At 34.2% G+C, this 72,089-nt stretch overlaps 2 protein-coding genes and 1 long non-coding RNA gene across 3 annotated transcripts; all 3 read left to right on the top strand.

Annotated features, from left to right (window-relative positions):
• Positions 1 to 17,541: 17,541 nt before the first annotated feature.
• LOC127863822 (uncharacterized) lies at positions 17,542 to 18,943 on the top strand. The gene is made up of 4 exons (XR_008041201.1): positions 17,542 to 17,656; positions 17,876 to 17,965; positions 18,221 to 18,655; positions 18,873 to 18,943. It is a non-coding gene; the product is annotated as an uncharacterized LOC127863822 (long non-coding RNA).
• Positions 18,944 to 19,812: 869 nt separating this feature from the next.
• Positions 19,813 to 26,642, top strand: LOC127863824 (uncharacterized). Its single transcript, XM_052403479.1, has 10 exons — positions 19,813 to 19,973; positions 20,247 to 20,467; positions 20,657 to 21,019; positions 21,769 to 21,892; positions 23,085 to 23,183; positions 23,348 to 23,480; positions 25,028 to 25,162; positions 25,478 to 25,597; positions 26,083 to 26,214; positions 26,476 to 26,642. The coding sequence occupies exons 1-10, from the start codon at positions 19,905 to 19,907 to the stop codon at positions 26,640 to 26,642; spliced, it is 1,563 nt and encodes a 520-aa protein (XP_052259439.1). The 5' UTR covers positions 19,813 to 19,904.
• Positions 26,643 to 27,934: 1,292 nt separating this feature from the next.
• LOC127863827 (uncharacterized) lies at positions 27,935 to 59,580 on the top strand. The gene is made up of 44 exons (XM_052403484.1): positions 27,935 to 28,043; positions 29,647 to 29,736; positions 30,420 to 30,539; positions 31,462 to 31,587; positions 31,863 to 31,985; positions 32,410 to 32,583; positions 32,954 to 33,160; positions 33,726 to 33,920; positions 34,571 to 34,681; positions 35,215 to 35,343; positions 36,217 to 36,339; positions 36,626 to 36,826; positions 37,084 to 37,248; positions 37,593 to 37,794; positions 38,179 to 38,299; positions 39,358 to 39,447; positions 39,811 to 40,239; positions 40,586 to 40,683; positions 40,935 to 41,004; positions 41,823 to 41,999; positions 42,385 to 42,581; positions 42,913 to 43,278; positions 43,813 to 43,948; positions 44,247 to 44,330; positions 45,184 to 45,348; positions 45,567 to 45,773; positions 46,115 to 46,200; positions 48,338 to 48,401; positions 48,753 to 48,935; positions 49,183 to 49,439; positions 49,687 to 49,841; positions 49,997 to 50,142; positions 50,433 to 50,594; positions 50,842 to 50,934; positions 51,414 to 51,492; positions 51,997 to 52,187; positions 53,439 to 53,585; positions 54,393 to 54,500; positions 54,942 to 55,046; positions 55,469 to 55,579; positions 56,312 to 56,425; positions 56,679 to 56,802; positions 57,164 to 57,314; positions 57,853 to 59,580. Exons 4-44 carry the CDS (start codon positions 31,524 to 31,526, stop codon positions 58,016 to 58,018), a joined length of 6,276 nt encoding a protein of 2,091 aa, XP_052259444.1. The 5' UTR covers positions 27,935 to 28,043; positions 29,647 to 29,736; positions 30,420 to 30,539; positions 31,462 to 31,523; the 3' UTR covers positions 58,019 to 59,580.
• Positions 59,581 to 72,089: the final 12,509 nt, after the last annotated feature.

Here is a 72,089-nt window from a genome sequence, read left to right as displayed (position 1 = left end):
TTTCGTAAGATAATCGTCTCATTAATAACAGAACGAAAACTGGTATCTCCATTAATAACGTTGTTTCAAAGCCACACCATAGGTCTATGGCGATCGGGTCAAAAGTAAAAAAGAACAATGCCTTCTCGTGAAAAGAAACGTCAATAAATATGATTACTAAAACGCCGTTTTAGTTTATCAAAAGTGCAGTGTTTTCTAAGATATCCATGCAAAAACGAATGCTTATTTTTTTTTATATAAATCATTTATATAGTGGTGCTTGTACGTAGGTTGAAATGGTTTACTACCGTGTACTACCGTATTGTTTATACGCCAAACTGTTGAAGTACACATGTATTCCTGATACATTTGCAAAGATTAAGACCGTTTTAACATATCCACTGCGTTCACTTGTAATTGTCATTGAACATGTACTTTCAATTGAACAACAGCACAAATACACCTGCATAATAAATATAAAAAAGAAACTAACAATGTTGTAGTGAGTTCTTAAATGCGAATAAAGAAAACAACACTTATGATCTACGCGCAATAAAATGAATAAGCATTTAATCACAAAAAGGTGGTCAATTATGTGTATATATGCACTTCCGACTTATATCTTACCCATGTAAACTGCCAGACTGTTTGCCGAAAACTATGAACTCAATGTCACATCAGGTCAAAAAATGACGTAGTACTCGCTCCTTCATAAAATATTAAGTTCTTCAAGGTCTCCAGAAGACTACGGTGCTGTGCTCAATTGCCTGGAAGGAAGGAGTTTACAACCAATGCTACTTCTCAATTAAACATACAGTATGCGGTCAAGATATGTTTCAAGCATTACCCATGCTTGCATGTCATTCTGTGGCCACCCTCTCATGCTTCTTTCCTGCCTCCAGTTGTGTGCTGCTGTCTGTGGCTGTCTCATTACCAGGTCGCAGGATCAACGGGGTTAACACATAGGCTGGACAGAATGAAAACGCACCGCTTAGAACTTATTTCTTTTTGCAAACATATCAAGTTATTGAAATATATTTGCAAAATTCTTAATCTTTCAAAGACAGTTTTTCTTGCAGTTTGTGTCGAAATCTTAAGATTTAGAAATTTATTATTGAATGCGTCTGAAATTGGTGTCCAAATTTCGCATTGCTTGTAGCATAACCGTGTATTTGAATGCCTGTAAACATCAATTGTTTTACCGAGAACACTGGCTTATTAAATAATGTAATTCTGATGTCTTTAACATTGACAGAATCCCCTTAAAACATGTATGCACGAGTTGAAATTCTTAAGAAAATTTGGTTTAAACAAGTGATTTGAAACAAAAGCTCCTCTTACCGGTGTATGTACACCAATTAACATCCATTTGTTAACCACATATAGTCACGTGATACTGCACCCTGATTACTTGTTTTGTGGTCTGTTGACAACTGCTCTGTTTCGTTTGAAAGTTCTGGGTCCAGACGTAGATCAATCAGCACAGAGTCATCACCTTAGCTTTCGAGCGCATCGTCATCAGTGTCTTCTACTTTAATCCTATTTCATTCTCACAGAGTTTTCAACAGTGCCCTTTCTTAATATGTGTCTGATGTCACCGCATTCAGTGTCCTTTGTACTATATCTGTCAATATCATATGCTTAGTCATGTTGAGAACCGTTCATATGGTATTGTGTATGATATACAAATAAAATCATAAAATCTATAAAAAAATCTCGGCCCTATTTTGTAGTATACCAGGATGTGCTATATTCTTCTTACACATGTATAAACCATGTAATTTCACTATGCAATATATGTTATTATTTTGAATGGGCTGACTCGCCTATTTCTAATTTAAACCCTGTTCTGTTTCAATAAGTCTAGAAACTTGTAATGGCCATATAAGATGGGGAAAAAATACATTTATATGGAAATACTGTATGACATGTATGTTATTCTTTATTCTGATGATCTTTTAAAGGCGTCGAATATTACACTTTAATAAAACTATAAAATACACAAAACTCTCGAATAAATACGTTCGATTATTTGCGCAATTTTTGTCACTGTTTAAGAGTTCTCTATAGTAACAAAGACATGAAACATAATAACAAACAGGACCGAAATAATTGTAAAAATAATACAAATAATACAAGTTCATTAAACCACTCGTGACAGCTGTAGCTCCGACGGCTCCGGCGGCAGATCGGGATACTTTTTACTCCGCCCAGTTTCGTTTGCTTAATCTGATGTACAAACAACTACTGCTGAATTTATGCAAACACATTAACGTACTTATGTGCGACGTGTGCGTGAATACTTTTATAAGGCGTTGAAATATCTTAATTAAAAAAGGGAATATGTACTGAAGTTTCATAAATTTCCAATAACTTGAATTCACATGCGCAAATTAAACCGTTTGCGCTTAATAGATGTTTTGAAGCTTTTCAATCCCATTAATGAATTAATGTGATGCTTATTTGCTTTATATCAATAGTGGTATACAGTTTAATCATCATAAAATCGCTTTATTGGAATGATCTGTTTGCAAAAGAAATTTATTAGCAAGCGTCGCACAGACTGTTTTAAAGCTTTCAATCTTTTCAATTATGTGACAGCATCGGTAGAAATATAAAAAAAACATTAAGTTCAATGTTCCTTTTAAGAAATACCCATCTGGTTTATTACATGAAAAACAGCTTGTAACTTAACCATGGATTTATGTCAACGTGACATTTAAGTTTGACAAAGGCAATGCTAAAATAACCTAAGGCCACAGCGACTTGATCAGGTGTTTGTCGGATTGAAATGCTTGAACGGCAATCACAACATTTCAGGATATAAATAAAAAATAATTTTTACATCATACCAACAAATAACATAGTATTATTGGATCACATAATTTTTACTCTTTGTTTTGTGTTAATTGGCTTTACATAATGGAGAGATATCTTTACAAGAACAACCAGCCTTGAATTGACTGAATATACGGATGTTATTTTTGTCATAAATATACAACTACTTGGAAAAGATGATCGTTTTCGCATCCTCTAGAATCCCCGATTATTGCTAAATGGCTGTTGACGATAATGCTTAAATAAACGATTGTTTGGACTACATAACTCATTATTATTATTTATCACATGCAATACCCTGTTTCTCATGTAATAAAACCATTACGAATATTTTTATCTTACACATGTGTAATATACTTTTTAAGCGTTTTCATTGGCTTAGTTTTAGTTCGATTGACCAATCGCATTTTGTTATTTTGCTGAAATGACGTTGCAACGACAAATGACGTCACGAAATGTAAACAACGTTCGAGATTTATCATTATGTTTGCGTAAATATTTATTTAAATTCGCTCATTTAAAGCATGTGATAAAAAAGATCTGACACTCGTTGTCATTTCATACCATATTTTATTAAACTCGCTTAGGAAATTCGTAAGAAAACTCGCCAAAGGCTCGCTTACTAACACAATTCCTGAACTTGTGTCATAAAATATGGTACGATATGAGAACTCGTGCCAGATCCTATATATATGCTCCGTGAATATGACGCCAAGAAGCAATTCATATGGGTTTTTGCTCATGTTTATGAAGATACATTTATCTAAATACATATTGGATTTACTAAGGCATATTTAACAAATTTTACAAAAAGCTTACGATATAGACTGATGTAGTTATGTTGTCCAATATCAAACAATAAGTTTATCCGTTGCTCCTACTTTCTTATGTGTCCTCCTCCAATTAATCTAATAGCAAAACGTACATGTTCTTCACCTGCTCGCCAATAACACTAATAACTCTGTGATTAAATTTAGCATTTTTAATTTAGTTTATGCTGATTTAATTTAATAGCAATTGATTGCTTTTGAATACATGCAATGGACTAGATTTCAAAGCAAGATCATTTGTACAAAAGCAAAATGTTTGGGTCAGAAGTTTACAATATTAGCAACTAGCAAACGACTACGCATGACCTCATTCACAGTTCCATTTGAATGTTTCATTTACTTATTTTACACTTCTTGCGGTACTATGAAGCGTTAAAAGAAACAATTAGTACCGGTTTGTTTAACTGAAATTACATCTGTTACGTGGATGCATAGATTTGCAATTTCGTTTGTATCAGAATATGTATAATTATGGTTATGCATGAATTTTTAAGATACAGGCAAAAGTCTAGTAGGCAAATACATTTGCAAAACTTACCATTTTTTATTTTCGAACGCGCACAACGTTAGAATTAACACGCAAGGATGGTATTTCAGAACTGATATTAACAACAGCAGGGCCGAACATTATTTAATACCTTAAATGTTGTGAGTGCAAACACTTAAACTTCATAAATCACTTCACAACAAAAAAAAGCATTTACCTGGTTTTAAACAGTGCAACCGCCTTGGAACAGCAACTGCAACGGATTATGGGTTGAAAATGATTTTGCATGGCCGCGCTTCACACTAGGGTTAATGAAATTAAATAAAAAAATATGAATGTGCTTTAAATTATTTAATTATGGGCCAATATTTCCTAATGCAAAACGCGTTATTGATTAATGATAAAAAATACATAGGTACGGGTATTCAACTCTAGTTGCATGCTGAGAAAATTTAATTAAAATATCGTAATATCTATTTCGGAGTTTGTGTTCTGCTTGAACTAGGAAGTTTTAGTCCAACGACTGTATGGCCATGTCGTACCATAGTTCGGGTTAACCCATTAAGTGTGCGCGCGCATAACTCAGGGTACATAGTTGGGATTTGTATACACAGCGGATGTTTGAACAAATCTACGTATTAAATGATAGCGCATGGAATTGATAACAAGCTTTTCAATTCCGTCACGTAAATACATGATTTTGTGCATAAATCAAAATCTTTAATATAGTGTACAACTGCTTGCATATACATATTGTATTGTAATTTAAAGTAGGTAATAAAAGTGTTTTCACCAGAATGGTGAAGGCGGACATTATGAATTGCCTTGTTTCAACTGCCGTGCTTATAGTTTGTTTAACCGCTTCTGCACGTAAGTTTTATTTCTTATGATTTATCTAACATGGAGTATTTGCATAATGGCATTTATGTTGTGTTATTATTTTTATTTGCTTTAAATATGGCAAACTCTACATACAAAGTTGGTCCGTTATAACTTATATGGCTTACAGCATCGAAAAGAAATTCGAAAATAACAGAAAGCATTATTGTTTATAATCACATATGTTTTATATTGTAAAATTCTTCGCGATCATTTTCAAGACAGTGCAGCGTAAAAACAAGCAAAAGAAAACAGGATACTTTAAGAAAATAATATTCAGTAAAAATTTGCAGTTATCATAAAAAGCTAAGTAATCTCAAACCCCCGCACAAGCTAAGGCGACATCTGTTTAACGAATCACGAGATTCTTTCTTTTGGACAAAATGATCGAAAATGTCCAGATTGCGTCACAACATTGTCATAGTCGCGACGGTCGGAAGCAACAATTGAATGTGCGGGGCCGATCGAGGTATACATAACACCTTCCAATTGTTTTTCATTTGTTTATTACTGTCTGTCGTGATCAACGAATTTAGATACAAAGTAAACACAAACATACAAATTCAAATTGTTAAACCGTTTACAGTTCAAAGCGATTGACTTAAACACATAATTTAGCCATTTATATTCAATTGTCATTTGAATTTATTACTGTTTGACTTAAAAATGGAAAATATTCGATTCGTCATTATTTGAACAGGTATCATTAATTTCAATGATTAAATTTCTTAACATTCAATTGCGATATTTCGCTTTCATATTTGTTGTGCTGAAAGTGGTATTTTTGCAAGACTAGGGTGTTTGCCCCACAGTGTTGTGTTACGAGTGATAGCGGAGTGGGAACCTCGGTATATCTTTATTGCATTGGACATATGACATTAACCATACTTTGATATGTTGATAATAAAACATGTTTCACATACCATTATGTGGTGTGTGAGCAGTCAGTCGAATTTTGCTTATGACGTTTCGGAAAAAACAAAATGTGGTGACAAGTATATTCAAAACATGTTTTTGGGGCTTTATACTATTAGTTTTATTGTTTAAACATGATGTAATTAAATGGTTTAATATAGATAGTTTCACCTTCATATAGAAAACCGCCCGAAGCATAAGAACACAATAAGACTCTGATAATGAAATGATTAATTTATCTCTTTCTGTTTAATTGCGTGAATATTATAAATCTGATCAATTAATTCTGTAAACAGAGAATAGGAAACACACACAATTATTTGAGTATGGAGATTAGTTTTCATTACATTTTTTTAGCTCACCTAAGCACAACGTGCTCATGGTGAGCTTTTGGGATCGCCCTTTGTCCGTCGTCCGTCGTGCGTCGTCCGTCGTCAACATTTTGCCTTGTGAACACTCTAGAGGCCACATTTATTGCCTGGTCTTCTACAACTTTGGTCAGAACATTTGTCCCATTGATACCTCGACTGAGTTCGAAACTGGGTCATGCTGGGTAAAAAACTAGGTCACTTAAAGAAGAAAAACATTGTGAACACTGTAGAAGTCACATTTGATGCCCAATCTTCATGTAACTTTGTCAAAATGTTTGTCTGAATGATATGTTGGTTGAGTTCAAAAATGGTTCCGGTCTGTTGAAAAACATGGCCGCTATGTATAATAATAATAATGGGTTGTGTATTCCTTATATGGCTATAGTGAAACCTTGTGAACACTCTAGAAGTCACAATTTTTGCCAAATCATCATGAAACTTGGTCAAAACATTGGTGTCATTGATATCTCGGACGTGGTTCAGATCGGTGTAAAAACATGGCCGCCAGGGGGCGTGGCAGTTTTCCTTAAATGGCTATAGTAAAACCTTGTTAACACTCTAGAGGCCACATTTATTGTCTAATCTTCATGAAATTTGGTCAGATGATTGGTCTGTATGATATCTTCGATGAGTTTGAACATGGTTACGTTTGCTTGAAAAAAATGGCTGTCAAGGGGCGGGGAATTTTTCCTTATATGGCTATAGTAAAATCTTGTTAACACTCTAGAGGCCACAATTAGTTCCGATCTTCATGAAACTTGGTCAGAAGATTCATCCCAATAATATCTTGTACGAGTTAAAAAATGATGTCGGTTGGTTGAAAAACATGGCCACCAGGGGGCGGGGCATTTTTCCTTATATGGCTATAGTAAAGCCCTGTTAACACTCTAGAGGCCACATATATTTTCCGATGAAACTTGGTCAGAAGATTTGTCCTAATGATATCTTGGATAACTTCGAAAATGGTTACGTTTGCTTAAAAAATATGGCCACCAGGGGACGGGGCATTTTTCCTTATATGGCTATAGTGAAACCTTATTGACACTTTAGAAGCCATATGATATTTATTTTACGATCATCATGAAACTTTGTCAGAAGATTTGTCCCAATGATATTTTGGACAAGTTCGAAAATGGTTCCAGTTGCTTGAAAAACATGGCCACCAGTGGGCGGGGCATTTTTCCTTATATAGACTCATGAATCTTCATGAAACTTTGTCAGTAATTTGTTTAAATGATACCTTGGATGTGTATGAAAATAGTTCTGGTCTGTTGAAAAACGTGGCTGCCGGGGTGTTCACTAGTCATGAAAGTTGGTAAGAACATTTTGTTCTAATGACATCTTTGGCTGCACAGAACAGGTCAGTTCCTTTGAATCTCAGGTGAGCGACTTTGGGCCTTTCAGGCCCTCTTGTTATTAAGTTAAAGTCAATGTTATACGATTAAAGTTAAATCACATGCTATTATGACAAACATGTATTTCGATAATACATGAATGTTGTCGTTTGTTAACCTTCACATTGTTTGATTGTAAATAAGCGTCGTATTACCGTCATTGTTAAGCTTCGAAACTACCTGTAATATAAGTTGAAAACGTATCGCGTTATGCAGTGAATCTCAAACAGTTTATAATATATTACTTGGGCAGGTTTCGGTTCGACACCACCGTATCACACCTGTATATTGTTAACACATCTGAATGTGTTTTTAGTGATAATGAAAACGCTGCAAGTACTTCAAATTTATGCAAACAGAGTGCACGTTAGTGCCGCACTTTTAAATTTACCCTACTTCGGTCTTTAAAGTGCATTCACTTTTCGGTCAACACCACATTGCTTTAGTTTAAAGTAATGTTAAATTACATAGTGAACAGTGGTTGAGTCATATACATTCTCATTCCTCATTCTCATCATCATCATCATCATCATCATCATCATCATCATCATCATCATCATCATCATCATCATCATCATCATCATCATCATCATCATCATTATCATCATCATCATCATCATCATCGCCGTCTTCGTCGTTGTCGTCGTCGTCGTTGTCGTCGTCATCATCATTATCAGCAGCAGCAGCAACAGCATCAGCATCATCACCGTCACTAACATCGCCATAATCAGCAACATTTTTCAAATCACCAGATAATCAATATTGCAATCATCGGCCAATAACGATTGATGGAAATATCAGGAATACTCATGTCTGCTTACTTTATGATTGCTTTGAAACGGTTGATTAATACTCTTATAATTATGTTAATATCACGTTTCTGATGATGTTGATAAGATGATAAAAATATGATCATAAAGATAAAATGTGACAATGAGGATAAAATTTTGATGACGAAAACGATGTTTTGAGGTTTTTCATGATAATAATGAGCAAGATGGTGGGTGTGTAGTTTTAGTTGTTGTTGTTGATGATGATTATCATGATGTGTTGCGGATTTTGATGGGCAAATAGACAGATTTGTTAATAGATTAATGCTGCACAAAAACAGTTCACAAACAGTTCCAATGTCGAAATACTCACAAATTCCATTAAAAGTCCTCCGCCTACATGGCCAGTGGGCGTATTTTTGCGCCCTTTAATTACTAAAAACATCTTTACGCAATCTTGCAAGAATCCGCTTTTCTGATTATACAATATATTACACAAATGTTCCTTTCAGATGATTCTCCAAAATAACTACGATTTGTTAAAAGGTATTGCCGCATGTGGACACTGCCCGTCTTCTGCTTTAACTTTGGAAAATCTTATTTAAGGTTTTTTTAATCAAATACTAGATTCTTAAACTATTTCGCGCAAATAAAACTTGGCTTGATACTTGTAGCAAAGAAACTACACATATTCGAAAGATTATATACCGTTGACAATAAACGCCAGTTCAGGATTTAAACAACCTGTTCACTCTTTTGACTTTTCCAGACTTTCTCCATCAGTACATTATGATGTCAGCATTGATATAAATCACTTCAAGCATGTGTTAAATACCTAAAACATTCTCTTATTGTGCATTTAACGTTGATAAGCGACCATAGATAATTGCGGCCCTCTTGTTATTTTGTATAAACAAATACGATCTTTTCATGGTGAGCATTCAATAATTCACTGTGCTATTCTGAGTTAAACAGTTTTCCATAAATAAAAAAATAAAAAAATCATAACAAGTATTTTTTTGGTCTACATGTATCTTAGTTCATCTTGCTATAAGTAATGTTTTTATGAATTAAGGTGAAATGTAGACGTGCAATTTCAATGCCTGACCCATTTTAACATCTCTTCATTTTAGGGGCATAGTTCAAGCGACTTGGATTGCACCATTTGGAGCCCATTCTGCGATTTGCACAATCGCTATTGCACTAGTGGTAAATATTTCAAAAACACATTTCGGACCCGGAAGTAACAGCTTGATAATTATGGAGATGGTGAGATGATGGTGATGATGATGATGATGATGGTGATGATGATGATCAGGAGGAGGAGAAAGAAGAGGATGATGATGATGATGATGATAATGATGATGATGATGATGATGATGATGATGATTGATGATGATGATGATGATGATGATGATGATGATGATGATGATGATGATGATGATGATGATGATGATGATGATGATGATGATGATGATGATGATGATGATGATCATGATCATCATCATCATTATGATAATAAAATGCTGAATATATAACAAATGTTCGTACCAATCATATGCTGCTGATGTTTACACTACAATAATGTCTTTCACGTTTATCAGCTCGCTGCACATCAGATGACGACTGCGATAGCATCCACTATTGCTACCGTTACAACTACGATGTCTATGGCAACGCCACCGACGGCAGGTGTGATATCAGTAAGTAATACATCATTAAATTTTGCGCATGGTTGCCGTTTAGAATAAGATTTGATAAGCAATGAAATAGTTTTTTAAATGCTATCGCGAAACATAAAATCTATTGGGTTCCTTTTATAGTGAAATATGACTATTACGCGAATTGGTTTGTATTGTTCTTTTTTCTCCAAATCCATTATCTGATCGTTTAAACTAAGTCTCACTATATTCCAGTTCGTTGCCATGGAAATAACACGATGTGTCCAAACGTGGAGCATGTGCACTGCAATGGGGATTATTGTGATTGCGACGACGGTTATCGTTGGATCCAGGGGCGATGCGACTCAGGCAAATAAATAAAAGCACGCGTTCATGTGTTTTTTTTGGCATTTTAAATAATATATTTCATGTGTTATATGAATCCTGCATGCATGAACACTGTATGAAACATTTACATAATAGTTTGATGGAATATAGACCAATAAAGCTGTAAATGTATGTAATTGATATTGCTGAACGCTGTCCCGAACTTCAACCGATGTTATTTAATGCATGTTTTAGTAATCGGTACGTCTTGCAGTACGGATTGGACATGTGGTTCTAAAGGTATCTATGTCTACAACAAGTATGAGAACTCCGGCCATATGTACTACTACTCATGTGAAGATGACAAATGCCAATGTAATGCAAACATATGGAGGCAAGAGAACGGTACATGTGTGTCAGGTGAGTTTTAAATCGCCATTTATCTTATCACATGGTCATGAAATATCATGTACTTCTGATTAAAAGCAATAGCTTCGTGAATGAGCAAAGACGCTTTCTTTGAATGTAATACAGATTTAATGTTCAATACTTGTGCGTTGTTATGAGAATACAACTTCATATATACAAATTCGTCATACAGAACATTTCCCTTTGATTTATTTAATAATATCAATAACCATTACGTATAGAGATATATGTCATTAATTCAATTAATAAAAAATAAAGGACTGCCCTATCGTCCGCCTTTCTGTACTAAGCGCTTTTAAAGAATCTGATCAAATGAAAAACTTAAAAAAGTAAAAAAAATCCTTTGTACATTAAGTCAAATAATAAAAATATTTGCATTGGCAATGATCGGTTTTCTAAAGTGAAGGATCTTTTGATGTCGCTTCGAATGCTATTTGAAAGAATATAATGATAAACATATATGCGAGATATTCACTATTTCATATATCATACAGAGTGTAGTTTGCATTGTGTAAGTCAGATCACATAACTCACATGTGGTTTTCAAAATAATATCTGTAGAGCTTTATGTACAGTCGGTAAAGTAATTCTTTTAAAGAAAACATTAAATGCCGTCCGTACAGAAAACAAAGTTTTGTTTAGACCTGTCCGTATGCAAGTGCAAGGGTAGAATGGTTAGATAAATACATCACTCGGTTTATCACTGACCCCGTAGAATGGATAGATTGCAGCGATTTTTTAAATTTCGTTCGCCAATTATTATTACAAAACCCATAACGCACAGCGATTAAGAAGTAAACTTTGGTGTTTCAGCAAAAGGCAAAATGTGTGCTAGTGAATCAAACTGCGGTATTGCGTCCAACACTACATGTGTCAGTGGAATATGTGCTTGCAAACCAGGGTTTTTGGAGCGGAACGGCGCATGCGTGTTCGGTAAGACTTGCAGAAAAAAAACGCTATGACTTATGAACATTAGTCAGTAACCATTAACCATTTTACAGGTTTAAGTTTTATAAAGAAAACGATTTGAATTTAACATCTGACCGTTAATAAACTGGGAAGTAATTTCGCATATATAAAACAAATATTGTATAAATAAGTGCGTAAATAAGTATTAGTGACCATCAGTTAGGAGTTTAATAAACTGCTAATTAAAAATATAACCTGAAAGAAAATAAATAATTTTTGTGTTTTTAGGCGACAGTACAACACAAGATATTTACATTCGATTTTTCTAGTACATAACCGATAATAACAAAACTTGTATCTTAAGTATGGCATGACTCTGGTCACATTTGTCTACATAAACTGTGTTACAAACTGTTGTGTTTTATTTTACGAACAGAATAAGAAACATATGGGTCGATGGCGAAATATATATATCAAAACTGGACATTTTGATTTGTTGGGCTTAAAGAGGGCTGGGGACATTGGGAGATTGACTTGTTCACATAATTGTAAATTGTGAATTTACAAACGTTTGTAACAAATAAAAACAACTCAGTGCACGGTACAGAGATAATTTAAACAACTGACATATGCTATGACGAAATTTCGTCTTAATATTTGAGATATATTCGTTTGAAATCCTCATTTGTGAACAATACTTCTAAATTTGTTAACATACAGTTTTGGATGCTGAATGTTTTTCTGATAACGATTGTGGAACTTCATTCGTATGTAACGAAAGCTGATGTCGTTGTCCGGAAGGATTCGGGATCAAATCAATGGATAACGTCACCTGTGTTCAAGGTAAGTACATATTAAATCATGATTGTTAAATGACATGTTTGAATCTATATAAATATATATAACATGTTATTTATAGATTTTAATATACACCAATTGTTTACATTGTGAGAAAGCCAGAGGACAATCTAGCACGCTCACTTGGAGATGCTGATATAAATATTTAGGTGACAACCAGTTAATTGACACTGGTGCGGCGTCCCATCAGTGTCTGCGCTGTTTGCTTAATGAATTTTTGTAAGAAATATTCTAAATATAGAAATAAATATACTAGACATCCCTAATTTTGGAAAGAAATTGATCCAATTAAGAAGGATGGGAGAAGCCAATATACATAAATGGGTTAATGCATCATGAGTTCACAAGTGTCAGGTAAATGATGTCAACCTTTGTAGTTAATCTTACAAACCTTTTTATCTCAAGTACTGGATACGCCTTGCAACGAGCTAGCTGTTTGCGATGATCCTTCCTCCAATGGTTACATGGATAAGGTCCGTCGACCATATAGGAATTTCGGTTCTTCGGCCAACATGCCATATTACTGCAACGTCGAGAACATATGCGCATGTGCACCAGGATACAAACGGTCTTCAAACGGACTGGCTTGTCAGCTAAGTATGTTTTAAGAATATATTGATTGAATTAAAGAGAAGTATTTATAAAAGTAAAACAAACTAGCTATACGCTCTTCAAAATGTTAATTGCAATCCATGCATAAACATGCTTATTAAATTTACAATATAAATAAGACAACTAATATGAATTAACAAAAAGAAACAAAGATTTTGAAATGAACTGTTTGAAGCAATATGTATACGTTCTTTTAAACTTGACAAATCATATCGTGTAGATAGCATACGCTAACATCTATTTATTTTCTGGGCGTGCGGTCTACACGGTTTACATAAAAGCAATTTACTGGCGGCTTATCTGTTCGCTGAGTTCATTATTATATCTGTTTGCATCCGTGTGCTTTCTATACATATGAAGCTGTAATTCGTAACATCTGTATACGACGGATGCTTCTCAATGATAGTGATTTAATAGTAATAAATTGTATTGATATTCTAACTTTAACATCCACACATATACTCCTGTTAAAAGTTATCGACTTATATAATAATAGTCTAGATGTAATTCTCTGTATGTATTTATCTGGAAATGTTTTAGATGTTTGATAATTCCAATTCTTTTTTACTTCATGGCAGTACACGCTAATTTTCGGCACATCAAGGCACATCTGAAACAATATATTCCGTTGATTTCAGTTTACGGCGCTAATTGTACGTCTGTAGAAGACTGCAAAGGAGACTCAACCATCTATTCGCAGGCTTACACGTGTTCGAATGACAGCTCAGCGTGTGATTGTCATGCCAACTATTTTGTCGACTACCGTTGGGTGTATATAAACAACATCTACATGAAGCTATCAATGTGTCTGCCTAGTGAGTGTTTGTCTGTTATGTATTGCTTTGGTACTACCTTTTGACCGCTTATCGAGAAAACGACACAGGAAGAATGTCAATAACGATGCTAATTATGACTTTTCTCTTGCCTAGTGCACGTGTTTCCGGTCTTATGCCAGCTTAACCAGCGAGTATCAGATTCGATATAAAAATGCTGAATAATACAACACTTATGTTGCAAACCATGTCGTCAATAACATAATTATGATGTGATATAAATGTGGGAACTTTTTTCCTTTAAGAAATTGGCAATGGCTGCAACCACGGCGACGTTGAAGGAGCCTATTGTGTCAATGTCGACTACCCAGCATACGGTTCAAATTCTTATTACAACATTATGAAATGCAAATCTGGAGTAGAGGAGCATGGACAGTGCAGGCAAAGTAGGCGTCAAGTGTCGTCTTGGTGTTTAAGTTATCTAATGATTAACCGAGCGTAAAGAGTTAAATTCAAGATATAGTGATAATTCTCTGCATGCATTAAAAGGCTAGTTACATATATTTCCTGGAATTACAAATATAATTTCAAATATACCTTAGGCTGGTATTTGTAATGCAATTTTACATGTGCTGCCTATTTATTTGGTTTATATAAGTTTGATGTTTACCATGTATAGTCATTTATTCTGTGTATATAAGTAAGCAGATAAAATAAAAAACCGTGTTGCTTAATTAAAATGCAAATTATAAAAAAAACATTTTCAGTTATTGGGAGTGATTGTACTGAATATGGAGATACATGCGCGCTGGCTAACGCAACGTGCGACTCAACAAACATCTGTACATGCGAACCTGGTTATATACAGAAACGGGACATATGCGTAAAAGGTGGCCTTTGGCTTTATATTTACACTCAGCTTTTTTCATATACACTCCACGGAAAAGCAAAAATAAAGTCAATTTTGTAAATATTTAACAGAACTAGAAACCAACTAAATATGCATTTACAAATTATAATTTTATGTTTACTGCAGCCCTCTACAACATGAACTGCACATCTTCGGCTGACTGTTCAAACATCTCACACGCACAATGTGATTTCAATATGACGTACACTTGTGTCTGTGAAGCAGGTTATGTTGAAAAGAATGGAATCTGCGTTGTGTCTGGTAATATCCTATAAGACGATATAACAGTGTAACTAATGGATGTTTGAATACAAAATTCCACAAATCAGTGTTATAAAAAACACTACTATACAAATTTAAGTTTTAAACAAAAACACAATGAACTTTTTAGTGAAAACCAATCTATGCTATTTATTTTTGTTTGATTTGGTGTGCGTGTATGTGTGCGTGTGTGTTATACACACAACTAAAACTATGCAAACAACGTTGGTATGCAAACAACTACAATGCACTTGATAGTTACAAAACACAACTACATTACACTTTTAATTGTTATAAATAAAAACACAATACATCATTCAGTGTTCAACACAACACATCAATACACATTGAAGTGCTCCACACAAACGTATTAGACACTTTTCAGTGTTATACACAAAAATTAACTTGTCAGTGATAAACATAAAACTGAAATGCACATTTCAGCGTTATATTCACAATAACAATACACTTTTCCTTAAACCACAGCATACTATACTGAGAATGTTTGTATACAATAATACATTTTTTTTAAATCGAATCTAATAATGAACGACGAAAACAACAATTGATTACTTACTTTCTAAAGGTACCGTTGAAGACGGACATTGTAACGGTATTACGCCCGAATTACCCGACCTCTACCGACGATCTCCAACCTATATACTGGCCAGGGGCGAGGTTCCAATCAGAGACGATCTTCTTCTGGAAGGCTGGTACAACATCGGTAGTGCGAGCACTCCTGCTACTGGTACTCAGTTGAAGTCCGCAGTGTGTGGAACCAAATATCCAATCGTCTTGGAAGGTGAATCGAAAAGACATGTATATAAGTCAACACAGCTTACTTGTATGCCTAGTGTATTAAGATAAAGTGGCTTTATAAGCTGATATACTATGAGCTTTTTATCAAATAACTGATGTCATAACAAGCATAAAGATTAGAATAATATAATTGTCCATGGTAATTCTCTCCCCATATCATCATCGATCGTAGATGTTATATACAAGACTATTTTGCAAACAAATTGGCAGTAGAAACATAAGGTAAACATGTATAACAAACGCAAATCCTTATTGATACACTTGTGACTTTTCACATTTGAATGCAGCTGCTGCCATTAAGAAATAAGTGAGTTAACAGCGTCAATTAGTTTGCTTACTGCTGATTATTTTGCAGATGATATTACTCCTGCAGAACAAACCAATCTTGCAGCTGGCATTGATGTAACAAAAACAATGCGTGTCAAAGGACTTGATGCTTTTGATCTCACCGAAGAAATAGATGTGATAATCAGGATATGTGGAAATAGGACACACGTGTATTTAAAACCAGCCCCAGTTGCTTTTTCAGCCTACTGTATCGGTATATTTTAATAGATTGTCGAAAACTTAAAATTAAATAATTGCAAGCTGTCAAAATCAAATGATACATATTGTAAATTGTATGATATTTATATCAAATAGTTTGGCATCATTCGCTAAAAAAATTTGCTTCGAATACAGTTGACGATTTCGCATCATGCGCTTTAAATACGTATGTAATTCATAGAAATTTATCAACAAATATTGTTCGAAAAATAAGAAACTCACATATATTCCCAAAATGTATTGTTCGAACATTTAGGGACACATTTACAAAATGAGTTTGATATTCCTATATTCATCTGCATAAGTATGAGTCTGTTTCGTCTAATAACTCTAACGTCTAAACAACGTTTAACTGGAATATTTTTAAAGGACACCAAACGCACTTCACATTTATCTGGTGTGTAAACGACCTGAATGTATTATTTGAGAAGGCCATCATTTTTGGTATTGTTCATGGAGTGAATTGAACAATCAGTGTATTGTTGGTACCTATAACCTATATATAGAACACCTTTAATTGGTGTCATTTTCCAATCAGTAGTCAGTACGTTAATTATAATTTACTTTATCTGTAGACACCTTACGACCTTCGCACGCAAGTGGTAACTCTTCCAACAGATGGACCGATCTAAAACAAGAAATGCACTTCCGAGAAGAATATGATCCGGACAATGGAACTTTTGTTAACGTTCCTTATCTCATTTTCAAATGTTTGCCATTGGATGAGATACATTACTCATATTCCATTTGCTACGGTTGTAATAACTTTGTTTATACAGACGATGGCGTTTTCTATACAATAAACTGGTAAGTATTCGTGGAAAGAGACACATATCACACATGCCGTGTTATAAGTGTTTGCGCTGTACTAAATGCATGTGCGCCTTATAATTATTCATATTTCTTGCAATGCATGGTATTTACAACTTGTATTAATAAAATTCAAAGGTATGCTCGTTTTCTACAGGTACGTGTCGGGCCGACACTGTAAGCGATCAGGACCCTACCAAAGATCAGATCTACACAAAACCGATTTAACAGAAAATCAGATCGTAAAAGACTGCGGACAACCGACGGTCGGATTTGATGTAAATATTATAAACTAGAGCTAGAAATCATCTTTATGTTTTTACTGTCGTGTTGCATACACGTATATAATGAAAATACTTATTGGTGCTAAATGTATAATTTTCTGTTGTAATGGATTTGGTCTACACAAATAATACATCATATTTGAATATGCACAACACATATTGACTAAAAACGCTTATGCCTTATATAAACATATGTACCTACTTCGTCTTCAGCTCCAATGTTCCTTTGAATGGTCCGAGTCACTGTTTGGTGTAAGGGGAACTCCAGTCTTCAGTGAACCTATATATGTCGGTCTAAAGTCCGTACGTATATTGAAATATAATAAATACATTATTCAATTAGAATCGCAATGCAAATACATTTGTAATTTTGCATTAGGTTTTGGAACGGTAAATTCATTTGTTGAAATTATACTTTATATTTAAAACTTGAAAAGGCTCTGTCAAAATTGTAAACGCATAAAACAGTTTTGGTTGAATTCCCGGTATTGATGTTTGAGTAACTTATATGCTTGTATAACTATAATCGTGTCAACGTAAACAATTTTCGTTTTATAGTTTGTGACGACAATATCCCCAAATAAAGGTGGATTTCTCATACCCTGGCTGACCGAAACGCCAATTGGATGCAAGACAGAAACGAACACCACTGATAGGTCTTGTTCCATTGAGTTGGACCTTGATACAGAAGGAGTTTGTCCTACACTTAAATATTCAACAGATCACGCTCTGTGTGGCTCAATCGGTAACGGAACAACAAAAGCCGGTTTAGACTATTATGGTCGATTGCCGCTGCCATATGACATATATTTAAGCAGTTCTGTAGGACGTGACGAAAATGGAAACTATCAATCCAATTAAACATACTACGGGCTTAAAATTGTTGTTTCTGACGATGAGGCCCATGTATTTGGTAGTACGTTTAAGGCTTCATTTGGCGCTGTTAGAACAGGTCATGACATCTGGAACGGCTACAAAGTGCCCGACATTAAGGTAAGCAATTTATGTATGCAAACATAAATCATAAATCAAATACTAAATATATATGATAAATGATCATTTACATTTGCGGGTGAACAAAAATCAAGTACAACATGCCCAGTAAAATAATGGTAAACGCGTGTTATAATAAATAACCACACATAATGTTCCAAGACTTAATTCATATACAACGTTATACAAGTATGAACTATTTGTATCGGTTTTTCAGTTTTATTTCTACGACGAAAGTTTTGGATACACAAATTATTTAGTTGTTTTAAAATGGAACGGCGGACCCATACTAGAGAAGACAAAGGGAATGTAAGTTGTCATATCTTACCACCAAATTAACAGGTATAGCTTTAGTTTTAGTTTTATGCTTACAGAAATAACACTTTTATTATGAAGAGAGAGATAGAGAGAGAGAGGGAGAGAAAGAGGGAGGGAGGGGGGAGGAAGGGAGGAAGAGAAAGAAGAAAGTGAGAGTGCTCTCTGTCAAGAAAATAACAATAATATTTACGTATGTTCTAGGAATGAATCTATATCCTTATCAATTGGTGAAGAAGGGGAGTTCTTGGTTTATCAAGGCAGGGATTACATCGTCGAGGTAATAATATAATTATATGCATAAACATAAAACATACATACTGAAGTGAGTACATCTTAAATCACATTACTCATATGACCTTCACAAATCTATTTTGAGCGGAATATGTTACTGAATATATCCGTTATGCATTTACTTGGTTGTATTGATTTTTGTTCATTGTGGAAGACCGTTTTCAATATAAACCATTTCTTCCAAATGAATATAATACAAGTTTACAAATATGTTTTATACAATTTAATGTATCAGCGGTTTCTTCAATCGAATCGTTTATGAATTATATTGACGCAATTTTACTGTGTACGTTACTCATGAGATAATAGAGGAATAGGACGTGAACTTTTGTTTCGGCAATAGTAGCAGGTAGTGGGTGTATAAAAAGTTATATGTTATAATCTAGAGTGCAAGGTCTGTTGAATTTCATGTAATGTCCGTAAATTAAGAAAACTAATTTGCTTGTAATTTCAAAACTATGTATGAGCATATATTGAATACAAGTCAATACAAAACACAATGACACTGTTAACACTTGCGTTTCAGATTCAAATAAAAACTCAGGCGTGTGACCAGATCCGCATCAAAGTTTGCGTTTGCGCAATAACCTTTAGAAATGGGAACGAAATATATACTGTTTACACCTGTGACTCTCTTCACATGAAAGGTTTCTTGTTTGTCGGCAAAGAAGAAGACGGTCTTCTCGATAGCCTTTACACTATTGGCTCCGTAAGTGCAAACACGTTATATGTGTTATAATAGTTGTCTGTCTCTTGATGCTATTCTTTATATGACCTTAGAATTCACTAAATGATAAGTTACTTTGATATTAACTAAAATACCTCTTTTGCTTTCGACTTTATTTATGGTCAACAAAAACTTACTAGTTTCTACAAAGATAAATAATCACTCAGGTCCTTTAATAATAAGAAATGACAATTGTGTAACTTTAATCCACAAATCCCAAAATACCACTGTATTCTTTCAAATCTATATTTGTAGATTTACGATAGCGCAGAAAACTACATTGTTTTAAGTAACGGACTACTGTTAAAAATAAACAAAAACAGTGACACTAAGTCATTGGAAATGACTTTGGCATATTTTGGACACTCGGAAACGTTCGATAAGCAACCTGGCCTATCTTCATTTACGTTCAAGCAATATCGCCTCAGCGATGGTTTATTCAAGACGGACAGTAGCGGTTTTCTGAATAGTTGGAGGTTTCTTACATTTTGCACAATATTTATTGTTAACAAATACTGTAGTATAATTGAGCCAAGTAGTTACCTTATATTATAACAAAACTATATTTGTAAAACATAATTTAAGTTAATAATACAAAACAATAAAGGATATATTTGTGTTGATACACAACTATGCTTCAAAAAAAACCTTTTCTACTCTTATAGAGTGACAAGTATCAAAAGCCTTTTGAATCCAGCCAACCACAAAAGTTTCACATTGAACGAGACTTACTTCAAATGTGATTGTCCTACGCATAATGAGGTACTACTAAATCACGAAACCGAAATCACCAATTCGTACATGTACGGCAACACTACATTTTATTCTAACAATATTTATCACTTCACCGGCACGCTTAAATGCTCACGCAAGGAGGAATGTACTGTCACCCATTCTGGAACATTAACCTGGACGCCTTTGGTACTTCCAAACTACATTCAAGTAGAAAACGTTACAGTAATGATCGAAGGAAATAAAGTTGCATGCTACTTTGAGCCCTACATCGGCAAGCTGCATAAAGTAGAATGGTGAGTAAACATATACGTTAGTTTGCAGCACGTGTTGTACGACATTTTCAAGTCCTACTAATTAACAGTCATTCACAAATTTACAATGTGATCTGATTGGTATGGCTTCGATGTTTATTCAAATGTTATAACTCACTTAGAACGTGAGTAAATTAATTATCCCCTTAACTGAAACTTACAATAGTTTTTTACATTTATTTAGTTAAGTATATCAATTGCAAATACACGCATTAGAAGCAGTTGATGTTGTAAATGCAGCGCAATATCTAATGGTATTGTCTTTCAGCTCATTCTTGTAACAATATGTATAATATTGCCTGCAATATCCGACTAACAGAAAACTTTGAACCTGGCAGTATTAGATATAAGGCTTGCTTCTAAGAAGAGACCTCTTACAATTCTTTGCGCCTCAACAAAGATTTTCGACACCGATTGCTTTGGGTAGTATGAGTTGGTTTATTATTAATATAATAAACACAACACATCCATTGAAGAAAACCAATCGTAACATAAGGTTATTAGTTATGATAAAAACACGAAGAACGGATGAAATGAAAAACCCTTAACAATTTGAAAACAATCAACATCAACAGCCAAACCGGTGTTCCTGATACGCGAAAAATTACATAAACAGTCAATCATATATTTAATTTCAATGTACGAATAGTCAAATCATGAGGTTTCTTATTAATTTTTCATCGATCCATTTTTTTTAATGATTCTTAATTCATAGACGTGTTTGTTTTAAGGGTTGCTGGTGAGGGCGCAGAAGTCTCGCTGCATGTCCACGATATGTTGTTTACAGGGCCAGCCACATACGATATCCTCTCAAATGTGTTCGATTCATCTGGTGATGCGTGCAGCTTAGAAAAGGTTTGTGTTAATATTTTAACAATTGTTAAGACAATATTCCACATTCCCAGTTTTGAATTTGTTACAGTGGGTGTTAATTTTAGATCACACTTGGCCCTTCCCTGGTATCATACCAAGTTGTTAAGTAAGCCGGCGGTCACTGCTTCAACACTTATGAAACTTGCTTCATACAAATTGGTTACTAGTTAAGCAATATTTGAGTAAATAATGCAGTTCTGTTTTGTTTTCAAACAAAAGTTGACATTACATTTAAATTTCGAAAATTTAAGACATCATGCACAAAATTTCGGCCGTTAAAATTGCGTGACATTATTTTGCCCTCAGAATTCCTATGGCCAAAACTTAGATGACCCTTGGGTTCCGAATTTTTCTTCTAATAGCTTATCATTAATAAAATATGAAAATACTTTGAATTAAGATAAAATACGTTGACAATAATACAACTAGTATATAAAATGATTTTGTTGAAATTAACGTAACAATTATTTATATCGGAGTTGCGTTTGTAAATTATCACTACAATGTGTATTATTAACAAAGGGTTGGAAACATATAAATATCTTAAAAATAAGTTACTTCAAGGGAAGAACGTGTAACGTCGTATTAAAACTTTTTTTTGCATATGCTCGGCCTCATTCTTGATTTTTTATATAGTCTTTTTTACAGAAGACGATATCGGGAATTTTAATAGGGTTTATTGGTCATATTATGTAAATAAAATCATAAAAACTGTCGCTCATGATAATCCCTCTAGAGTTTCAATACTTCTCGTATATTGTGTATGGAATTATGCCTCTCATCATATCTTCATAAGGCACGACAAACATAGTCAATATAAATAATGGATGAACAAAAGACCGCTTATTTCTCCTTTTTGTATCCACGAACAACGTTGATTTTGAGCTGTAAGTTTGGGTGGTTTAATATATCGATTTTCATCAGAGCACCAATATCAAATGTGTACGAACGTATCGATGCATCCTGCGAAGAAACACCCTGCACATTAATCAATTAATTGGAAACTGAGTATTTTATCACGAAAACGACAAAAGCACGATTTAATATGGATCTTCCATTTGCATATGTCTATATTCATTAAGAAAAAGTGACGGATTCTTACTTTTGGCAAATAAAGAAACGCTATATATATATATATATATATATATATATACAATGTATAAACGTCTTCAAGGTACGGTGCGTTGTAACAGTGTATGAAAACGATGGTTTTACTGCATCTGGCCCTTCGTTATACAGTGCAACATTGGATCTGAAAGAAAATCTCGGCTCGGTAAGACGAACGGGAATGTTTTTTACTTGAGCATTCATTGAATATAATATGTATAAATAAAAGAGGTTTTATTGGTAACTTTTTAATATTTTGAATAACAAGTAATGAACTACGAACTCAAGTTCATTTATGTAATAAATAGCGATGTTTTTATCTTTACGCAGGCAAACATATCGTTCTGCGTTATTGACGGTCACTGCTACTTTGAAAATGATCCTGATCCTGCAAATACTGATAACCGGTGTTATCCATTAATTAATCCGTATCGTTGGATACGAGATCTCGCCCTGGATAGAGGTAAGTGTTTTTTTTTATACATTTACGAACCCAGTTTGAAAATAGCTTGAAAACAATTAGCTGCCAATCTTTATTTGTAAACATGCCTGCTTTATAATTGTATTAATATATGTTATATGTTTGTGACGTAGTATTTTAACCTGCAAGTTTCATTTGTTTTGATTTCAGAGTACTTTATTTAATATTGCACTCTATATGTCCTTTTTAACTTCACACCGGTGATGGCACATTACTTAAAGAGTAACAATTACGGAAATAAAATACTCAATTTCTTAATTGTAAAGTTGGAATGTTTGAAGCGAATTCTCCACGTGAAAAACTACTTTCGTATATACAACCATATATAGTTATATAGAAACCTTAAAAATAGCATTTACAAACAATTATGTGCATTTGTAATACGTGTCTGATTGAGCACCGTGAAGGCCCATAGGCAGTTTTACTTTTGGGGCCCGCGCGCCATGCCCCTTGTCGGCCTAGAGCTTACCAGAACTCCAGTTCCCAGCAAAACAATACGGTTTCGCAAATACTAAAAGCTAGTCACTTGGTAAGACAATGTCACGCTTTTATTTGGAACTTTGATATAAAATAATCGGCTATGTCTAGTCATTATGGTAGGCTACATAAGCAAGTAACAAATCTTTCGTAACAGTCTCATTTTTTCCCTAAAAGCCGCTGGGCCGATAGGCAGTTGAATACTCTGCATTATGAATTATCCGAGACAAGTTGTAATATAACAACCTATACATGTAATATTAGCCTTAGAAATAACACAACGGGTTTTTTAGCGCCTAAATATTGTTGTTTTGATATTGAGAAATAGGCCAAACGATGTGAGGCTAGCTACCTATATGACAATGAAGGCAAATACAGGGGAAGTTTGTTTTATAATGGCCTACTTTTGTCGAACCGACTAGCATAGTTGGTCAAGCGCTAAATTGCAAATCCGATGATCGAGGATTTGGTTCCCGGCCCTGTCACAAAACTTGTGTTGGTATAGGTTATGAATTTCATCTACACCAATGCTCCTCATACCTCTGATTCTAGTAGGTCAAATATCAGTTCCTGGCATCAGTATGTTCACTTAATACTGGTTTACCAACTGACCCTGGAAAAGTGTGAGTTGGTAACTTAACCGCCATAATTCGACTGTAACACTGCTGAAACAACAACAACAGCAAAACAACAGCACCCCCATAAAAAACATTATTTTCAAAAACATGCCATCGAATAAATAGCAAACACTTATATTTTAGTTTTAAAATATATGCATCCTGATCTTAACCTGGGGTGATTGACAGCAGATTTTCCTTCTGTGAGAACTTCCAATTGTGATATGTAAAACCTTTAACCTTTAACATTAAACTAATGTTCATCTCAATTTATCGATTCTGTAATAATTCTGTGATGCAAACATCAGGAGTATTTCAATAACTATATCCAAAACTGCACCGATATTTACTTTAATACATGTACATTGGTTTAAAACGCTCCTTAAGATTAGTGTTTAGGGCATGCAATAATGCTAAATTCTCATCGATGCACAGTACCTGGTGATATATGCAACCACGAGCTTTCTATCTGTGAGAACGTGCCAGGAAGGGCCTACTGCAGCAACGTTACATACACGTGCCAATGCTACCCCACCTTCCTTTCCTCGCCGACTTCATGCGATCTGATTCGTACGTTATGTATATGCTAAAGAAGTGTACACCTAATTTAAATATTAATTGAATTTTGTTTTAATTATTTTAAATTGTCTTCAATGAATCCCTATCTAATTTGCTATTTGCAAATACTGTTTTCCATCTGAGAATGGGTTGTTTTAAAAGGTAATTCACGCGAAAATCATGACACCAAAAAACGAATGCGAAAAGCAAATAGCAGCAGATACCTTTGCTTTGATGATATACTGAAATTAAATGTTTGCTCGTCATGTTTTTGTGTACTGTCAAATCTGATAATGATGTTTACTTAAACAAATCATATTCATACAGCATGCAACACTGTTTCGGACTGCTCGCAATACACTTATTCATCGCACCTCGTGTGCAACAATTCAATTTGCGCCTGCAACATTACGACGGCACTGACGCACGCCGGATGCATACCGAAAGGTAAAACCCTTAATTTTTCATTGTGTTATATAGAATATAGTTCTTACAGAATGTTTGAATCATGAAACAAACACTGTAGTTTTAACAAAAGACTTGGGACAGGCCCACACAAATTATATTTTATGTAATGGATTTACATCAATAAAAAATAAATTAAAACATCCACAAACTATTAAAAGCAATTGTAGTAGAACACATATTGCAATGCACAGAGTATAATATCCTACCAAACGTTTTATGTTTTTGAACAATTAAGGCAATTTAAAGCAATTTTATATACAAAAACGTTCACGTCCATCGGATATTATAATTGTGTATGTACTAGTATGTTCTTCCGGTATACTTTATATCAATTTCTCGTCTGACAACATAACCTCTTTGTGATTTAAGTGTTTTAAAATGGTGTTATTTCGTTTCTGTTTTACCATATACATTTGCATACTTCCACAAATATTAAAAAACACATATCTGTGTTGGATATTTAGACATCGGGAGCCCTTGCGAAGAAGATATTGAGTGCTCCCTCAAGCCACATGCTGTCTGTGGGCCCACCGAACCTAAAACATGTGTTTGCGGAGAACATTACAACCTTTTAAAAGGGAACTGCTATCCCAAAGGTACGTTTCATAATATACAATATGAGTGTCGCTGTGTTGCAAGAATCCACACACACACATATATATATATATATATCGTTTTTATAAGAAACACCACATAGCAAACAGCCTTAAGCTTTAGATCCATTTAAAACAACCGTTAATGGCTATGTTTTATTTACGAATACGTATCACTTTTAGCCGGAACTTTTATCATGTATATATTTGGACGAGTTTGTAATATTTCCTCGAACAGTTGATTATAATTCTTTTGCTTTTTAGGCCTCGGTGATACCTGTGATGACGACGAAGTATGCCAACGCATCGATCACTCGGCTTGCTATGACTTGCACGGCACGGGGTTCACGTGCGAATGTGACTTTGGCTATTCGGGAAATGAGTTTGGACTGTGCAAAGCCAATGGGGGTAACGCTTTACTAAGTTGTTGATCTGCATCAAGTTATTCGCAGAAGTGGTAGAGTGGTTAGCTTTGGGCCTGTCTGTCATTCTGTCGATGACTTGGAAGGTTTATTCGTAAACCATGTCGTTTTTGCAAACTATTTTGAAAACGTTTAGACTTGCGATCATTGCAATTGGTATGCCATTGACTTGCGACGAAATAAAGACGCATATTTTCAAGGAAATGGGTCAATGATTTTGTAGAAAAAAAGCCTTGGTAAACTGCGTGGACCCAAATGAGACGCCGCATAATGCGGCGTCTCACCGGGGTCTGCGCTGTTTGCTTAAATGAATTTCTGTAAGAAATTGTCTAAATATAGAAATACATATACTAGACATCACTCATTTTGGAAATAAATTGATCCAATGTAGAAGGATGGGAGAGTCCACTAGGCATAAATGGGTTAAACGAGTTATATGCTGGTTAATATGGACGATGCTGGTTAATTTGGAAGAAAGGAAGACACCTATAAACTGAGAGTTGTACTAAAAGGGAGGTTGACAGGTTAAAACGAAAAGAAAAAAGGTGTCCCATGTGCTGTTGTTGCCACTAATCGCTTCGCTTTCACTTTATATCTTGAGAACGTTTAAAAACTATCCTGATCCTTGGTAGCATGCTTGGTAATGGAAATAAAAGCCTCTTGATTTTGAGGTAAATTAACCAGCGTTAAATGTCTCCCGGGATTTCAACATAAAATCCGTTTACACGTTATATAAAAAGATACATTTAACGATAATATCAATGTGTCTAATGATTTATCTTGTGCAAAGAGAGTCTCCTATCGATTATGAAATATATCTATTCAAAGTCAATGCCACAGGGGCATGAACTGTTAACAAAAAAGTATGCACATAATGTTGAGTTTTCTGCAATTCGGAAATGGTGATACACAAGATATCATTTGTAAAATCATATGATATTACTGGCAAATGTCCACAATTAAAAAATAAAATTACACCACAGCAAGGGTGTTTATATAGTGTGTACTATTAACTTTAATCAAATCAATGAAAGCAACACATAAGCATGTTTTCTTGAGAACTTTCATAACAGATATGAAAAAGCAAATAGCAGCAACTGAACTTAAACTATTTTATTTCACTCTAACTTCACCAATATATAACAATAATTGAAATTAATTCATAGTCAGTATATAGTGTTTTCTTATGGCTTTTCTACTTTTTCATATAGGCTATTATTTAATTGATTGCATATTCTCAATACGTGCATTGATAAATAATCCGAGTGCATATATTTTAACATTCAGACATCAAGATACCTGACCCGTACTATGGATCACCAATCTCATGGTGCAACGACAATGCCAAATGTTCGAAATACCTTTGGTGGAGTGTCTGCGATAGAAGCATGTATTGGCGATGCGTCAGACGTAAGTTTGCAACCTACTTTGTAATTGTATTGTGATGTTTGACTGATATCAAATAATTTACTGTATATACCGCATCAATACACGCATTAGTATGGATTCCACGGGTCCGGCAATTCGTCGACTTATTTATGTTTTATTCTAAACTACGGACAGTGGTTTTTCCATATTGGATATCTCTTTACAATTGCTGTCGAAATCTTAAGAAAAAATCAGACTAACGCATCATTTTGTTTAAATGAAATAATTTGTTAAACTTGACTCACTTAGCAGCAAATGAAGCCGTTACAAATTCCTTAAGCCAGGCCTTATGATTACAGGCCCATCTTATCCAAAACATCCATATAATATAAAAGTTCGACATATTCGTGTAAATTAAAACAATGAACAATTCAACTCTAAATGTATCACATGGCGTGGAGAAATATTTACGTGAACATATTATTTGGATGCGGTGTTGTATTCCCGTTGAATCGTCGAGTCCAAAAGTCTTTTTTAAGCTGTAGATTACGCCAAAAAAGCAACAACTTTAAAATACATGACCGGTCATGTTAAAAAATTATCCTTACCGAACTGAGAAAAAGTATTTACACATAAGGCTACTGAAGAACGCAACGCCCCATGGTAGACATCTTAATTAGGTATGTTCATTGCTCCGCATAGAAGATAACACGTTGGACAATCAAACTGTTCATTTTGCCTTGAAAAGGTAGATGGGCATATCACTGACATACGAACTGTGTATTTCATGTTTTGAATAAATATTATGTTTCTCCTAAACTTAGTTAATCGTCTTCAATATTTAAGAAAGGCTTTTTGTACGTTTAGTCTCGATAAAGCGTCTGAACATTCAAACTATTCATTGCTTTGATTTTGGAAACAGCGTTATGTCATCATACAGTAGGTGTGATGTACCAACGTAGCGGGTACGACTTTTTTTCTAGGGATCTACCGTGTTTCAATAGAAATTTGCAATTATTTTTGACAGTAAAATGTTAACACAATAGTACGAATAAGAATTAGAATGAGAATTGTTTATTAAACCAATCACGGGTCACAATAATAATGATATATAAATCACATGCATAAAACAGAATTGCATCAGTAACACAATATATTAGTCAAATACGGATATTAAAGAAATAAAGCTTAATTCGTATTAGATGATACATAATTAAAGAAATTTTGATAATGAAAAACAAAAGATTTTTAACAGAAAACAAAAAGCAAATGCCAATTGTCATGCATACTTACTTTGTTTACATTATACCATTGTATAAGTTGTATATTTTGTTTTTTATATGAATTATTAAGTTTTTACTACACATTAACTTGATTTTGTTATTTTCATGTATGATTATTATGAAACTTTACATTTAAAGTTCTTAAATGCCAAGTTAACTACATGTATCTGTTAAAAGATGCATTTTCTATGAATGTGTAAATTATTTAACATTGATATACAGTTGTCAGTATAATTGATACCTTATCAGCTACTTGAGATGTGCCTCTCTATATTATAAATATGAAGCAATTTCTTTTTAAACTTTGATAATCAAATAACTCATATTTACTGAAGTATCCTATTTAAATGGATCCGTTTTAGGAACGTGTGCTGCAAATGACACGAATCCCGATGCGTCATGTATGTCATCACTTCTTCATTGCAATAAGACGAGCGGTTTCTGCGAGCCAGGTACGAATCTGAATAATTCTTATGTTGTTTTCAATAACATTTATGTAAAATAGAGTGATGAAAGTACTTATTATCCGATCGTCCATGAACACTAAGTGAAAAGAACATGAGTTTCAACACTCCAAACCGTACTAATAATTAGGAATACAACTTTTCAAATTAATACTATTTTTTTTCAGGGATCTGCTTAAATAATTTATTGACAATGTGTAAACTTTTTAGATAAATATTGAAAAAGCGCTACTGTTAAAAATTGGAGTAGGAGACATGACAGTTGTGTACTTCGACTTAATTACGCTCACAATTACTTTTCACTGTTTGCACATGTTTTTCTTCGTCCCAATGATTTATTTATTTTGTGATACTACAAGTTACGTGTGTAGCCTATAACTATTTATTTCAGTTTAAGTGCGGATACAATGACATAAACTTCTACAAATTGTACACTATGGGCCGATTTAATTCAGATCAGACCTATGCATTTTTACTGTATGCTTCTGTTAACATATGTTATTACATTTTAAACTTTAATGAAATATCAAATAATTCTACGAAAATGTTAAGCAAAGAAAAATGTCAGCTGTAAAAATCGTCTAAAGAAAAAGTTTTGGACTGACACAACTTGTTTATAGACCCAATTTATTATCATGTTTATAAATGAGTGAACTGCTGTGATTTCGCAGATTTGTGTTCGAATAAGGACCAGAGGAATTGTTGGCAAGAAAACACAGAATGTAACGTCGAACAAGGACACTGCGACTGCTCTGACGGTTATTCTATTTGAAACGGTGACTGCACGGCGAGTACGTTTTACGCTTTTTTTAACAGAGAGAGTAGTGTGAAAATTAAAGAAATGTGTAAATTGATACTAATTTTACCAGATTATGGTTTCAAATACGTTTACTTACCTTATTCAGTAGAAACAAGTGAAACCAAGCCACTAATATTAAACATGTAATTTTTTTTATCCCCCAACATATGTGTTCCAATTCTAAGATCAAGGTCATATTTAAAGGTCAAAGGCCACATATGGGTACTAGATAGCTGTTGATGTCTTAATTTGGTTTTTCATATTGCATAGATTAAGAACCAATTTTAAAGCGCCATCAACAGTTGATGACGGCGTGCCGTTTGCTACACTTGTGCCGAACGTGTGTCAGAGCTGAGGGTCGTTTAAAGTTTATAATATGGACAGCATAAAAGTTCAGCTTCCATCATTAATTAAAACGAATTAAAAACAAACATTGAAACGAAATACAACCATAAAGTGTCTGCGTGTGGCGCGTTCAAAGGTCTAATGTGAGCAAGGTGTTGGATTTTCAGGCTGTTTATTCATTTTTATCAGCCACTTGTATCATTGGAGCGAATTGTCACGATGAATAGTGCGCTCTATATGCACCTGTATTCATAACAGGAAGGAAAAGGTCACGCTAAGATGTCAATGTTGAAACAATGGCACTATATTGCTTCTGTAGCTTAAGAAACTCATAAACCAGATAATTCGATCTCGACAATGGACTTGACATGTGACCAACATGCATCTAGTTTAAACAATGAGATCAAACAAAATTAAGTTGAATTTAAACATATTTACAATAATTATCTTCATACCGTAAGAAAAAAACAAAACAAATGATTGCATTGATTTGTTACGTACTCAGCTTTATTTGTTCACTATTTTGTGTTGCGTATGTCTTTGAAAATTATACATGATTCTCTTCGTAGTTTTGAATCGAGCCTGTGAGTACATCGAGGATTGTCATTCGAAGAAAGGACGCTACGAGTGCATGGAAAACGCCTGTAAATGCAACCCGGACAAGTGGGTAGCGGAAAACGGTCGTTGTGTTTCTTGTAAGAAAAATTATCCACCACTATATACTATATTATATAATATTCTTGTATTGTTTGTTTGATATTCATTCCTCCTATCTTAGTTTTACTTTAATAATTCCCTTATCCTCTCAAACATTCGAGTCGACGTTCAGTTATTGCAAAAACAATCATTTAAAAATATATCGATATATTTTCATAAATCCAATGTGGTTTTCAGTGGAGTTAATGAAAAAGATATATGGACTTTATATTGGTATGTGTAGTTATCGATTAAGACTAATCATATTTTGTAGACGTGGACAAGCACTGCAGTGTTTCCAAACCTTGTGGCAAGATGTCAAACACAACTTGTAACTCAGCTGGGTTGTGTGAATGCGAACCTGGATTTGTGGTGCGAGATGGAACGTGTGTTTCAGGTGACTTTTTATGATGCACATAGTAATAATATTTCGTAAACGGCAACACAAATAGTACAGTGAAAGAAAGAGTGTATTTGTGTATTTAATGATGATCTTGTTATGTACATAGTTACGAACAAGGACAATCGAAACGGTCCGGACAATTCTAAACGATTGGGACAAATCCGTAGGTTTTTTTTGTAAATTGGAAACTACCGTTATAATTAATTGATAGTCTATAGGGCTTTATAGATACATGTATTGGACGTAATGACAAATATAAATTGGGTATTCAAAAATGTCTGATAGATTGTAATTACTGGTATTGTTATTATTTCATAAATTACATTATTTCGCATGTAGACAATTACCAGTTTTAAAAAGCGTGCACAAAGGACGAAATTTAAATTAAGGACGCAATTAAAAAATCAAAATATTTCAGCGTACCTTTCCGGATGCAACAGCGACCTGGACTGTGCAGCAATTGCTGGTATGGACTGCGGCTACTGGGCCTATTACGACGGCATGTGGTTTAGTAATTGGGGAAACACCGAATACAACGGTATTTGTGTGTGCAAACCTGGATATGCCGTCAACGATCTAGCGTGCAAAAAAGGTAGTTTACTATGTTTTATAAAACCTATTGAAATGCTTGATGTAAATGCAGCGAATATGTATGCATATGATATAAGAAATATTAATATTTATTTTTAAAAATATAGTCCCTAAAGTTAGGATCATTGCACATTTACGTTAGCATGCATATAGAGTATTCTGCTAAAATAAACTGCCAATCTTTAAACTCTTATATAACAACTTGAACCGTGCCGTCAATTACAAACCATCAATAACTTAGTCCATATTATGTCGCTAGCTTAGTAACTAAATACTTATTGCTTCTTTACGTGCGTTATACTTTACATTTTAATTTTACCGTGTCGAGATGTATAACTTGAGATTACCTAATCACATGGAATCATTTGTAGTGCTCGGTTCCAATTGTGACAACCTGAAAGCCTGTGGCAATTCAAGCCACTGGAGCTACAGCTACCACTACTTCTCATGGTGGGGTGCGTCTTACGTTAAGAACTACTACAAACATTATCACAGCGCGTTTTATTGTGACGTCACTAATGTTTGCGAGTGTAGCCCTGGTTACGAAAGGAACGCCGACGGAACAGACTGTGAACGAGGTGACGATCTTACGTAGTTCAACTGTATTAACATTTTCCTACCCATCAACTGCAATGAACAATCACTTATTACGCACTGATGATAATAAGATACTACTACTTTTACTACTACTACTACTACTACTACTACTACTACTACTACTACTACTACTACTACAACAACTACTACTACTACTACTACTACTACTACTACTACTACTTCTACTACTACTACTTCTACAACTACTACTACTACTACTACTACTACTACTACTACTACTACTACTAATAATAATAATAATAATAATAATAATAATAATGATAATAATAATAACTAATAATATTAATATTATACTAATGATAATAATAATAGTAAAACAAAATAATACATATTGTATTATTATTATTATTATCATTAAAGAATACATATGTTTACGCCGCATGACTTTCATAAGATAATATTAACTATGCACGCAATAAAAGTCGCGTGTAAACAGACAAGTATTTATATGTTACCTGTTTATTAGAAGTCATATAGTTGTGTGATATGACATTAATATATTACTGTTCTGTCATTTGAAAACAGTTTGGGGTAGCATATGTTTCAAAGACGACGATTGTTGTGGACCAACTTTCAAATGCAATATCACGAGCGACACAAACAGAACTGGAACGTGCATATGCGCTGACATGTATGCCCGAATAAACGGCACTCAGAATGGATATAACTATTACGTGTACTATGACTACTATGGTCGCGAGGAAATCACCTGCAAACCATGTAAGTAATCCATTGAGGTTTCTGCATTATAATGTTGGTCCCATAGTGTGTCCATTAGATGTCAACATGTATTACATGACGTAATGCAAACAAATATATTTAATATAACTTTTTAACATTAGGCATTTCGAATATTTTGGCACGTGTTGTTTGAAGAAAAATCAAACTGAATTAATAGCGAAAACAAACGAACATTTCATTCATAACATATAATTATTAGTGGATCGTGATAGTTGTGTGTGAAATTTTTTACATATATGTCTTAACGTTTAAGAACTTTTTCATACGTAGCATGTGCACTTAAAATATGTATCCGATATGCCCAGCACCTCATCACACAACAAACAGGTCCGGCGACGCGCATTTATTATAAGACTGTAAGCTGAACATGTTAGTGAAACTACTTTTAATGAAGTTTTTACATAATTATATCACAAATTCATGCATAACGTTCTGACATTGAATTATAAAGTTAACATGAACAAGTGTGTCCCTACCATATACAACGGGACACAATGATTTTAATTTATTAAACACAAATGATTATTATGTGTTATTGTTTATTTCTATTGATATGTTTACTTGTCCTACATATATATTATACTTAATCATTTTCAAAAAGTTTGCATTTGTTTGTTTTTTTACTTTAGTGGTTGGTTTATCGTGTTCGGATAGTTGTCCTGGCAACGACACGCACTGTGACGGAAATAACATGTGCATATGCAATCGTGGCTATGAAAAGAATGGTGTCTGCACCAATTGTAAGTTGAAAAGAAAAGTTGTTTTTACCAACATGAAAACATTTTAGACCGAATGACCAGATTCACCCGGGATGTCGAAGTTTTAATTTAGAAAACAACGTTTGTTTTAATAATATGAGTTATTTGACTCAAATAAATATTGATTATTAATAAACGGTGTATTTCGGTATATATTTAAAAATGCTTTGATATTTATCAAATACGAATAAATACAGTATGGCTACGGTTCTTTTTTTAGAAAATGGAAAACCCTGTTATTTCTAGTGAGCGTTTCTTTTTAACCACTGGCGTAGATCAAATATGCCCAGTTTTATAATATGTGTACCACAATATTTAAGGTTATACATAGATTATTTGTACTCGTTAATTGACACTTTTGGACTGACAATATTGTCTGTTTTTTATCATGTATTTGATATAGCCTACTTATTAAAGAACATCATTATATTTCATGGTACATACACTCAAACATAATTAAAGAACATCATTATATTTCATGGTACATACACTCAAAGTTAGATCTTATCATTTAGATCTCGGTTCAGAATGTAAGTCAGACACCCCCTGTCAGCACGTGACCAATGCCAGATGCGACTCATCAACACACGTTTGCGCATGCGCGAAGGGTTTCTTTGACAACGGACAAGATAAATGTCTTCCTTGTATGCAGAAATTAGCTAAATTTATACACATCAAAACATGTTTTATCAAAAGCACATTTACCCTTAAAATCAACGAATAGTTCGTACAACATTTCGAAAAAAGTTAACACATTAAAAATCAATGTTCCTTATTGCAATAGATAAATTTCAACGGTAGATGTGGTCTGGTAACATAGATTTAAAGAGAAACCAAACGATCATTTTTTATTTTTGCGGAACAATATATTGAAAACATGTTCATTTACCAAGTTAGTGTTCGTGTGTCGTATGAATAGATATCGTTGCGGGAAATAAAAATGGAATAAAGTGCTCCAACAAAAAATTAAAACGAGCATTTTGTATCTCTGAATCTATGTTAATATACCACATCTAGCATTGACATTTTGGCTTTTGCTATACGGGACATTGATTTTTAATTTTTATTTGTTTATATTGTACTAACTATTCGTTGATTTTAAGTATTTATGCTACTTTAAGCTTATACATATTAATTTAATTGGTGTTCATGCTGATTATTATAAGAATATGTCATCATATGTTTGTAGATTTTCAATAAATCGTCGTTGATGATTGATTTATTGTCAGTTATTTACATAAATTATTAAGTATTCGTTCACACCAATTTGTTGTGTTAACTATCTTTGTATATTTTACGTAGTGTAAATACTATTTGTAATGTAATCATATAATATAAAATAATATAATTTATTAACCTATAGAAAGCTAACTACATAAGCTAATCACATAATTCGTATTTGTACAATGTTTATGATTTATTAGGGCATAATGAAAATGTGACATTTGTTTATACTTCTGTTTAAGTTTAATTGATATTATGAGGAAATATCTCTTGCATTTATTTGTTATCTTCAGTATGGGGGAGGGACTGTACAACAGATGCCAACTGTGGATCAGGCGACTATTTTTGCAACTTGGTTACGAATAGATGTTCGTGTGCAGAAGGCCATAGCGAGCTGAATGGCAGATGCATTATGAGTAAATCTTTTATACACTTAAGCTGTCATTTGATTTATCATTTATTCATATGACAAGCGTTTTAAGTTCAGCAACTTATACAACCACACATCCCACACGTTTAGTTATATGGATTATAAAATTATGTTTTATTTATGTTTTACAAACAAGCGCTAGGTTTTGCTACTAAAGATTATACTTCGATGATTGAATAATACATTAATAGTGTCAATTTCTTGATATGGGTATCCAACTGAAGAGGCAAGGACCTGAACAATATTTTCATTGAGTTCCTTTGTTTTCTGAGATACCACATGCAACGCAGAGGTTCCGAATTTGCCCGACATTCTACGGAGATCACCGAACTACATCCTGTCCGAACGTGAAGTGGTTATCCGAGATGATACATTGAAAGAGGGTTGGTACAATATCGGTCATTTCATGCTCTCCTCGCAGTCCGGCATCCCCGTGGGAGGATGTGGAACGATTTGGCCAATTTATTTGACATGTGAGTAACATATACTGAATCAAGTGGCCCGTAGTAATTGAATCGTCCGTATTCACATGGATAACGTTGATATTGAAACTAAATTTTGTATTCAAAATGTTTATCCAAGATCCATTAGCTTTAATCTGAAACATCGCATAATCCTTTGTCCACATTCGCATAAGGTTCGAACAGTGCTTAGAAAGGTATAATTTATTTATTCGTACCCATGTATTTGACAAAGACTGCTTTAAAAATAAAAACTTTTCTACCTGTAGCTGTGATATCATCTCTCGCCGACGGTAGTGAAGTAACACGGTATGTGCGCCTTGTCAACAGGAGCAAAATACTGGACGAATTTCGAGTCACCATTCGCAAATGTGGTGCAGACCACCACGTCTTCCTACCGAAGGTGCCGGTCGCTTTTGTGGGATTCTGTCTCGGTAGGGATAACGTACTTTACTTTGTTTAACATAAATGCACTTTTTGACTCCTAAATATATTATAATGAGCATAATGGTAGTACAACATAATGATTAAACATGACGTTGTGAGATAATAACATGATTGCACTAATTATTTATGTAGACATTTAACATAATTAATAAATAAAGCATTGCCACTGTGTTTTACTGTGCATACAACTTGCAATAATAGTATTTTTTGCATTTTACGTAATGCATAACAAAACATGGTATTCGTCTTTATCGCGAAATCATTTTGCATACGTAACGGTCTATTATGTTCGCAAAGTAATGATTCTTCTCACTGTTTGACCATTATTTAGATACCGGTGAACCCTCAAACCCCGGAGGAAATGCCACTGGAAGATGGGCCCAGTTATCGCAAGATCTCAATTTTAACACCAGTGTACCGAAAATAAACTTTATTTGTGGTGTTCTGGATGAAGAGCACAGTAATGTCCCGTGCAGAACGTGTACCGGTGACGTTTATTACTTAAACGACGGTTTCTACTACACCATCAACTGGTAAGGAGTAAAATTGATATATGTATATATATATTGATAATGGTTAATAATTTACCATCTATGCAAATAATTTGTAAATTCAATTAAAAAAGGTTGTGTATACAAATTTGATACTTGTATGGGTTCTTCATTGAGCCTTTGCTATATGTGACCGCATCGTTTTAACAGATCTTCATGTATCACTACGCCTTAGACGTTTGGACACTAAATACTAAATAAATATTGGATGCAAGAATTGACGTATCGTTCATTGAGTTAATAATATATGATAAACAATAGTTATTTAATGATTCGAAGAACAACTACCAAACACATAATTGCATCTAGATGTAACGTAATTTGTATTATTTGGAAGTAATTGTAACAACTATTGTTATGCGAAAGGTACGTCAACGACCATCTGTGCGTGTCCCTCGGTCCGTTCCAGAGGCCCTATCTGAGAAAGTCATACCTTACAGAAAGCATATTACGGGAACGTTGTCATCAGACTGTGATTGGGTTTAAGGTAGTCAATTATTGACATATATGCACGTTGTACATAATTTATTACCCGTTAGATTTTATTATTAGTGATCCTATACATACATTAAATTCAGACAGAAAAACTTGCTCGTACTTGTAATCGGGAATATTCAACCTCAATAATTCGGAATCATACGAAAAAGATCAGCATTACATGAAATGACATAGACTTAGCCAACCTCATACCAAGAGCACAGGGTTAGCTATCTGGTGTTGTGGCGGTCCGGTGACGTGTGGGGATTTATCATACAATATTTGTACATCCTTCTGCCCTATCTCATATTTAAGAAGGGCGGTTTTTATGCCCTCACGGATGAGGAGGCAAACAATATTGCAATTGTCAGTAGGTCCGTGCGTACGTCTCGAAGCTTGCGTTTAGAATTAAAATCTACATGTAACTACTGGGTGGAGAATGTTCACTATGTAATGACTTTTAAGTGTAAATGATCGTAAATTAATGAATTTGGGCTGCGTCGTCTTTTGGCAGAATAAGGGCCCTTTGTGCGCTTTCTTACTATTTTATTTATCGATCATGTTGTTTAAACTGCTCTACAACTAGTATATAGTTCTCTTTCATTTTTTAATTTAAATAATACGCAGATTTTTGCATGATAAGTTTTCTCAGTTTTTTTCCTTTTATATCATTTACTGTCAAATTTGTATGTGTGCTCTAATTACTTGCTAAATACGTTGTGATTCCCACTCAAACATTCAGAGTTGACATTATATTATATCGAAAACAATAATGAAGGTTGTACGTTACTGGAAACAGTATTAGCATGCTAACTGATAACTGTATCGCCATTGGGTAGGAAAAGTGTATGATCACAGACCGGTCATAAAGCAAGTCCAGTTAAATACAGCAAACTGGCAAACCATAACACAACATTATACAGAACGTTACATCGACGCAAACTTGTTTAAATATAAAACGTGTCCACGTTTTCATATGTCCAACCACAACTCGAACATAAAACCGGGATAGTTGGCAGTAAAGTTAGTTCTCTAAAACATTGTCACATTTCACATCTTAACCGCTAGGTCCAGTGTTCTTATGAGTGGTCTTTGACGATGCTCGGACGTCGGTCGACGCCCGTTTCAAGCAACAGCATTGATACTGGTGTACCGGCAGTAAGTTAAATCTACAACCGCATGCACGATACTTGTACATGATAAGTATTTATTTATGTGTATACTATTCTTACGAAATTACAAGTTGAATCGATTTTTTTTATAATATGAGAATAAACCCTTAAATTTACTCATAGGCACAGATAAAACAGATCAAGCTTTTTTATACGTATTATCGAATGTGTGGATATTATAATTGCCTGTATCAAACATAGGTTTTATTGAATAACCATTCCGTTTAAAACGGACTATTATAAAAAGATATGTATTTAACAGAATGGATAAAAATGTCGAATTATCAACTTTGTACAAGTATAGGCAAATTCTTTGCCTGTCTTCAATGTGTTATTGTTTGTATTGCAGCAATTCATTATCGTACCGACAGAAGGATCACAACAGGCGATCATACCCTCGACTCCGATCGGTTGCATCGATGACAACACATCGTCCGTTTCTTCGGTTGCATGTGTAATCGAGTTCCCACTCAAGCGTTCACACTCCGACACGTGTCCTCCAACGATAAATCCAAACGAACATTATCTTTGCGGAGCACGTATTGTTGGTGTTACAAGTTATGGGCTTGACCAGTATGGGTCATGGGAATATGTATATAGCCGTGCTCGTTATGGTTCCCTGTATGATCAATATACAGGTACAAGCATGGGTACACATCACAAGAGGATTGTTTCCAGGGAAAGTCATCATTTACATGATCGTTACACTGAGGAATATTGTCCTTCCTCCGCAGGACAGAGCACCCTTTGGGAGGCATACACCCTGCCAACACAAAAGGTAAACGCTTCATGGAACGTCAATTTAAAAAGCATTTCAGCTAAATGTTGTATATGCTAGAAAATAATGATCTACCGGCAATGCGTTCTACAAATCGTACATATCTGTTAAATAGATGTTTTTCATTTTTGTCGTTTTGGACACCTTATTGTTGTCAACACGTGATTGCGAATAAACGTATTATCTCAAGGATTTACACGTGCAATTATTTATAATGACTATACGGAACGAAATATTTTCTGTAAATGCAAGGAACATAAGCAAGTATCAAGTTACGAAACTTAATATGTCTTGAAATGGAATAATTGGCCATGATACTTGTATACTCGTCATTTTGTATCTTCAGATAATTGTCAGCGATACTAATACGACCAACAGTACGTGTTCGATTCGATGGAGCAAACACGACAAACAACCCATGTTGATCAAAACTAAAGGAAAACAGTAAGTCATATAAGTGTTTTCCCTAGCTTGACATATGTTGAAAAAAGCAAAAACAACAAGCTTTAAGCAATCAACACATAATTTTGCAATAAGTCGATGTAATTTATCAATAACTGACTTTAAGCACGAGCAATGTCTTAACCAGTTAATTTTCTTACGTATATGACAACCGTTACGAAAACCGTATTACATTCACACGAAATCGCTGAATTTGAAATTGTTGACGTCTGTGTGTTCTTATATTTGTAAAGATCGTGGAGCATCCCGATTGATGTGACCGGCGAGTTTATGCTATTCAAAAGTTTGGCATACCCTGTTGAGGTAGATATTTAATTACTATGTTGATGCCTACTCTTAAGGAGTGGGCATAAATTTTTATCATTGTCCACTCATCTTTCCGCCCTTCAAATATTCCGTTCTAACTTTTTCCATCCATCCGTTCTGCCGTCCGCCGTCAAATGTGTTTGTGTGACGCGTCTTTTAACAAAGTAATGCTGATAGAAAGATGAAACCTTTTAAACATTTGAACATATCATTCAGTATTTGATATTACTCACTTTAATATTTTGGTTCAGGTGTTTTCGTTATAACCGGACTAATGGACCCTGTTTACAGCATCAAATTACATATTTAACTTAAGCCGCGAATAACTAAAACAATATTGCTAAGGCTGAATCAAGTGAACCTTTATATTTTGGCTCAACGGCTTTCGACGACAAAACTGAAGTAAAAGCCCCTTTTTGCATTTAAATTACATAATTAAGTTGTATAGCGCTTAGCTAAGAAATAATGTTATGCGAAGTGGCGAACTCCCAAATGTTTTTTTAGAAAATTTTCTAGACAACCGGAGCTATTGCATATTTCTAAAAAGTATTGCTGTAAGATGTCTTCAACTTAACAAACACATTAACTTAACCAGCGTATGAACGTACGCTCTATATTTACATTCACTATTTTTTTACACAAGTGGAGTTTTCAGACACAAGTGGGCATTCGGCTGCATACGTTTACTACGGACACATTCATTGGTTTAATTATAAATAAAATACAACTTTCAAAGATCCTTTATATGCCATATTTTACTGACATGGTAAACAAAGCATTAGCAGCCCACAAATGACATGATATACTTTAAACAGGTTCAATTCAAGACGGAGAAATGTGAGTCTTCTCTCACTGTCTGCGTCTGCGCTCTAACATTTCGAGACGGCAACAAAATCTACACCGTTGGGGTGTGTAACGGTATAACGACCCAGGGATTCGTGTGGGTAGCGCTCGACGAGGAGCATTTTTTAAGATACACCGAAACAGGATCGGTACGTATGATTATGTTAATATCACACACGACGTTTTCTTATGTAACTGACAATTCATTATGAAGTTGACGCTATTTTCCAATCACACGGCTCTGTTTGCTTTTTAAACACATGTAAGAATTGCGACATTCTAAGATAGTGATGTCGACAATATTTTACTTTGCACAATATAGTTTTTATAGAAGTTGTTCTCCCAACAGCAATGTGAAATGTGAGTGACAAGTATGATTATTTTGACATATTGCATTATAGAAAATGAACACTTAGCGATAAAAAATAATTATTGCATGTTTGTCGTTAAGCAATCTTGCACATATTACGTTTAAAAAATGTACGAGTTACTACAATTTACACGAGAACGTTGTTAAGCATTATTTGTTTTCAGATTCGCGTGTGGAACGGCATTGCCATGTCAGTGACCAAAGATTATAATCTGCATTCCCTGACGGTGGAGATAACAGACAATGGAAGTATGGAGGACTTTACCTTTCTTGACGGTCTTTGTGCTTTCGAAGACAACACGTTCAGGGCCAGTACTGGAGGCCTCATGCTCAGCAGTGACGGATTTCTGGAGAGCTGGAGGTGTTTTGATGTTATATTAATAAAACGGAAGTAAATGTTTGACCAATTTGCAAATTGTGGATATAAATATGTTCACGATAAATTAAAAAACGAATGGTTACTTTCATGATTTGGTAAGAGGGTCAACGCAAAAAAGAGAATTGCAATGTGAATTATGGACTCTTGTCTTATTGTGTTTTTATTCAGACACATGCCTTTCAAAAGAAATATGCATTTTCGTTTAAAATAATTTGTCTTCATACAATATATCAACGCATGTTTCTAACGATTACTTAATGCTATGTTTGTATTGACAAATGGTTTAAAGTACGCGTCGTGTTTTTCATTTAAGCATTGGGCGACAGACGATATCCAGTTTGTTAGCCCCTCAACTTATTCATACACGATATTCATACCAAGACAACATGTACAGCTGTAGCTGTCCACTAGATTCAGAAGATATTTCCGGCTCTAATAGTTCCTTCACAACGGCCTCATCTATGACGTACGCTAGCGTCTCCAGATGTTCAAAAAATGACGCTTACAACGTTACCCGCGACGGTGAGACCTGGGTTGGAACAGTGGTACCGGACTTTGCGATCGAAAATGTTACGCTTGCTTTCCACTTCGTGGAAACGCCCAATGGCATGAACGCATACGAACGCATATCAGTTTGTCTGTTTGATGGCTTCGACGGTTTCCTTTATGATATATATTGGTATGTCAAACATATTCGAATACACATGAGTCATTTCACGACAAGACCAGTCTTTTGACATGAATTCCATTTGTGTATTCATATGTGTAAGAATTGTATATTTCTTTTAAAATTGTCGAGTTTATAGATACTGTAATGTTACATTTACCTTGGAGTTTGACTTTCTTAACTTCACCATTTAGCTCACTCATAAATATTATAAGCTGGATTTCATCAAAAGTTATGTTTATTTTAAATATGTATATTACAAATTCGCGATCGTTTTGTTTCGGACGAAACTTCGAAAGTTCGTTTAAAGTTATATTATTGTCAATTTACTCCTTATGACGTGGAAATTAATAGACTCTTATCGGCACATGAAACAATATTTACACTTAAAGATAAACCAGCAATACAGTATCAATTATATCTAAACGTTATCATTGCATTTAAGGCGTTTTCTGTTCGCAGAAGACTTACAAATTCTGAATTTCACATGTACTTGTTTGCTTCTGATTAACTAAATAACTACGTGCACATTAATTGTATTTGCAGGTATGCCGATACAACTTTGATCCACAAGAAGGCCAAACAGTCACTGAGAACTGCAGAATTCAATCAAATTTCATTTGATACCCTCATGACAGCCTATAATTCTCGCAGTAAAGACGTGTGTGCAGTGAACAAATTAGTTAGTACATGTTGCAGTCAATATCCATTTGCACACAATGAACATGTATTCATTTTGAAACTCTCTCTCACTTTAAAGATTTGTATGCGTATTATGCTTCTGAACTTCTTCAAAAGTCTAATTGAAAAAGTAAATGTAACCACTCCAGCAATAATTGTATTTTTTTTCTTAACATTTGCTTTTGGTCTCTTGCAAACCAATCGTACACAAAATACCACAAGCGCAAATAATGGAAATAATTTGTTTCCTATATAGTGAATATAAAGATACATAAACAAATAAACACATTTGTTCACAGTGGCGTTGTGCTGTGTCAGTTCTGAATACAAACGGCGTAGAAGTATTGGGAGCGTCCTACAGTGAACCGTTTGAGTTCATTACTGTAAGTCCAGATATATAATAGTAAACGTTTTATTTTATGGACATGTATGTATTTATTATGCATAATTGTTTTTGAAAAAGTTATAATGTAATGAGTGTGTGGTTCATTTATTGGAAAACATATCGGGCACTTGATATTAGTTTTAATCAATTGGCAAAATCGTTCGACGTTTTTTAATACTTTTATGATCTACATAGTCAGTTTTTAATCTTAAGTTTTAAATAAAATTCCATACACTATGGTGATATAGTTGTGTGTTTAAATTATGTTTTGTTTAGCTCATTTGTATTGTCGCAGTATTACCAGAAGTTAAGGACCATGTGCTTAATATAGTTTCTCTCCTCTCGATGAAAGACTACCGAATGGTTTCATGCCCTTGTCCCTTATTCTTTTGCTGGAGATTCATTACATCTAAATTGTTGTAAAACACATTATTCGTTAAGATTAAAATGTCCTTCTCCCATCAGATGTGAAACCTTATACACACTTACTTTAACCCGGTTTTAACCCCAATATCTTAACATACCACATACTGATTTTACATGTTTACAAGTTTCATATGTCTTTTAAAAAACACTTAAAGACAAACTTAAACGAAATGTGTACTAATTTTTCGATAGTTGTTTTCGAAGCAAAATCAAAAGAATAATATGTTTCCATTGGTAAACTATTCAATCCTTTAATATTTAAGACAATTATATTCCACAACTTTCTGCTAATCAGTTCTTTATTTCATTGATTTTGTTAAATAGAAATGTCCTACAGTGTTTCCCGAGAACCATTGCAAAATGGGTATTTGTATTACCATTACATGTTTATAACCTCAACTTTCGTATCGCTTATATTACAATAGTTTCAAGACAAGTTCATGTCCATGGCAAGAGGCGGCGTAGTTGACTTCCATTTTACCATGAATCTCCCAGTGGTCTGCCTTGATGGAAAGCCGTGCAATATAGAGGTCAAGGTTATTGACGAAAACGACGACTATCAGTGCCAGGACTCCACACTTGCCGTAATTGTATGTAGTGTGCAGTTGCTTTAATTTAGTTTTCCACACCATTTCACATACACATTAAGAAAGATATATTTTGGAATTTAGGGAAAACAACGTGGATCTCCATCGGAAAAAAATCTGGATGTTCCGCTGCATTCACATATGATTTACGTTAAATGACGTAACTCTAGCTAACAGTGCGTGATGCAAACTGTGAAATGACACATGCAATATTGTTTCAGAACGAGCGAACATGCGGAGACTTTATTAACGGCATCGAGCTGTTCAGGAACATTGACACGTTCCAAAAAGAAAGGAATATGACGCTGACAACGAAGAACAACAACAAATATTCGCTGAGAGATGCATTTGCCATGACAGTGTTCATCGGATCTAAGGGTGTCGTGGAGCCGTTTTGGAACGACTGCTATTTCACAGGAAAGATAAATGTACGGCATTGCTTTGCAATATTCGTTACGTCTTAACGGTTGAAAGTTAAAATAACTTGTTTTCAGAAATATTGTTGGCAAAAGGTTAAACCATTTGAACGATGTAATTTAATGGTCTTATGATTTCTCGACCGGTTTTGAAGAAGTCGATTTTGACTCAATTCCATAAAATGTAATGTGTTTGTACTATCAAATTATGACCAATAACGCAAGAGTGTTTACTTCCATAATCACAAATCATATCACGATAACAATGGTCGAATATATCACACAACCGTGTACTCATAGTATGTCATAGATATTCCAGTGCATGCATTTTGCTGTTTTCACACTATTTCTAGGTGTTCGTTCGAGACATCGAAACGTTCTGGAAGGGAGTCTTCTGCTACGCTACTAACGATCCTCGTCTGATGACATTCGATGGACAGTACGTGGAAAAAATGATAAAGATATTCAATTTCAGAATTCTTAACATCTGTGTCATTTTTATTTTTTCGAACTTTGTTTATAAGCCAAATAAACACAGTGTTATAGAAACATGACTAAAATGCGAAAATTAGAATTGCATTTGTCATAAGATCAACCTTTTACGGATTGCTGTTCAGAATAAAAATAAAGTGTTGAATTGTCCTTAGGTAGTTGGAAAACGATATATGTATGTATTGATAAATAAACATATAATCTGTCATCTACGACAAAAGTATCATACTTAGTGCTAATAATCAATTTCAACCGCGCCTTAACTATTTGAAAAATGAGACTCCAGTAACAATATCCGTAGAATAATTCCCGTTACCTTCAGCTAGTATAATATAATAAAGGAAAGTCGTTAAACATCTAGATTATGCGGGGGTTACCTCCTCGGAACGGTCAGTGGACAGCATTGGAGCTGAAACCGGTTTGATGCCTAGAAAAACTTCACACTTAGCACATAATAAATATCAAAATACACGTATAGCCCTAACAACCATTTTTAGCACATCTACTTTTTGAAAAAAGATTATGAGCTATTGTCATCACCTTGGCGTCTGCGTCGGCATTGGCGTCGGCGTTGGCGTCGGCGTCCGGTTAAGTTTTGCGTTTAGGTCCACTTTTCTCAGAAAGTATCAATGCTATTGCATTCAAACTTGGTACACTTACTAACTTTCACGAGGGGACTGGGCAGGCAAAGTTAGATAACTCTGGTGTGCATTTTGACAGAATTATGTGCCTTTTTTATACTTAGAAAATTGAAAATTTTGGTTAAGTTTTGTGTTTAGGTCCATTTTATTCCTTAAGTATCAAAACTATTGATTTCATACTTGCAACAATTACTAACTATCATAAGGGGATGTGCAGGCAAAGTTATGTAACTCTGACTGGCATTTTGACAGAATTATGTGCCCTTTTTATTCTTAGAAAATTGTAAATTTGGTTAGTTTTGTGTTAAGTTCCACTTTATTCCTACAGTATCAAAGCTATTGCTTTCATACTTGCAACACTTAATAACTATCATAAGGGGACTGTGCAGGCAAAGTAATGTAACTCTTACTGGCATTTGGACGGAATTATGGGCCCTTTATACTTAGAAAATTAAAAATTTGGTTGAGTTTTGTGTTTTGGTCCAATTTACCCCTAAAGTATCATAGAAAATGCTTTCATACTTGGAACAGTCGCAAACTATCATAAGGGTACAGTCAAAGGACAAGTTGCATAACTCTGGTTGTCATTTTTACGGAATTATGGCCCTTTTTTGACTTAGTAACTTTGAATATATGGTTAAATTTTGTGTTTCGATCCACTTTACTTCTAAAGTATCAAGGCTATTGCTTTCAAACTTCAAACACTTACATGCTATCATGAGGTTACTGTACCTGGCAAGTTGAATTTTACCTTGACCTTTGAATGACCTTGACTCTCAAGGTCAAATTATTAAATTTTGCTAAAATTGCCATAACTTCTTTATTTATGATTAGATTTGATTGATACTTTGACAAAACTACTCTTACCTGACATACCACAATAGACTCCACCCAAACCATCCCCCGTGCCCTCCCCCCCCCCCCCGAATTCTCCCCCCCCCTATTTTTTTTAAGATCATCTCACAAATGACCACCACACCCTCACACTTTACCCCCCCCCCCCACCCACCCCCCACATTTTCTTTTTTTGAAACGGTGAAAAAACACAAATATTTATTTTTATTATTTTATTTTTGAAATACCGTCCAACCATCGCACCCAAGAATCCCCCCACCCCCCACCCCCGATTTTTTTTTGCATATTTTTTCCCGCATTTTTGGAAGATAATGTAATAAATGTCCACACCCCCGCACTATACACCCCTCTTCACTCCACCCCTCCCTCCTTTGTGATTGAAATTGAGAGTCCCTTCACCTTTAAAAAGAAAATAGATGAGCGGTCTGCACCCGCAAGGCGGTGGTCTTGTTAAAATTAGCTTTGAAGTTGTTTCTTGTTTTGTATATAAAATAATGTATCTCACGTTAGTACACTTATTTCTTCTTATGTTGATAGGCTTTTTATTTTGCCTTCGAATATTCTAATATTCAGCAATGAATGTTTTAGGTATTATAGCATGCAGTTGTCCGGTGAATTTACACTCTACAAGCATCAGCGCTATCCTATTGAAGTAAGCTGTATGATGTGAAAAAACCATACAACCTCATTTAAAGTATAACACCATCAAAGTTGTAAAGTTGTATAATGATGTGTAATGCTTTTACTTGAACCGAATGTTTTCCATTATAATATTTCTATACTCGTTTTTAAGCAAAACAAATGCTTAGGCATAAAGGTGACAATTGAGTATATACTAAATATATTGTTTTCTTATTTTATGTTACACAATTTCACATAATGTTCCACGAATGATACTTATTATACTTACAATGCTAGTTTATTTCATATGTAGACTTTTATACAAATGTACAAATAAATGATTTCAACACTGTGAAGTGCATTTCAATCGATGCATTTTTAGGTTCAGATCCAGACTGAACCCTGCTGGCCGGGTGGCTGGACAACGTGCACGTGCGGAGTTACCGTGCGGGCCGGACGTGACGTGTACACGGTGACCCATTGCGAGGGCATGCATTTAATAGAGTGGATAGATCTCGCTGACGACGTACTCGAAGTTTATATTGAACCTGGCTATATGCACAAGGTATGTAATCTAAACGTTGACTGATAAGAACTTCCTGTTGACCATGACAAAAAAATATACCAGGCAACGTTATATCAGACAGATATCAATGCGGTGGTATGATAAAATGTTGAATACATCTCACACAAAGGTCAAGGAGGAAAGGTCAACGAAAACCATTTACCTCTCATACTAATTCAGATAAAGACGTTTATGTAAAGTATGCTTATATAGGGTTTGCATGTTATGGTTCAAATGTATTTTACAGTTTTACCTTCCGCAAGGAACTATAGTTGAGGCGCGTTATTTCAACAGCCCCTGGTGGTCAACGATGAACGTGTACGTGTACCCGTCACCCAATGACATGAACCGTGTTGGAGGATTGTGCGGGACATTCAACGGTAATTGGCAGGATGACTTTCTACACAGCGATGGCTTTACTTCACCGAGTCCGGCCATGGACTGGGGATTCTGGGTCTGGTGGGTCTGGGGTGGCAATCCAGATAACTTCTCTCAGTCTTGGAGGTAAATGTAAAAACGCTTGTCTTTGAATACGCGAATAATGATAGATAATGAGATATGAAGATTTAATACTGACCTGTAGTGTTGTTCAGCTTATACGAAAATTGCGAATGTTAACACATGCATCATTTTATCACAAAAAACCCCGAAGAAGACACTTGTGTTTTGTATACAAACATAGCAAATGTGGTAGTATCGTACGCAACATGATGAGCCTAGATTATGTATTTAATCGTTCTTTTTATAACAGTGTATCGCACGAACACTCCCTAATGAATCCAGATTACGTTTCGACTCTGGAACCTTGGAATACCAACGACAACCTCTGTGTCTGCCCACTAATTGTCAACAAACGTGAGAACTGGTGCTCCAGAAACGAGGACAAAACTTGCGTCGACTTCATATGTATGACTGGATGTTGTGTTTATATAACAACTGTATACATTTATCAAATATCCGTTCATTTTAGATATCAAGCTTATCTATTATCTTTGACAATATTCAGTATGAACTCTCGCAACCATAGATTAGTATGAACATATCGGTATTTCGTTCTCTAGATAAGAAACGCGGAAAGAGGATTCAAAAACTTCTGCGAGACGAGCGTTCCTTGGATACTTTCAACTATCGCGAAGAAATGGACATCAGAGACAGGCTACTGAAACTGCTGTCACTAAAAAAGGAGAGGAGTGCATTCAGAGTGAAGGTGTCATATATGATTAAAGTTAATGGCAGAACAATTAGGGCAATAAGTAAAAAGTACAGACTTAAGGTAATGACTAATAGGCTTCTGTGAGGTGCACTTGCTAGGAAAGAGCATAGTGACTGAACAATAAAGGTTGATAAATATAACTTACAAAGTATGAGAACAACGAAGAGAGAGCATCAATTTGGTATCTGTTGTGATACTGTTGCAACGTGGTTTTGCAGTTTGTTCGTGCATGTTACATTCATGTTAGCGCAACGTGTTTAAGAATCGATCAAACTTTGTTTCAGCGTGATGTTAATGCACCGAATCCCGAAGAATTGGTCGCGGCATATAACGAGTCACAGGCGTCATGCGCGGCATATCTGAAGGAAATGTGTGGTAGTGACTTGTCGGAAGAAGTATCGGCAAGAAATAAGAATCAGTCAAGCTCTTGTGCAGAAGATAAAATGGTTACTATTGTTACACTGACCATTATCATGTGTTAGTTGCATATAATTGAAGAGTATAGTTGTTTTATTATTTCAACTTGTTTGTTCAACACAAGTTTACATATAGGAACGAGAACGCAATTTCTGTACACGTAAATGCATATCCTACTTCTGTTCAACACACTTGTATAGTATTTTTATAAAATAAACGCCAGGAGATAAACTGGTATGAACATTAAAATGCATTGATTGATAAATGTAATTGCAGTTCAATTTGACTGCCACTGGTCCCGAAGAAAGCACATGTCGTAACGTACAGTCATCAACCATTATGATCGTCGACAAGGACATCGAATTTCAGGTCATTTACTTTAACTAGTACATAAATAATTATAATATGTAAGGTGATTATTTGTGTGAAGCTCAAAGTGAGTTTAACCTTGTGATTTAATTTAAGCGTTAAAATAAACACATTGAAAGAATACATAATCTTCGCTATCATACATATATACATTTTTATACTAATTTGTACACAATGTAGGATCGATAAAATCTAAACAAAAGCGTTTGCATACATGTAAATATAGTTGTTATATGTTCCCAATCACGTTAAACTTCTATTCTTCATTTTAATGGGCTAATTGTCTTAAGCTGTTTATTCATGAATGATTGTTCTGGCTGTATTACATACGTTAACAGACGAATAATATTCTTTAATGTTATGTCTTTGTCATTCCATGCTCAAACTATTTCTTTATTATTTCAATCTAGTTCTCTATGAAAATGTTTAATTGTGTGTATTAAAATAACAACTTACATGACACGAATATGCATTTTCAGACCAAAAACCCTGAAAAAGCTCAACTTGTGATTGCTTCATGTCCTGACAACTGTAACAGCCACGGAAATTGCTTCAACGGTAATGTGTGCCTTACGTTCATGGCAAGAATATCCGAGTCTCTAGAAAAGAATTTCTTGGAAACGAAACAATAGAACCAACGTAGAACATGAGTTAAACATATGATAACAAAAAATACAAAACTTACTATTTAATATATATTACATAACAAGGAGTTATATTAAGTAATATATGGGATGTTTAAATACATAAATTTTGCTGATTGTATATATACATCCTTAACAACCTATTTGGATTGATGTTTTATATATTATGCACCATAGTGAAGGTTAATTTCTGTGAACATAAATTTATATGTATTTCTTCTACAATTAAAAAAAAACTGATTAACGATCTCTTTCCGACATTTAGCCGTTCTTTTCCTTAAAAAGTTCTGATTTGTTTTAGTTGGTAATCAACGACATTATACGAACCATCCAAACATTTGTATTCAAATGTGCTTAGTTTTCTTCTTACAACAGGCCTGTATGTTCGGAAAGCCACAGTACAATATTGGCATTCCAGGAACGTGTATTTGTGACGAGCACTACGATCCAGAGTCTAACTGCAAACTTGACCTTCGCGATCCTCCTACAATCATAGAGGTCACTGGTGATGGAAACTGTAACCCTAGACACAAGGCCTGTCACTTCATTCGTTTTACAACGCAAAACGGATGCAGTAATACCACTGTCTGCTTAATTACCTTCACACAGGTGTGTACTTTGACAACAATATGAAAACATAATTATTGTACGGATGTTATACAATACTTATAGAGTTAAATGTCAGCTGCACAAGCAGAACAGAAAAAGTGTTATTCAATACGGCGCTTAATTTATGGCTATGCACCTATTGCCAAAACAGTGAGACCGATAAACATAATAAGACGTTGCGACACACACCACAAATCCATCTGTTGTAGTTTACAAAACAACATCAAATATGTCAGTAGAGCTTGATGCAAGTTTAAGATTTGGATTATTACAGAATTTGCAAATAATAAAACTGTAAAAAGATCATTGGATATCGAACAAAATAAGATGTATGAAAAACGTACATACGTTAGACAATGTGTCGGTCAAGACTATTAAAACAATGAAGATTGTAAGGTTTATTTCGTATAAATCTGTACGCGTTGTAGCTTTTTTTGCCCAACCTTGCATTCATGAAGAGTTAACTGTTTGTGATACAACTTACAACAGGACTCAGTTAAGCCCTTAATTACTGGCAGCATTGTTCGTTCGGTATATTCCTATAATCGTCAAGGATTGCCTTATTTTTTCAGTGTTTTTCTGAATCCGTTAATTGTATCATATTGTATTGGTTTAATTAATCAGTTGCGTTCTTTAGTCTTTAAAGAGTTGTAGGGCATGGTAAGTTTTGCTTTAAATACATATAGTCCTCATGATTTGAATTTAGACACAGGCTGCCTGAAATGTATATTTGGTATCCTTGTTGATTTGTAAAGTTCACTGTCTGATAAGTGCGTCCTTTCTTGCAAGGGAACCGTATACTAAGAGACCATATATATCGGGCTGCGTCCGTTTGAAAGTGGTTGGGCTAGTAGTATATAAAAGGTCGAAGTCTCAGTAAGATTGTCTCTATTTAAAGCGTGCTTTCGAATATTGTTGTTTAGTTTAAACTGTATTATACGTTATCAGATACTTAAAAGTATATTGATCTAATCGCATAACTTAAGTTAACGTCTACAAAATTGACATTGCCATATTTCTCATCAATGTTATAGTACAGCAACACTGACAGACATATAACTATTACATACATTACATGCGTTAGCTGTCTCATTGAACTATAATTGAACGCTTGATTGTGCTTAAGTTAATACAAATTCACTTTAAACTATGTTTATTCTTAGTACTTAACTCCGCTTGTACAATTTTAATATGACTCATCTCGAAATGTTGCTAACATATTACATGTTCACATGATTACCTTAAATCTAGTACAAAGTAGATGGATCATCGACTGAATCCGTGATTCAGACTGTGTCTGCCAACTGTCCTAACAATTTTGACGCGTATTGTCCAACCACAGTGCAGAGCAGGAAAAAGCGTCAAACCGTCAATGAAAACCCGGTCATTGCTGAAAGGGTATGACGGATTCTGTTTGTCAGGGATATATATAATATAATTGGTTGTTATTATACTCATTAAATTCATATAGGAAATTGAAGAACGCATACTATATTAAATATTTACAATAATATTGTTCCTGTTTTTCTTTTCAAATGTATTTAACTTCTACGGAAATTAGTCCTTGCAAAATTCGATTTTCGAAATGTACCGTTATTGTTAATATATATGTTTAGCACCAAGGTATTAACTAAGTGCTTAGTTGTTTTGTTGAATTTTACATACAATAAATCCGTTCATTATGAAAGTTATTCGCAACAGCGGATTTGCATGTGGGATTTTTGTATCGGAATTTCTTGCCATCTGTGGTCTTTTTTATTGAATGGGTATTGGATTCATTGTTGTGTGAAGAAACAACAACAAACAATCGCACGAAAGTTAAGTGTTTTTGTCCAAAATAAACTATGTATGCTCAATAATACATTTTCATGTTTGTATACTAGTTTATTCTAATTGAAGTTTTGACATTATTAATAAATGCACAATTCTATTTGTTATGTATGAAAACTAATTTAATTGTTAATGCTATAATATTTAATACATGTATAATAAATGTTCAATTAAATTAAGTTAAACTATTATACAGGTGTTGTATTGTCTGTGCATTTTGTTGTAAATTATTATTTATTGTTTGCATTATCAAATGACTTTTGTTTGAACATTTAAAAATGAGAAAACATTTTTCAATGTCAAATTGGGTATTTTTCAAGCATTTTAAGGATTTATGTTTTAGATCGACTGTTTGATTAAACTTATTTATTCCAGTACAACGTGTCTCTAAGCAACGACAATTCTTCGTTCAGTTCACCGAAAATGGTCACAGTGTTAGATACCACGTGCGTGACAATTGAAAACGGATCTGCAGTGATTCTGGTATGCAATTTATTAATAACCAAACAATTGTGCCTGAACAAATTAAAGTAAAACATATAGACCAGCTAAAACGAAACATAGCAGCAAAATCCCACATACCACTAAAAATGTCCAATTAACACATACAACATGATTAAGCGTAAGCTTAATATTTATCAAAGTTCTCAAGAGCTTTTAAGAATGTGTGATTTAAATGTAATGCTGGAGCCATGATCCCCCACTGAATTAAAAACAAAGCGTCTGTGTGATGTGTTCGCTGGAATGTTGCTATGCTTGCACACAGCTAAACTTGTTTCATAGAATTACCATTTCGAGATTTTAACCTAACTTGGGGGTGCCAAGTTTTTGTTGTTGATTAAATTGATATACTTGGAGTCTAATATTGTAGAGAACAAAGTATTTACATAAAACCAAAAAAAATTCATTCAATATTCTTTTCAGGATGAATACTGTCTCATCGACAACATTTGCTATGGAAACCACACAGAGCTAGACGATTGTCATTCATGTAACCCAGCCGTCAAGCGATTTTCTTGGAGTCTGAAGGTACTGTGTTATGTAAAGCATAGGAAATGTCTCTATATTTGAACATATTACAGAAGTTAATTGTACTTTTGTTGAATACGTCGCTACATAATATGTCAATTTTTGTAAATTACAGTTTCTTTGGTGTTCTTTGTTAAGACTTAAAACTTCATAACCCCTTGTCCTGGATATATAATTACACTTTTCAAAATGCAAATATTCATTCAGAAAATGTGCCTTTGTTGTTTTGGAATATGTCTATATATATATATATATATATTTATTTATTTATAAATTTAATAATTTAATAATTTATTTATATATTTAATGATATTTATTTATTTATATTTATTTATTTATAAAGTACCATTACACAATTCATGTAAATGTTACTAACGGTATTGAAACAACACAAATAAGCATCGATGCGTATGTCTTTGTAGGACGATTACTGCGACATCGGAGGAGTTTGTTATCCATCAGGCAATGTCTCCACCATCAGTTGCATATCTGAATGCAATCCGACCGTGGAAAAATACGCATGGTCACTAAAAGTATGTGTTTTCAGGTTATCGCTTTTGTCGTCCTTCATATTGTGTAACAAACACACTTAGATTTGCATTAAACTAATGTAGTTTAATGACTGACTCGGTTGTCGGGTGAGTACACGTGAAACGATCCGGACGTTTACCTGAGTCTTTTAATTACACGCAACATATCGACAGAGTTGGTTTATTTACCAATGAATAACTAAAACGCTTATATATCTGTATATTAAAATGACTAGATATATATGTATGCATATGATAACAAATTTATAAAGATGTGCAATATACTATTACAATGTAAAGAAGTACCATAACAATTTTATTTAGCTCGAAGCGTATATAAGAAAAGTTGTGTGTGTCGAACAGAAAATACATAAATGAGTGTTTGTGTTGAGCTAAATGTAAGTAAAATACATGTTAAATGTAAAATATCGCATCAACAGCGTATATGGCATGAACCGTATTAATTGTTGATAGCATCATTTATCTTAAATGCTATTAATCCACCTTGGTGTTGGAGGTAATGCACGATATCAGTCGGGACCCACAACGAATATTAAGAATTTGATCGTATCTAAGAATACCCAAATGGGTGAAATGTCCATATCTGACTGACGCATGTGTACCTTCTTGTTAGCGTATTATATGATTGCATTATTCTTCTTCTGCTTCGTACTATTATTATTATAAACCAGATGTCCAGGCTCCTCTATCGTTGAATGATATTTATGTTTCAAGAACGACGTCTGCAGTATTGAAGGCCAGTGCTTCAATGCCGGCGACAGCAATGCGTCCCCCAAGAACTGCCTTTACTGCGACCTTCTCAAGGACCAGTTCTCATGGTCACAAAAGGTTTGTTTGCATTTAGTAACGTTTAAATAGCTTTAGTTTAACGCTTATTTATTTATATTTGTATTTTGCCCAGAAGAAATCCTGTGTCATCTTTAAACCGTGTTCCATACGTACAAATAACAGAAGTGATTAACAGTTTATAAATCGATAACGAAATATTGTGAATGAAGCCGTATATATATATACATGATTAAACGCCAATATTTATGTTACCATATGCTATATTCGTTTGGCTTTCAATCATCTATTTCAGACTGGTTTCTGCTACATAGCTGGTGTTTGCTATGTAGACGCCGCGATGAATCCGACAGATTCGTGTCGACATTGTAACGTTTCCGTAGATACGGGAACATGGCAACTCAACATGAACGACTCAGGTATGTGTGTGGTATTTTTCAGCATACATGTAAGTTTTCGGTTAAGCTATCCCTCGTTGGCTAAAATTATAAACTTAAAGAATGTATGTTTGTTTTACATTTGACTTAATATGTATGTAGGGATTACCTTTGTTCAAACAATCAAAAGACTTCTGCCTGTAAAACAAGCTTAACATTAAAATGCGTTATACATTATTAATAAATCAAGCATAATGAAAGATGTGACTATAATATATATGCAAAGAAAAATGCAATATAATAAAGAAAAAGACACTTTGTACCATAAGGAAAATAGAAATGAACTATAGCAATCAGTAAAAGCATTGATCATGATCAATGAAAATTGTTGCGCTCGTTTCAGGGTGTGAAGTGGCAGAAGAGAAAAAGGATGATAACATAATGGTCATCGCCATCGGGGCGGCATTAGGGACCGGGGCAGTTGTGGCGATAGCTATCGCGATCGGGTTATACATCTACAAGGCCATGCAAGCATCCAAATTAGTTGCCGCAAGGTGTGTTTAGCTATCATTTTGAATAAAATACATCGCGATTTACATGTATGTGTTAATTGTATTTATATCTTAGTTAACTTAATGCTATTAGTATATCTATTTCTGCTTAAATAATCGTTAGACAGGCGTTATGTATGTTCAATATCAAGAGGATTCTTTTATATACTAGAGATTTATATTTCACTTAATTCCATGTTTACATTAATCACATTAATACATTTATTTTACTACATAAACTGTTTTTTTTTCTGTTAGACTGCTTCTATGCTTTGTTAAAAAATCAACAACACATTCTATAGCAACACAGAAGTCATCATCTAAACAAACATGCTTAAGAAATTCTTTGAAGGAGTTATTAATTATAAGACCGGTTCATCGTGTAAATGCCTTAAACATGTTTTAGATAATCGTTAAATGACCCAATTAAAATGATATATTGTTTTGTGGTACTTATACAAGTGGTTAACATGGTATGTTAACGGAAAACTCCGCTTATCCTGCTGTAAATGAAACATTTTATTCGCAGTGTTCATTTCAGGACTACGGGTACGTTGTTCGAATCCGCGAAGAATCAGCACTTCAAGTTCCGAGTGGAACCGATGAGGAGAGACCCGGTTGAGCGCTTGACTACGTCGGACAACGACATGCCGACTACCAGTGTGGACCCCAACAGGGCAAGTGTTCCGGAAAAGCTGTACAACTAAGATCAGAAAAGAAATGGTTGCTTCAAGGTTCAGGAATCTAGCAACTGTTTTCATAGTTGATGTTTACCGGATATTTCTACTTTTTAGATTCTGTAACCGAGTATATATATATATACAAAAACAATGTACTTTATGAGTAGTAAAGTAATATAAAAAGACACTTCATGCAACATAAGCGTGTGCTTTATTATCTTTATTTATCTATGTTTTTTAATATTTATTATAACGTGTTCTTTTTTCTATTTATTAGAATTTTATTAACATTCTAACTGTATTTAAATCTGACATACAAATCTTTATCGTACCTTTACTTTATATTTAATAAATATGTGATTTTTCTAGCAGTGACAGGGTTACAATGTTCTGTGTTTAAAAGAACAAACGATACTTATCTCTTTTTGTAATAAAATTATTGCTGACATGTTAAGATGAATACTGCGTAAAAGTAACACGAACTTGAGTCGATAATAATGGAAATTTTTCACAAAATGAAAAAAAAATAAGACAGTTGCACAATATGTTTAAAACAATCATTGGACATAACCCTTACAAATTCCAAATGGACGTGATTTACAATCGTGTCGTGCTTCCAATAAGAGACGAGCAAGAAGATCAGTATGCAATCCACCTAATTCTGATTAACATACTATCCGACATGACATAACATTATATATTTCATATATTTTTATGAAAATTCATATAACATATGAACACTATTTTAATTTATTTTAATTTATGCTGTTCTTTCACATCTTTTGGCAGTAAAATTATCCTTAGCAGCAGTACTTAAATATGGAAATACCGTTCAGAGTATCAACACATAAGACAAGTAATACTAATAAATCTTTATTTTTTAATAGTATTATACTGTATATTTGTATTGATATAAAAGATTTCTAACAAACAGGAATGATTTCACTCAATAAACTTTATCAACAAATAACATTTTACCCGCTAGTCTCTTATATAAAGCTATGGACACATGTCTATAGTGTACACTAAAACATATTCAACATTTAATCTCTTTATCATATGTTTATCCCTTTTCACAGATTTTGGTATGTAATGAAATTTATCAATAAATGCTTTACATTGATACATGTAAACATTTAAACTAAATTGCTCCATTAAAATAGTACCAAATTAAAGAAAAAAGAAATCCTCAAATGGACTCGATCCACTGACACTTGGGGTAAAAGTCAAACACTTATGCCCTTTGACCATCCATGCATATAGAGAGATTGCTGTATTTTAAACTGTAAATAGGGAAATCCTCTGAATATCACAAACTAAATTGATAACAACAGAACTCTCCAAATTATTCAACAGTTTCGTGTTTGTAACGCTTTATAATATTGCGGTTTTTAAGTCTTCAGAAGATGCAGATAATGAATTTTTAGAACAAATTAAAAGTTCAATATTTCTGTTACTTCGCAAATATCATAATAACAAGGAAAATGTGTAAATCTGAAACATTTTTTTTTATTTTGTCAATTTACCAAAACATGAAAATGTCCCTTTAACATGCTAAACATTTTCTGTTGAAATAAAATGAAAATGTTCGCCTTATGTTATTTTTTATATTTAATAAATGTAAATGCAAGGTCGGTACCAGTACCACACCAATCATAAATTTGAAGTAAAAAAGCTGAACCAATAATTTACTTTGGCCTAAATTTTAACAACATTAATTTATCAAACTGCAATATTTAGAGTCTTAAAATATAAAGGGTGACATAATGCAAGCTACAACCTTGCAATAGAAACACGATTTTGGACTTAAACACATTCTTTATAGTAAATACACTGATGTAATAATCCAGTTTATGTCGAATTTGCTGAAAAGCTGCAAATCACAAACAACACGTTTCCAACAAAAAGACTAAGTGTTTCTCAGATGCCTATCAACAAATTGCTGACCTGACACGCTTTTAGCTGCACTTATATTTTAGGAACCAAACCCACGTAATTTTTATCCTGTTTTCTTTTCTTTCAAAATGCAAATTTTCTTCAAAATAAAGGCGATACATTAAAAAAATCTGGGACTTATTGTATATGACTTATTGTACATTACACAGAATTTTAATATTCACGTATTCTTTCACTTTTCTTTTCATTAGAATAGATAACGGCACACACTCCGTTTATTAACACCACATATTGATTGGCCGAAACCGTTACATCGTTTATCTAGCCGTGACTTGTTTCAACGAATATCTTACCACAAAGATATCCGATATCCCTGTTAAAAAATCTACATATTATAAATGTCTGTATCTCTTACAGAATACTAAACACGAAAACCTATATTATAACAGATAAAGCAATGACGGAGAACGCAACAATATTTTATGATGCAGCCACTTCTGATTTATTCGTTCTTACATGTGTGTGGATTTAAGAAAAATGTAATATAATATATTAACATATGAGATCATTTTGTTGACATATTATTTTGGCTGAATTCAAGTTTGGATATTGGGGAATACAATACAGTAGAACCAGTTATTTCTTTTGCACGATTTCTATGTGATAAGCACGCAAAAAGTGTAACATCGAAAATAATAAAATATACATTGTTGGTGTGCCTCCGATTGAGACAGTTAAAGGGGAAATTTATGTCGATATTTTTACGTGCAAAAACGTCTTTGAACTACAAGTAGAATAACTCTAATTAGTGTACTGGAAAAGCGTGGAATTAGTATATGTATTGCCATTCATAATGCCCCGATGCTCGTGGATTGGAAAGTTGACAAAGTGCTTGTATTCGGTTGTAAGAATTCATGTAGTACCATAGTGAGATGTAGGCCACATGTATTTGCTTCGAACTGTCTATTGTTTGGAAACTTAAAATATTATTATAAGCAACACGTTTATGTCATCATATTCAATATAGCATTCAATGAAACACTAGAAACTCTACCAGGAAAGAAATAATTGTTTTAATTGACTACTTTTATAACAGAACAATAACTATAAATATGAAATGATTAAGACTGAGATCAGCATCAGTATTTTCCAGCAAACTCAAACAGTTTCGATGTACCACTATGCACTATTTCTAATCTTTCTTCGAAGTGATGTGAAGTAAAGATTTGGCTAAAGCCACAATTGACCAGTCGCCCAATTATCGATCGCTCCGCCCACATAGTCACGTGGTGTAGTGATTAGAAAACTCCGACAAGCAGATCGCAATTATAGCGGATAAGCCGAGTGAAATACTATATTTGTAACGATGTATCATGCTATTTTCTACAAAATAAATTGTTAAAGCCGCACACAAAACGAAACAGCTTTGTAAAACTTTTTTAATACAAATCATAAATGCTTTAGAGAGAAATGGCGTAATCAAAATAAATGAGTAAACGACAGACTGACTATCAGAAACGTTTTATATACATATTATAGGAAGATGAATAACAATCCGTTGTAAAAATGAACATTTATTTCAAACTGATTTTGAACTTGTATTAAACAGCCTTACAGTGAATCCGGTGGCGATTCATATATAATTATTTTTTTGAAAATTGTTTTATTAAATGCAATTGACACATCTATATCATCATGGGTTTTTTGTTTTTATTTTTTTTAGATCTTTGTTTTATTGCGTTATTTAAAAAAAAAGACACCGATTCTTTTATTAAGATTTTGACTGTAACCATAATCAAATATAGGCCTAATTTCGTGGTTGCATTAACATATAGTCTGATATGCATTTTATTTCATGTATTTTTAATGCGAACCAGTCACATTTTACTAATGAAATGTTGGTATTACGGTGCTGTTCACGAACATTCGAATGGAAATATATTAAGCATTTTTGGCATTTGTTTATTAATAACAAGATGGACCTTATATGTTCATTGCGATGTTCACATTTTCCCCCGTATCAATATATGTTGTATTAGAAATGTTGTTGTTGTTGTATTATAAGCCGTACATTTTACACTTGAAGTCGCTAAAGCTGGCTAAGCCGCGTTGAAATCACATTTTTGTTGTTTTTTCTTTAGTTCAAACGATATTTACGGTTACAATTTATAATGATTTCCCTAGTTTATGATCCACAGAAAATAAATATTTAATTGGAAATTATTCAAGTAATAAAATAGTTTTCTTTTCTTGTGAACAGTACCTAACAATGCCTTAATGTTCCATCATTCTGAGATCCGCGCAACAGACTGTAATTTATCAATTATCGACAATTACGCTGAGATTATTAATAATCACATGTGTTGATTATTATTTTGCCCAAACTGCTTAATAATATCGTGCATCAAACGGTTTAACACGTTCTATAGAACACTCAACTGTTGTGGTCAAACTATTTATTGTGTTTGTTTTCTCATTACTCGTTCATATGTTCAAGAAATAAAGGTAAAATAATGACCTTTTATAAAGTATGTATAGCACCTACAATTTTGAATAATGATTAAACAGTAATGATCAGGCATTTGATATAAATTCTGTGTAAACTCTTACAAATTGCGTCTTTCCCATATGTACGACACGCTTTTTTGTCGGACAAAATGGCGCACAGATAAGCGTTGCTGAGGGGTGTGTGAAAACTCGCAATCTGATTGGCCGATAGTTTTATTTGATTGCCACCTGGCGACTGGTCAATTGTAATAAAAAATGACGCAACACAACCCCAAACAACATATCTGTCACGAGAAAAAATAATCACCAACAGAAGCCGCATTAAAGTATACGTACCGCACTATAGCAATTTAACAAAAATCGTAGTAGCTCAAGTTTTATTTCCATTTAATCAGCAAATGATCATCTGATGCTCGAAAGCAAGTACAACCACCGCAACTGACTGCGCTTATCGGGTGTTCCAGAGACCCTAGGTGAAAACACCAACACAACCGTCAGGAAGATTTTCTCCGCCATAGGCGCAAACATCAGTATTTCGACGAAATCGATCGAAGCCAGAGACGTAGTACACCTGCGAAGTCGCTTTTACTGCATCATATGATAACGTGCTAGTAACTGGTGATTTCAACATCAATATTAAAGACAATGAATCTAATAAAAAGAGTCGACATATCCAATTATATAACGCAAAACAGCTGATCTTGTCCGATACTCATTACACTGAAAATTCCAGCTCACTTATCGATCTAATATTGGTGAAACATACATCACACATAATCTCCAGCTTTGTAGCAGACCCATTCATTCATGGACGTATACGCGTCCACTGCCCTGTTGTTGCTGTCCTAAAATTTGACAACCGCATCCTATCTCGTTCAGACGTCGCATTTGGCTTTACGATAAAGGTAACTACACTGCATTTAGAGACAAAATAAAGCTAGTAGATTGGTCAGATGTAATAACCTCGAGAATGTTGCTGACATAATATCTGAAACTATTATTAAAGCTGCCGCTGAAACAATACCGAACACAATTGCAACTATCCAACCAAATCGGTCAAATGCTTTGGAAATGTCGCAAAAGACTGCTAGTTACACCTTACCAGTGGCCATTGCTTTGCAGATGTCATTGTAAATATAAGTAAGTTGGTTCGTAGTGGAGTCACCTTTAATGCGAATACCTAAACACTGAGCAAAACAAAACAATAATTCTTAAGGTCCAACGATATATCGTGTTGTCAAAACGCTTCTCATATAAATAAACTGGTAACAGCCCACAATATTTGATGCCGAGTGTCCTTCCGTTATTGTTCCTCGTCTTCAATTAGTCTAAACTCTCCTCATGCTCTATCTTTCATATATCTAACATCTAACAAAACCCTTCGCTTTGCTCACACTTCAATGTTCAAACGCTTTATCAATTGCCTTAACTGGTTACATGTGCAAACTTCTTAAACGCTCTAATAACATGTATGTAGAAAAAATTCAGATAAGTTTTCAATAACTTGTTTTCTTATGCATTATTTATGAATGTAAATCACAAGTCATGCTTATATTTTCATTGTAATAAAAACTGTTGAAACCAAAGCGTCTCTTTACAATAACTATACAATGCCATTGTTTTGTTTTCAGTAATGTTTTTATTCTGATTATTTCATAAGTCAAGTTATTACTTTTAATAACACTACTAAATGATCATAGCGATGTATAAGTACAGCAGAATGATTGTAACAAATCAGTTTATTATTTGTCAGTGGTCAAGACATATCAAATTTAATTTGAAAAAAAGGTATACGACCTTCGTTTTAATGTTGCTGGTCCTATGGTCCTATTTCAACTATTAGGTTGTATTCAAGTATTGAATTTCTTAATATTGTGTCAGTATAAATGCATATTAAATATAAATAAAAAATCACACTAACCTGTTTGTTGTAGGGAGGACGCATGGAAATACGCCTTTAAAAACGAAATTGTATTTCTAAATAATACAGTACAAAGATATGAACCTGTTGTTATAATTACAATTGTTATTGCCTTATTCAATTAAATTAACCGTCCTTAATTCATATAATATATGTATAATGTGCACTTATCTTCAACACTCAGCAAAATATGTATAACAGTTGTTGTGACCCGCGTACACAACAGGCAGCAACATATTATTGACAAGTTCCGAACATAGCTGAAATCCATTAACCTACAGGGAGGTCAAACGCTTTACAAGGTCACCACTACTCATCACATTTGTCTCCCCTACTTCTAGTTTACAACTTCAGCCACAAGATGTTCCCAAACTGTGATAAAAATTACAAAATTGTTGAATACTTAAAATCTTTTGTTACAGTAACTTGTTGCAACTGTGAAATTGATTTTTTTTTCAATCTTAAGAACGATGGCGTTTTCCAGAATATTTATAACACTTAATCATTTCAACAAGCAACTTGGTCTTTAGAAATGGAAACAGTGTGTTCATTTCCAGTTAGTCATATACAAGCATTAAACAGTACTACATACATCTTACCCAATCCTTCAAGGGAATTTTGAAGGGTGTGTAACCATTGCAAACAGTTTAGACAAGTAGCGGCTCTCGATTCCTGGGACGGGAACCAGTACTTGGTGTCTATGGGGGAATTCTAAAACGCGCTCCCACAGTGGAAATCGAACCCATGACATCCCGATCGCTAGGCGGACACCATATACACTACACCACTGCGAGCTATAACATTTATGAAAATTATTACTGGACATTAAAATAACACCTTTAAGACTGTAAGTCCTTGAACGTTAAATAACATTGTTTTTCTAAAAAAAATTTTCACACGTTATGAAGAAAATCAGGAACAATATATTTAAAAGTGTAATATCCGACAAGTCTCCAAAAATTTCACAATAATAAATGGACACACAGTGCGGTGGCAGATGTGTATTGACTGCTGTCTGTGCAGTTAGCTTCACATGACACAAATGATTCTTGTCAAACCAATTACATATGTGATGAAATGTTTAAACTTATGTTACATACAATGGTATGAGGAGTATCAATCATGTGTAATTGGATTTGTTGAGCCGTGTCAGATGATGTTATCAGAGAGTCGACAGTGCATATCACACCAGGCCTTGTAAGCTTTGATGCATTTGAAAGCATCTTCAGCCAAAAAGGTCTACATTGAATGGTGAAAATCCAAATCCAAATGCGCTTCAGTAAAATGAATAATCCTTGGAAAAACTACTGTATCCCAAAAGGCAATGTCGGAAAGAATCCCTGCACAATGACTAGCGAACCGACAAAAAAAAAAGTCAACATCTGGCATTTTATCATGTGCAAAAAGTCATTCGATATAAGCTAAGAGTAAGTGTTTTTTTTATATAATTACGGAAAATTTAAGCTACAAAAACATTTTAGTATTTGACTGAATATATACCAAGAAGTAATTCGGCAACTGCTGTAATCTGACAGAAATGGCTTTGTAGAATTGTCACGTTGAATAAAGTATTGAACTACGTAGGATCGCTTCAAACGAACACTGTGTATGCTGTTCACAATGTCCATCTGTGGTACATGCCCATCCCAGTGCTACTCCAAGTTGGCTGGGCTAAATTATACCATTATAGTTGATTTCCACAATGTAGACAAATATCATTGTGGATACCTCCTATTTCAGTCCATTCACAAGCTTATCACGCATTTGCCTCAATTTATAACACTTATTTTTAAGAATTATAAAGTTCGATAAAAAGTTCCATTTACGAATGCCTGCGGTCATTAATTCAACAACTGGCCTAGACACTCAATCGTTTTGTTAAGGTTATAATCGTCGACTTGTTCGTTTCTGAAAAACAGTTAAGTTGAAGAATCCGGACTAAGTAAGTGACGGGCAAGACTTTTAATAAATTCTACACATTCAATGCTTGGGGGATCAATGGAACATTTTGATTTAGCGTCAATCAGCCTGATTTCGCATTGCCTCTAAAACTTAAAGTTGCTCCAACCAGTGTGTAATCACGTCATCAAATAATGGGCATAAAAAAAACTCACCGTTGTCGCTGAAATGAGGGTTTGATACTGGGTGAAGTTGCCGGTAATAACCCGTTAGAATGATTTGAATGCCTTCAAATGGTAAATTCGAGTTCTTTAGCCGACATGTTGACTTAAGAAATTCAATTTTTTTTTCTCGGTATGGAACATTCGTCAATGATTAGGACATCATTTGTGTTGATTCTGCTTTTACAGCCAATGTAATGTTTATTGCTATTTATAATACCTTCAATTTCAGTTATATTATATCGTCCGTCGTCATAGCCGGAACACTGTTTAATGGCCATGGTATCCGTATATGAAACGCATGCACTATCTGTAGTAGCTACATGTATAACAAACAGTGTTTGGGGTCTTTTTATAATGTTACTTATCCGCTTGATGACATATGACTTCCCCGTTCAAGCAATTCCATGAATCAACCGGTTGTCACCTGCCACTGCTCATTGAAAAGCTAAATTTTGCTATTCGTTATTCGATATTTCTCATTATATACTGCGAAAATGTAAAAAATAAAATACGGTTCTCGGTTTTAGGTATTCGGTAACTCTAATGCGCGGAACCAATCGTTGGGTATATACCGTAAGAGGAAGATCAGTTTGCAAGCCATGACCAAGATCATCGTACGCAATTGAAATAAACATTCAAACATAAACATACTATTTGTGTATTGTGTGAGCAAACTGACAAATTCGTGTTGTTATTTGATAAATTCGTAACTCTTTATTATATCAATGCGGAGTATCATCGTAAGCTGGTGTATTTGTATTCAAGTTAAAATCGAATTGACCGTTCGGTCAAACGATAACCGACCTCACATTTCTACGAGTTCGATGAGAGCCTAAATGTTATCTACGATGGCTCGACAGCGCACATGTATTCTTTATGTAGCTTGTGGAAGTCGTTGAAATTTAACCATCAAAGACGCCGCCTAATCAACGGAGCAATTCAAATATTAAGACAAAAATCGATAGATAAAGAGGTGGACATGAAAATAAGATCATATACAGACTTATATTTATACTTATTTTTCGCCCCTGCTTGTTAACGATTTATTTTCAAAGAATAAAAAAATATCTCCTAAAAAATATTCAAATGAATTGTTTTTCATGAAACGGTATGTAGACTAAGGTACCAGATGGCATTCAGGGTCACTTCTGTGAACACGCCGATTCAGAATGATCAAAAAGCTTCGTAAAAAGCAAAATCCATAATGTGTTTATTAGTATGCTATTTTGTTGTTATCGCGATCATCTAATTTAAGTGTCATTAATCTGTATCCTGTAAGTAGTAAGTAAGTAGCCAAAGTTCAATCAGGTTTCATACCAAAATATGCCACTTTTAACCAATTTGCCTCAAAATATCACTCCTTTTGCAAAGCCTTTCATTAAAGCAAAGAGGTCAGCGGCATATTCTGCGATATTTCGAAGGCATTTGAAAGAGTACGAAACGAATGACAAAGATATAGAGAATACATGGTTGGTGCCGAGATGGAGAAAGTTTATCCGGTGTGGCTTAGGACAAGAAAATAGGGCGAGCGTTAGCGAGCCCTATTTTTCTTTTTCGAACCGAACCTGATAAACTTTCTCCATCTCGGCACCAAACATTTATTATATTTATACTGCTTTGTGCCGTTGACACATTTTATCAAAGACAAATGATAAATTGACATAACAATATAATTATTCTTGTCGAGCCTCCTAAATATACACAACATTCCAGACGATCGAATAGCTACCGATTGTGTCACGTAAAATAGTTCCACTTTAAACTGTTCCTTTCAATACTTTCCTATTGAAAATATGAGAAGAAATAAAAAACGATCGAGTTGTGCTATTTTTCTTGGTAAAAAAATGCAGCAGCAAAACAAAAACTAAATGTTATTTACCTTAATGACAACTTTAATCCATTGCTTATAACAATAAATTTACAACGATAAACACATCCATTTTCTGTTCTTCCATCCCTTTGTCGAAATTCATTTTCTGTTTTTCCATTCCATGTATTTTAAACCACACTATTTTTTGATAGCGTTTGTATAGAATGCTAATCACTCTGACCCAAAATCCGATTTACGAAATCGTAATCCTGCCGTAGCGAAATATTGTATTCCTATCGAAGTTAATAATTATGATTGACAAACACACAATCCGAAATACGTTTATGATTCGTTCGTTGCTTTAAAAATATTTAAAAAAAATACTGTTAAAACCACCATGTCAAAATTGTTGTCCATAAAATCCTGAGAGACATTAGATAGTATACATGTTTCGTCTGAGAAATGACGTCACACTAGATACGTCATAAATTGCGTAATCAAGTAAATTAAAATGATAAATACGGAAAGCTGGTTTGGAAATATATTTTAAAGAAGAAGAAAAAGGATGATATATAATATAACGATAACATTCATGATGCGTCCCAATAAATTTCAAAGGTCAAATATTAGAACATGTTAATCGTAACAGCGTGCGTAGGAATACACTACTTCCTGTTGACCGGAGATAGGAAAATTTATTCGACCATTTTTTATTTGGTCAATGTTTGCAACAGAGGCAGGATAAACACAAATAACTCCTATGCATTACTACGATAATGCGCGGATGGCTAATATTAATCATGCACGTTTGCGAATGCATTTAAGCAGCTTAAATGAACATTTGTACGTAGAAAACAGTGCAAAGTCCATAGTGTCATTGTAGTAATTTAAATAAACATATTAATTTTTCTCCAATTGCCTTTTTTGTACCGACACAAGAGATGTCGTTTTTGACAAAAGATCCAGTGTCCAAACCATAACCTTGCCCCTATCCTCGTCGGTGTTAAAGACGGGCCATACGATGCAAGTTCATGTATATTCAAGCATGTTAAGGCTTTCATCCGAGAAAGTTTGCCAACCCCATGAACAAACCATGATCTGCTACGATACCCCATCCTGCAACTTCTGTTGTCTTATCGCAATTTCCCTTATTCCAAATCATACCACTTCAATCTCTTTTGACTACGTTGATACCTATACATTTGTGTTCAGTTATGTATTATAACTAATATTTTTTCAATCTCATTATTGTATACTAATACATTATATACTGTTGGTAATTTTATCTTTTTTTATATAGCAGTTTCAATTTTACATGTTAACACTTTAGCAGAAGCACTTCTTATTGTAAGAAGAGCGACATAGAATAAGCTTGGAGAAGTTTTCTCAAATTCTGTCAAAATTTACTTAGCAGCGATAATGTTTAGCAATATAGTGTCTACCTAGCTTACATATTTGCCATAAGTAGTGTGAATGTTTTAATTGTTTTTCGTACAAGTGTATTTGGAAAACAAAATAAACATTATTTGAATAACACGCGTTTGTAGAGAATTGCTATTCTTTTCGTCACAGTTCAATAAACATGCGTGTTTACTATTGCACGGGATTTTTGTGAGTTTTGGCGGGTATAGTGTCATTCGAGGTTCGTTTACTGGAGAGAACGCACGTTGTGGTTCATTATATTTGTTGAAAGTTTGACTGTGAAAGTTTGAAAAATGTCTGAAAATGAAGAGCGTTTTTCTGGAAATTGCAGTAATAAATTGACTGTGGAGCAGTCGCTGCTTAGCAGGGAAGTAGAAAAAGCTTTGGAAAAGCAGAGAGAGTTAATTTTTGATCAGTTTGCCGTTTGTTTCGGAACGAAGTCAAATAATAACAGAAGTCACGATTTTCAATTCAGAAAAGAAGGTTTAACGCACCAGTTTAACTTTAATATGAAGAGAGTGGACAATTTGGAAAAGATTGAACGATTATGTGATTTACAAGACGGGCTACATCGCTTATAAGATCAGGGGTTCAAGCTCTGCAGCAACGCAATAAGTTGCTGAAGATAGCAGACAAGCATGGCTGGGACACAGTACGTGAGTACGATGAGCATCCTTTGGCTGACAATGATGACGATGCTGCAAAACTCCGCAGCGCTATTGCACGTGCTAACCGGAACAGACGATTCCGGCCTTATGATGTCAGCAGCAGGTCCAAAGACTATGGCGCCTCCAGCATTCAACCGTCTTCGCAGTTTTTTCGTGGGTCTTCAGCAAGATTCGGGGAGGCTGCGTCAAGACGTTATCAAGAAGGTTTTCTCCAACAACCGCGACTTCCGGTCGTCCTCGGACCGTGCTTCGCTTGCCACCTCACAGGACACGTGGTTAGAGAGTGCCCATACGTCCAACGAGGCTTCGTCCCACAACAGCCCACTTCTAGCATGTCCAGTTACCCAAGAACTGCAGCACAGACCGCCACTTCAGACGTAAGAGAAAACACGAATTATAAAGTTGAGTATAATGATGTTGTATGTTTGCCCTGTCATAAATATTCAATTCATTCTTCTTTTGTAAAACCAGTAAAAGACAGTATAAGAGAACACATTGATTTTTGGGTTGAAGAATTAAAAATCAATTCACATATATACGATATAATTTATAACGGTTATAAGATTCCTTTTTTTGTCTCAACCAACTCCCGTCTGTTTAAAAAACAACGCTTCATCTTTTAATCACCATTTTTTTTTTCGAAAAGGCTATTAAGCATTTACTATGGAGTAATTGTATTGCTGCGTGCGAATCTGCTCCGTTTTGAATTAATCCATTGACAGTTGCTGTAAATAGTTCTGGGAAAGAACGGGTTGTTTTAGATCTCAGACATGTGAATAAGTTTGTTAAAGCATTTAAATTCAAGTTCGAAGGCTGTAAAGAGGCTCTTAATTGTTGTCAAGGGGGAAATTTAATGTTTAAATTTGATTTAAAATCGGGTTATCATCATATCAACATTCATCCTGAATATCAAAAAATTCTTGGGGTTTTCATGGATAATTAACGGAAAGCTTAGATTCTTTGTGTTTTTGGTGTTACCATTTGGCTTTAGTTGTGCCGGTTATATTTTTTGAAGGTTTTGCGGCCTCTGGTAAAGTATTGGAGAGCTTCAGGGATTATGATAATTCTTTATTTAGATGATGGGTGGGGCACTTCTACTCCAAGTAATTGTTTAAAACACAATACATAATGAACAAATAAATGTCTTATTAAATGCAACCGGATGAAATGTTGACACATATAATGTTGATAATTCCCCATAGAGCTCCATGTTATGAACATTATGCTATTCTTTTATTGTTTTGATTACTTTCAGAGTTTGTAATGTAATGCATACTCAAAAATGTATAATAAAGTAAGTTGAACTAAATACAGCATAATACAATCGGCACTTTGGATTCACATTAAACTGAGCTGTTTTCTGCCATCGTTTCAAGTTTTATGTTTTGATAGCTGTTAACATTTAAATGTACCAACAAAGTTCCATACAGTTACCGTATCCTCATTTATTACATACATGAACAGTATTGTATATTCTGTTTATATATTGTAATCGTTAAGTGATGTGTAAATAAACTATTTTATAACGTATCACCGTAAGTTATGAAGCTGTACGAAGTGTGTCTCGTTTATTTCTTCGCCTTACTTTTTTATTAATTGATGTCGACGCTTTATTATATTGTGTAAGTTTATATCATTCAAGGGCTTTGTTTCAACAAATAATTAAAATTCTTTATAATTATAATAAAGCAAAAACAATAGGTTCGTTTTTCCTGTGATTAGTACCGGGAACCTTTAGGAGAAAATCTTT

This window comes from Dreissena polymorpha, unplaced genomic scaffold (genome assembly GCF_020536995.1).
Source record: "Dreissena polymorpha isolate Duluth1 unplaced genomic scaffold, UMN_Dpol_1.0 chrUn043, whole genome shotgun sequence".
Classification (NCBI taxonomy): Eukaryota; Metazoa; Mollusca; class Bivalvia; order Myida; family Dreissenidae; genus Dreissena; species Dreissena polymorpha.
Note: the sequence above shows the minus strand (reverse complement) of the source record. Positions and strands in the feature narration are given on the sequence as shown.

Coding starts and splice junctions, on each gene's coding strand:
- LOC127863827 (XM_052403484.1), top strand. CDS start 31,524: ATGGAAAACGCCTGTAAATGCAACCCGGACAAGTGGGTAGCGGAAAAC. Junction 40,684..40,934: donor ATCAAAACTAAAGGAAAACA/GTAAGTCATATA, acceptor ATATTTGTAAAG/ATCGTGGAGCATCCCGATTG. Junction 44,331..45,183: donor AACCGTTTGAGTTCATTACT/GTAAGTCCAGAT, acceptor ATATTACAATAG/TTTCAAGACAAGTTCATGTC.
- LOC127863824 (XM_052403479.1), top strand. CDS start 19,905: ATGAAAGGTTTCTTGTTTGTCGGCAAAGAAGAAGACGGTCTTCTCGAT. Junction 23,184..23,347: donor TGAAAGAAAATCTCGGCTCG/GTAAGACGAACG, acceptor ATCTTTACGCAG/GCAAACATATCGTTCTGCGT. Junction 25,163..25,477: donor GACTTCATGCGATCTGATTC/GTACGTTATGTA, acceptor ATATTCATACAG/CATGCAACACTGTTTCGGAC.